Source organism: Eulemur rufifrons, chromosome 20, assembly GCF_041146395.1.
Source record: "Eulemur rufifrons isolate Redbay chromosome 20, OSU_ERuf_1, whole genome shotgun sequence".
In the NCBI taxonomy this organism is placed as follows: domain Eukaryota; kingdom Metazoa; phylum Chordata; class Mammalia; order Primates; family Lemuridae; genus Eulemur; species Eulemur rufifrons.
This window is the reverse complement of record NC_091002.1, coordinates 51,578,248-51,645,141: the sequence shown is the minus strand read 5'-3', so window position 1 is coordinate 51,645,141 and position 66,894 is coordinate 51,578,248. Positions and strand designations below refer to the sequence as shown.

Genomic DNA, 66,894 nt, shown 5'->3' with positions numbered 1-66,894 from the left:
CGCAACCCACCAAAGCGGCCTCCTGACCCTCCGCGGGACGCGCACGGCCTCAGGTGCTGCCCAGCAGGAGACAAAGCCCAAGTGCCTTCCCTGCGGGCATGTGTTTGCACTCCTGGCTGCAGACGGAGCCGCCATCCCGTAATCCTGCTGACATTTGCTGGCATTTGCCTGGCGGGGTGATGCACACAGCGCCCACGAGCCCTGACTGAGCGCGGCTGCACGGCCAGCACCGAGGAGCCCCTGCCGGTCCCGCCAGCCGTGACCCCCGCCCAGAGGGACGCTGACGCCCGTGGTCTGCTCTGCCTGGCCGTGGCCCACGCAGGGTGTGCCCCTGCACCAGCTTCCTTACCCCGCCTGCGTCCCAGCCGCGTCTGTTTGCCGCCACCCGCAGCACGGCTCTGCGGGCTCCGCCGTGTGCACACGCACCTGCCCAGGACTCCCTCCTTGCACGGACCCTCTCCCTGCTCTCCCCTGACCCAGACTCGGCATGGTGCCAGGGAAGGCTCCAGACCCACCCTGCAAGGCAGGGACGATGGCAGCGACACTCAGGGTGCTGAGCCACCGTGCACAGCCAGGCCCTGGGCCCTCCCCCCCCGGCCACCCGGATGAGCCCCAGACAGGACAGTAGCTTCTCCCTCCCTGTCTACACGGAGGACCCTTGCAGACGCCTGCAGGCTGCTCAGTTCCAGGGCGCTCGGCCTGGCTGGGCCGCAGGGAGGGGGGCGCCCCCAGGGCCTGCCCCCCTCCAGAAAGCCTGCCCAGCCCCTGACGCACCTGCCTGTCCACCCGCGGACTCCGTGACCCTTCCTTCCTGGAGCAGGGCCAGGGACAGTGGCCAGGGCCATGCCGCAGGGAGCTCGCGGCCCCCGTCCTGGTCCCCAGGTGTCACTGCGCACGGCCTGCAGTGTCTGGAGCTGGAACCGCAGGGCAGCTGAGCAGGAGCAGCCGGACTTGAGGCCTCGACAGCCAGGCCCAGCCCACCCGGCAGGACGAGGCCCAGGCGCAAAAATACGCCGATGGGGACGGCCTCGTTCCACCCACGGGAAATGTCACTAATCTGTGAAACTCCGTGTCTGAAGCAGGCAAGCGGAGCTGAGGCTGCCCGTGGCTGACACAGAGTGTAGGGGCCACGCCTCGAACCCTGGCGGGACACGGCGGGGCTGAGCCAGAGACAGAGACTCGTCCCTGAGACTCAGGAGGATACGGCGCCGGGAGGGACGGGCGGCGGTCGGGAGTGCGGCGGGAGCCGCGGCGCAGGGTCTGCGGGCCGGGCGGGGGTGGCTTCAGCCCGGGCCTGGCATCCGCCCTCCCGGCGAATCCTGCACGTTGGGGGTGCAGCCTCCCCCAGCCCCAGCTCGGGGATCCCAGAGACGGGCGGGCTGCACCCCTCAGCCCCGCACCACAGGCCCACGGCCCCCAGCACCCCTCTCTGCGCCGCCATTCCCGGCCCTCGCGGCTTGTTTCCACCTCCCAGGAAAACGCTGACGAGTCCCCTTTGCCACACATTGTGGGTCGCCGCCCCACGTCCCACACGCCTGAGGACCCACACTCGCCTGTCCCTGCCCCCGTCAAGCCACAGAGCTGCAGGCGCCAGCTCGGCCCTCAAAGCCCCGCGCGAACCGGCACAAAGTGAAGGGTGAAATCTCATTACACGGGCGCTTATCAGAGCTGCCAGCAGGCCCCGGGGCGCAGGCTCCAGCCCCTTCCAAGGCCTGATTCAAGTCAGCTGCTCTCCGTCCTGCTGTCCCCGCCTGCCCCGTCCCCCTCCTGCCCCCTCCCGTGTCCCCAGCAGACCCCCAGCGGACACAGCCCCGAGGGCTCACTCACTGGGGCCTCAGGTGAGACCCACCCCCACACCCTGGGGCACAGACCCCTTCTTGGCGAGCGTCCACCCTCAGTCCCTCCCTCCGGGGCTCGGCTCTCAGGCCCCACAGAGAGGACCCCAGGCCCAGCACCTTGCACCCGCAAGCCCGGGTCCGCAGGCAGCCTCACACAAGGGCCGGGGGATCCAGGGCCCACAGCCCTGCCTCTGCTCTGCCACGTCCTGGCCGTGACCTTGGACAAGCCTCAGTTTCCCGGACTGAGAAGCAGGACTAACACCGCCCTGCCAACCTCGTGGGGACAATTCTGTGGAGGTGCAAGCCCTGCCCAAACGTCCTTAGTGTCCCCAGGGTGCTGTGGGTGGGGGTGGGGAGCCATCAGGGCAGAGGGCTGGGCAGGCTGCAGAGGGACAGGGTCAGGGACGCTCCTGCCTCACTGGGGCTGCTGCCTGGCCTCCCCTGTGGTCCCCAGACCTCTGGGACACGGAGGGGGATAGGGGTGGTTCTGCCACCTCTGGGACCCCACTGAGAGGTGCCCCTGTGGAATACAGGGCCCAGCAGGCCCAGGGCCAACTCGGGGGCTCCCACTGGGTGCCCGCTCACCCAGACAGAAGTGCCCCCAGATGGCAGGGCCAGGGTGACTTGGGGACGTGCACCGTCCTGGGGACACAGAATCCCCCATGGCCAGGTGCACTGCAGGTGCTCGGAGGCAGGAACCGACACAGTCACGCGAGAAGCCACCCAGGGGAAGGGCACCCAGCCGTGACAGCTGTGAGGACCCCAGACCCGGAGGCTTCAAGCCGAACAAGACCCCACGGCGGGACAGAGGGAAGTGGGGGGTCGGGCTGGAAGGCTGTGAGGGCCTCCCCAGAAAGGGCGATGCATTGAGAGGATTTGTCCTTGGGGAGTAAAAAGCATGTGTCCCTTACGACACCTCAACATGGGTGAATCTCAAAGGCACTATCCTGAGCTGTGACTGCTCACTCCTGTGTGTGACACTGTGCAAAGGTGAAGGGGACAGGGAACGGCTGGGGGCTGCGGGCGGTGGGCGGGGGGCTGACTGGGCAGGTGACGCTGTTCTCCACCCGGATCGTGGCCGTGTCACAGGATCGAATGCCTTTGCTGACACTCACCGCACTACACTAACGAAAGGCGACTGTTTCTCATGTAAATTACACCTCAGTAAAGAGGTACCAGGCGCTGCTAAACCTCCGCCAGCTCGGCTCCAAGTGCTGACACCACGTGTTGGCAAAGACGTTGAGTCAGGGGCCCTCGTACGCTGCTGGTGGGAGTATGGATCGCACGACCTCTCTGGGAAATCGCTGGATATTTTCTACTAATGCGGAGAACGTGCGCTCTGTGACTTGGCGCGTCTCCTGCTGGGTGTACACACGGACACCCGGGGACGTGCGCGGGTGTGAAGGCAGCGTCCGTCACGACAGCCCCACGCGGGAAACAACTCCGGCGCCCACCGACGGCTGGGATCAGCCCAGCGTGGAAGGTCCTTGGCGGAACCCTGCCCGGCGCGGAAGGGACTGCTCTCACGCACGTGGACGGGCCTCACTCACGCTCCCCGAGAGACAGACACCAAGGACGTGCGTGGCGTGAGTCCACACAGGCGCCCTCACCTCTGGGGTGAGAGGTCAGGAAGGTGGCTGTCGCTGGAGGACGGGGCCGGAGGTGCTGTGCCTGCAGGCCCGTCCTGCCCGTTCACACGACGACACGTGACATTTGTGTGCTTTTCTGTGTGGGTTAAACCTCAATTTTCAAAACGTTTTTAAAAGCCAGCGCCACTGTCGTGTCTGGAATGTCCGTGGCTGGGCCTGTGCTGAGGCTGCTCGCGGCTGCATGCTGAAAGCCCACAAGGCCCCGACTCCGCTGGGGAGGGAGCCCCCCTTTTCTCCAGGAAGTAGGCAGCGAGCACCCTCCGCACTGCGGCCCGTGGGGGTGCAGCGGCCCGTGGGGGTGCAGTGGCCCGCGGGGGATGCAGCAGTGGGGACCACTGGAGGCCCTGCTCTCCTGCTGTGGACGTCTCGTTAGCCGGGCGGAGAGGAAAAGGGTGCAGACACGAAGGGGGCCGGAGGTGGGATGCAGGGCTGGTGCAAGGGGAGCGGCCGGCCTAGGCAGGGCCCAGGGGCACCTGCTGACCGTGCTTGGCACCAGTCCCAGCAAAGGGGAGGGAGACGCAGGCCCTCGCCCGCCCTGGGCTTCACCTGCACCAGGCAGCCAAGCCCCTCCCCTCCAACCCTCTCCACTTCCTCTGTAGCCAGTGGCACGGACAGCCTCACGCCGCTCACTGCGGGGACAGACAGGGTGGTCAGGACTGACGCCAGTGACCAGCCGACCTCCTCCTCCACCCCAACTGCTGCAGGGGCCCGAGGCGGACGCGGACCCAGCCCCACTTGGGGGGATCTCGGGAAGATGAGACCCCGCCTGGCGGCTGAGAACCTGGCCTCCCAGGGGTCCACAGCAACAGGACCACCCAGTGGCTTCAGTGAGGAGACCCCTGCCTGGAGGGAGGCACAGGCCAGCCAACAGGAGGGCACAACCACCCACTGGCGACCGGAGGCGCGGAGCCCACACCGCAGCTGCCCACCCGCCCCGGCCTTGGCAGCTGACCTGGATTCCCAGCCCGAGCGCAGGCCCCGGGAGAAGCAGCCGCGCGGCTGCAGACTCCCCCAGCTGCCAAGGGCACTGCTGGGTTGGCACGTCCACACTGGGGAGTTTGCGTGGGGAATTCCAAATGGGAAGTGTGTGCGTGCACACGTGTGCGCAGCCGTGCCTGTGCGTGTGCTGCCTGGGCCCTCGTGCTCGGGCTGACTCCTGTGGTGGGGGATGAAGGGGGCGGGGGGCCCTGAGCCGACCTCGGGGCTCTGGTGAGAGCTGGTGCTCCCAGCAAGCCTCTGGGGCTCTGCGCTGGGGGCGGCTATTTTTGGAAACGGGGGACAGAACTGGGCTTCTTCGGCCCCACTGAGCACCAGGCTGGGTGCGCTGGGCAGACACGACGACCCATTCAGAGCGGGACACAGCCGCGCCAGGTCTCTGGGTCCCCAGATGGGGCCGCATGTGTCTGGTCGAGGTGGAGGCTCCGCAAAGCCAGCTGTGGGTCCGCCCCTCCCGCCCCTCCACGCTGCCTTCCCCAGCCGCCTCCCCTGGTATGGGTTCGGAGCGTCTCTGGGACACAGGGGCCCTCCTGACCCAGGCCCCTGGCACCGTCCACAGGAGCCACTGTCCACCTCCGCAGGCCGAGGGTCACTGATGCCCCCACTTCCCCAGCTTGCTGGCCCGAGAGTATGCCAGGGTCACCCAGTTGTCCACCCCCCCTGAAGGCCTGGCTCAGATGTAGGGGGCAGACTGGGTCCTCAGTCACAGTGACACCCCGCTGGGGGGCTGGGACCACCCCCACCATGTGCTCCACCCCCACTGGCCGCACCTGCCCGGGTCCCCTCCTCCCCTCACATCTGCAGCGCCTGTGTGGGGGGCTGTGGGGTTTGCCAGGCACCCGGTGCTCCTGCCCCTTAACCCTGGCCAGGGCCCCACAGGCACCGTTCTGCGAGGCTGGGCCCTGCGTCCTCAGCTCCACCGGTCCGCACTGCTGGGAGGGTTTGGGCCACCAAATCCCCGAGTGCCACAGTGGCCGGCAGTGCTGGGACCCTCTGCTACAGCAAAGCTCAAAGCACAGCCCCCTACTCACTGCACTTGGCATCCACGGCCTCCCTGGAGCAGGCGGACCCCCCAACAGAACACAGCCCTCGGGGCTGCCCGGAACAGAACACGCCCTGTGCTGACGACGCCAGGGTGCCAGTGGAGAGACGGGGGTCCAAACAGCCCTCACTGGGCCCCTCGAGCAGTTCTATCTCCCAAGCCTGAGCCTGAGAAAGACACAGCCCTGCCCAGCAGAGACCCCTCCTCGGTCCTGCTGGCTGGTCCGCTGTGACACCTCTGTGCTGGCCCTCATCACTCTGAGCCTCTGGACGCTGCCCTCAGACCCAACCGCAGCCGAGGGCACCGGCCCCCCACACGCCAGCCACCGAGGGGAAGCAGTACCAGGACCCCTCGTCTAAGGCCTGTCCCGTTCCGCAGGAGGCTGAATCCCAGAGGACGAGCCCAGGAGCCCAGGCCCCGACCACGCCAGGGCCCCGCAGACGGCGACCGGGCACCGCAGCCCCAAGCGCAGCGCGGCAGGGCGGAGGGAAGGGTGGTCGGACGGCAGTGTCAGCTCTGGTATTGCTTTCGGTATTTCCACCTTTAAAACTTCAGACATTTTCTTCAAAAAGAAAAAAACAACCAGAGCACACCTTTAACGGTAAAAAAAAAAAAAAAAAAAAACATTTCAACGAAAAGGAAGAACTCATCGCTAACAGCATTGCACGTGACGTGGTCCCAGCCCCCGGGGATGCCTCTTGGTGAATCGGCTGCCGGCTGGTCCCGGGGCTCTGCGCCCGCACCCACCGCCTGGCAGCGGACAGCACCCGTCCCGAGACCCCCCCGAGTCCGAGGAGGCGACTCAGAGGGTGCGGGATGGGCAGGCGTCCCCCACACGGGCCTGGAGAGTGAGCCAGCCCCCCTGGCCAGACGGCACCGACCCGAGTCCCCAGCCCCAGGGCCCTGCCTCCTGAGAGCCGTGTGCACGCTGGGTGGCCGTTTCTCGTCCAACGGGAGCGGGGAGGAAGGGCAGAGTGCAAACGCAGGGACGGGGGTGCCAGGGCTGGGGCGTGCAGGGCCCTACCAGTTCTGGTTGTCCCAGCCCTCGTCCGCAGGCGCAGACGGCGGCAGCGCTGCCTTCTTGGCGGCCTTGGCCCTGCCCTCCCCGCCAGCGCCCTCCCAGCTCTCCCAGCCGTCGCTGTTGCTGTTCCTGTGGTTGGACGCCGAGCCCCACACTTCCCAGCTGTCCGAGCTCCTCCTCTCCGTCGAGGTGTCAGCACACGTCCAGCTGTCACTGCTGGGGGACTTGCGGGCCCTGGAGGGCTCCGCGCTTCCGAAGCTCTCCCAGAAGCTCTGGTCTATGGCGCTGCTCTGCGAGTTGTCCCCGCCGCTGCTCTGGTAACCGTGGCCCTCTGGGGGTCTTTTAAAAGTGGGGGGAACTCTGAGCAGCTATTACAAAACCGGAAATCGCCCCGCGGGGCCCTGACAGCCTGGGCTGCTCTCGGCCTGTGGGCTGAGAACAGACTCCAGGGCCGGCAAGCTGAGCCCGGAGCCCAGCCCAGCCCCCCACTCAGAACCCCGGCCCCCGGCAGCTCTGCCGGGGGAGTGACCCCAGGCCGCCCTCGCGATTGGCAGCAGCCACAGCAGGTGGGAGCTGTGTCTCTCGCACTTTGGAGCAGAGGACATCGCCAGGGAGCCAGAGCCCACATCCCACCGATCGCCCCCACTGGAGGAGAATTTGAAAGAAAAACTCCTTTTCTACCAGCTCCCAACTGTGGTGAGACCATCTCCACGGGGCTGGGTGGCCTGGCACTGGGGACAGAGGCCAGGGGACAGGTAGGACCTGCCCTGCCCAGCTGCAACCACACCACTGTCTGCACACCCGAGGAGAGAGGCCTCTGCCATGGCAGGGACCGTGCCCTGACCCGGGTCCGGGCATCAGTGCCCTCCAGTGTCCCCCGACACCCCTGCCCAACACCTCCCCCCCCCAGGGCCCGGGGATGGTGGACTCGCGGAGCAGGGCCCCTCTCTAGGCTCCCGTGACCCAGCCTGGGAGGTGGTGGCTCCCGTGGGACCCACAGAGCAAGCAGATGGGCCTCTCTGCACCCCCAGGGCACCGGGGCCTCTCTGCCTGGTGATCCCGGCGCCACCATCCATCCGCCCCCGCCAGCAGGGATGCCATTCACCTGGAGGCTGTGGGAGGACGGGGCACGGGGCTGGGTGGGGACATGGCTTACCCATCCGAGGAGTCCTCTGCCTTCCCAGAAAAAAAGGTGGTGACGTCCCGCCATCCCTTACTGCCGACTCCCTGGACCTGGAAGGAGACGGGGACAGGGGCTGCTCACAGAGACCCCAACCCAATTGACACCACCCTGCTGAGAAGACCCAGCTTAAGATCTAGAAATAAGAGGAGCCTCACACACACGGCACACGGCACACGGCACACGGCACACAACACACACGCAGAGCTCAGGCAAACGCGGGATGCTGCAGCCAGGACAGCCCGTGTGCAGACGGGCTGTGCCCAAACACGGGGGGAGAAGCAAGGCAGGCCCCCCGCAGACACAGCCCGCTCTTCACACGGTGGACGCGAGGTCCCCTGGGCCTCCTCCCGTCCACACGGCACCTCCTGCTGTCCTGCTGGACACAGCGAAACGCACGCCCCACACAGCCCGCGACGGCGCCGGCACTTACCGCGGGAAAGGCCAGCGGCAGCGAGAGGGGAGGGAGAGACGCGAGTTAGCGGCTGAGCAGCCCCCGCGCAAGCTGCCTCCACATCCCTCAGGCCTCGGGGCAGCCGAGGACTCGCCCTGCTCACGCCGAGGACGTGCCCGGCCCTGGTGCCCCGCGCCGCCGTGGATGTGGAGACTGGCTTGGCCGTGCCCGCACGCCAGCGGGGCCTGCCCTACCTTGGACGCCAACTGAGAGACCCCACTGGACACATCGTCGAAAATCCGCCCCTCCTTCACCTGCGCAGATTAAAACACGACGTTGGCCGTGGGCAAGAGGCCAATTAAAGCCTCAGAAAAGCGCAGGGAACCACCATCACGTGGGTCCCAAAAAGCTCTGCGGTGGCCCCAGAATGATTTTAGCATCATGACACTGTGCCACGGTAAGGTCTGGAAGACGTGGCACCGGCCGACCACTGGGGACAGACGACAACACACATCACGGATGACACCAGCTCATCTGAGCAGCTCCTTGGGGGCCCTGCCACTTCCTGCGGTGCCGAGAGGACGAGCTAGTGGGGCTGATGGCCAGGCTGGCCTGAGCCACATCCCTGCGTCAGCCATACCTCCCGGGGACGGGCTGGCACCACCCCGGTCCCCCTGCGCACGGCAGCCAGGCGGGGCAGAGGAGCGGGCACCGGGCCAGGCTGAGTCTGGAACCCGGGCAACCCCGGGTGCTGGACAGGCGCCACCCCGGGCACCCCGGGCCCACCAAGCGCCCACACAGCCACCTCCCCAGTGAAAGGCGGGACGGCAGCACCCACCCCGGGGCCGCTGCCGGTACCTTCTCCTGCGCAGGCTTGAGGACGCTCTCGCTCAGGCTGTGGCCCAGCTCCGAAGCCTGTGGGGAGGGAGGCTCGTGAGCCCCGCATGGCGGTGGACGCAGCCAGCACGCGCAGCACGGGCCCGCCACGGGCAGCTTGAGCTTTGCCAACAGGGGACAGCAGCGGGACGCAAGCACACAGGAGCAGGGTCACAGGTCACAGGACTCCCCAGTGCACACACAGCCGCCACCGGAGAAGACCGAGAGCACTGCCCGCCCACACTCTCGCAGGAAGGGGCCACGGACACAGGGGGCGGCTGGCGGGGCCCGTGAGCTCTGTGAGGACCAGAGTCGACAGCGACCCCCACCTGCCAGCCGGCCCGAGCTCAGCCCGAGTGCCGACAGGGGCGGTGGTCACTCCTCACCGACGCGGGCGCCTCCCCCGCCCCTCCTGGAGCAGCACTGAGCCCACTGGAGGGAAGGGGGCAGAGAGGCTGGGCCACCAGAAGCAGGTGCTGGGGACGGAGCTCGGCCTCTCGTGACGCTGGTGTCCTGGAAGTGTAAGGGCCTGGGGACGTGGCGTGAGGGGGCCTCCCTTCCCCTCAAGGCCGGGACAAGCACAGATGAAAGATTTAAGGGGAAGAATTTCGCAACACAGGAAGGAGTCTCCTCATCGGGACAGACTCCTTTGGATCCAGTGCAAGGCAATTAAACCATGAAAATGGAAATCTCACCCAGCAGCCCCGGCCCCAGGAACCCCAGGCCCGGCCAGAACCTCCACGGGCAGCGCCCGGGTCCTGGATCTTAAAGGAGCTGCGGCCGTGACGGGCCAGGGAGCAGGGTCTGCGCACACGTGAGCGGAGACGGGCAGCTGAGCGCATGCTAAGCAGGCACCGCGGAGCACGGGCAGACACGGGCTTTACCGGCTCTGGCTGCTGTTTGTAACCCCAGAACTATACCGCGACGGCAGGGAGACAGGAGAGAGAGCAAGGTGGGAGGCAGTGTTAGCGACACCCGGAGGCAGCTCCACGCGCATGGCGGGGGGGGGGGGGGGGGTCACACGGGGGTGGTGTCACACGGGGCGGCTCAGAGCCAGCCACATCCTGCCTGGAGCCCGACTGCGCTTTTGCTCCACACTGACCCATTCCAGAACCGCGTGAGCCAACGCGACTCAGGAGCCTGGGACGAAGCCGGGCAATGTCCCTGGGGCCGCAACTAGCAGCGCACAGGGGGAGGACCTCTTGGGTGATGAGGGCACGTCCTGAAAGGCCACCCACAGCTCCACGCCTGGAAAGCCCACGAGGCCGCTGCCTCCCACAGGCAATTGACCCCGGGCCCTGCAGAGGCCACAGCCCCAACAACCGCGTAGGGACTGGGGCCACCAGCTGAGCCTTGAGGAGGGAGAGAAAGGCCCAGGCCCGAGGCCGCCACCGCCTGCAGCGGGAGGAGGCGCTGACCACAGCGCAGGGCTGGGCGGGGGCCAGTGACGCTCGACTGCTGAGCCGGCGTCCTGCTCCCAAAGGGGGTGGTCACCGCACAGTGGCCTCACACCTGTGCCAGCTGCCAACCGCCAGGGAGACGAGTTGGCCCTGCAGGGCCCGAGCCGCACAGCCCCCTACTCCCCTGCTAAACCTCGTGGGCACACGAGGTGGCCACACCGATGCCAGGAAGGTCCCTCCCTCTAGGCTGGGTGTGTGGGTGTGGCCTGTGGGTGTGGCCTGAGAGGGGGGAACCAGGCAGCGCCCGGACACTCCACGTGGTGTCACAGGCCTGAAAATGCACCGGACTATGAAAGCTGCTGCTGCGTTACCTTTTGACTCGCCTGGGATCCAAATTTTGTGGCCTAAAATGAAAACAAAGACAGAGCCCTTTAATCGAGTGTCTCGCCCTGGCCACGCGGCCTCACTCCTGCGGGACCCGATGCACTCGGTTCCTGCCCCGTCCCCTACCCGGCAGCAGCTCTCGCGAGCCCAAAGCAGCCGCAGGCCATGTCTGGGTTAGCACAAGCGCCAGCCCAGCGTGGACCGGGGCCAGGGCACACCTGTGCCGTGCCAGGGCTGGGGGACAGCAGGGCCAACGCCGTGCTCCAGACTGTGGCAGGACCAGGGCCCCCGGTGCGGTGCAGAGGACAAGGCCTGGGCGGCCCAGGGCCCAGCACCCCAGTCGCCTTCACACTCGAGGGAAGGAGCAGGGGCCTGGCCAGGGACACCCAGCTGGAGGCTCCTGGAGCTCCCTGGCCACAGCCGCCCTCGGACGCAAGGAAGCAGAGGCCCTGGCAGCAGCCAGCACCAGCCCAGTGGCAAAGCCAGGTGCTGTGGGAGCTGGCACCCTGGACGCCCGGCCCACTGCCCTTTGCAGGGCCCCCCCTGCTAATAAGGACTTGGGCCCCTCCCAGGACAGGGCCTGTTAGGCCCGTGGGGAGCACCTGGCCGCTGTTCACTGATTTTCGCTCATGCCAAGAGCACCCGGGAGGCTTCCAGCTCGTTGCTGGGGTAGCTCCAGGCGCCCTGGCTCAGCAGGCCGGGCCCTCGGCCTGGACCCTCAGCCCTGGCTCTGGGCTCTCCCTCCTCTCCCTGACACCTCTTCCCACACCACGGCCCAGCCCAGGCCAGGGCTCCTCACCGGGTCTCAGGCCTGCCCCTCGCTGCCCCTGCTCGCCAAGTCCCTGCCTCAGGCGCTACAGCCGTCCTGGCTGATCCCAAATCCTCCCCTCCTCTCAGGCCCGGGGCAGGCAAGGGCGGTGCACAAATCCCAACCATCAAACCACCACTCCGAAGACCCAGAAGCGGAAACTTAAGGGGCACAAGGTTCCCATGACCTACTTCACCAGGCCAGGGCAGGGCCTGGGGATGAGTCGGGGCCACATCTGCCCCCACTCCCAGCGGGCAAGGCCACCTCTGACACGGAGGGGGACACCAGCCACAGCAAGAACTGCCGTGTGGTCCTGCAGAGCCGTCAAGGCCCGAGGACCAACCTAGCTGGGGGAGTCAGGCCCATGCACGGAGGGCTGGCGCCCAGGGACCCCCATCCACACGCCCCCACGGCTCTCAGAACCTCAGGCCAGCAGCGGCCAGCAGAACACTAGAGACAGTGACTTACGCCCTCCTTCGCGGCCGAGGCGAACCTGCTGGCTCCAGTGGTAAAACTGCTCCAGCCCTGCGGGATGCAAGAGACACAGCCCAGGTCAAGTTCCACACGCAGCTGCGCCCGGCCCCAGCGCACGGCAGGCGAGCACAGCCAAGGCCCAGCCTGACGGGAGACTGCGCAGAAGGCACCTCAGACACCTCTGCTGTTCCTGCTTCTACCACGGAAACGAGGCTCATCCTACGAGCACCTGGGTGGCAAAGCGTCCGCCCTCGGCCCATCTGCAGGCCCAGAGCTGGCGCCTCTCCTGCCCCCAACCGAGGAGCAGATGGATGGCCGTGGGCGGGGCTGCCGGCGGCCACCAGGGCCTGCTATCCATCCCCGGTCAGGGTTGCTTTCTCCTAAGGCTCCAAGGTAAACTGCAGCTACTTAGAAATATAAATGACTCATTTAAATGACCACTAACTCTCTCCCTCGTAACAGAAATGCAGAGGCCCCTACTCTTTTCGAGATAACTAAACTCAGCCGTTTTTGGAGAACAGAGATGCAGGACAAACCCTACAGGCTGTAGCTAAATCGTGCTTTTCTTCCCTAGAGAAGGTCTGGCAAGAACTGTAGGAGAACGTGACCGGCTGCCCTGAGCAACCGGAAGCTACACGCCCCCAAGCTCCCGAGATCCACTGGTGGGGCTCTTGGAGGTGAAGAGATCCATTTTAGACAATTTTGGAATACAAAGGTCATTCATTTTTGGAATACTGAATGTGCACGGTTCAGAAAGATGATGCCGGGCACCTGTGTGGTCAGCCCCGACCACGCCCTCGGCCGTCTGCCCAGTGCCCTTGCGAGCGCAGCAGCACGGAAACAGATTCCTGTGCGGCCCCTTCTCACACGCGGCGCCCACCCTCCTCTGCGCCTGCAGCTGCAGGCCGCCATGTTGCTGCTGAACACCTTCCTCGTCCCTTCACGTGGCAGCATCTGAACAGCCACCCTGGCTCTAACTGGCCTCGCTGGCGAGGCCTGCAGCTTGTTTGCGATCAAGGGTGTTGCAGAGAGCAATGCTGCAATGAGTAAAAATCATTTTTCATTAATAGTAGCACTATCCTTGGAAGGTGAAGTTTGACAAAATTTATTTCCCTGACTGTAAAAGTGGCAGCCAGCCAGGGTCACACCCTGACACCTGCACCAAGCTCCAGGCGCCCTCAGGGTGCAGGGGGCACCCAGGCCGGGCACGGCCAGCCGGGGAGCGCAGCAGCGCCAGTGCGGCTCCCTGTGCCACTTCTGCCACGGAATCCCCGCCGGAGCCGGCCGCCCGCCACGCTCCGCACTCTCCCCGAGAGGAGGGCGACGTGGGCTCCGTAGGAAACTGCTCTTTAGGGAAACAGACGGAGTGAGGTCCTAAGTATACAAACGTGCCTAAAGTTAAGAAAGTGACTAAATACATTCCAGGTATAAGTAATTCAAGCCACACTTCAGAAGAAAACTTCACTGATGGTAAGGGAAGGCCTCACAACACAACTACACTGTGTGTCTGTGACTGCTGGCACAGCCCTCTGTGGGTCCCCCTGTCCGTGGGTCCCCCTGTCCGTGGCTCCGGGCGGCCCCTCGTGCCAGGCCTGCCACGGGAGGCGTGTGCCGCGGGGCCCGAGCATCCTCACCGAGTACAGGGACGACATGGCGTTGTTGAGGAAGTCATCTTCCCTCTTCGGAGGTGGCGGCGTGTTTCCAAACCCCACATAGCGAGTGCTCTGGGCCCTGAACGCAAAGTACCAAAAGCAGCAGCTGGCGTGAGCCCTGCGTCCCCTGGGACCTGGGACAGAGGCACGGCTGGGCCCCGGGGGACCTGCCACCTCCACCATGAACAGGACACACATGTGCACCCGGCGGGGTGTGAGCCTCCGCAGCTCAGCTGCAGCGCACGGAGTCCTGCCCTCTCCGCTCGGTTTAAAAAGACCCCCTGCCGTGTGGCCAGAGGCCCCTCAGCAAGCCCCGAACCCTGGACAGAGAGTTACTGGGAGAAAGAGCGAAACAGTTCACACAGCTTCAGGGATAAAAACTCATCTGCAGGTCAGGTAGATTCCAGGAGAAAAATATATTATTTTTTCCTAAGTATTAGGTTTTTTCTACACTCAAGACCCCCAGCTCCAACCTGGGCTGGCCAAAGTTGGGCCCCGTGCAGTGCGCGCTGCACACAGGAAGGAAGCAGCCCCCCCCTACAGCCCGAGCCGCGGGAGGGCCGCCCTGCCCGAGCCGACCCTGCTCTCGAGGCCTCACCCTTGATAGGAGCCGAGGTCGTCACTCAGCCAGTCTTCGAAAGCCTTGTCAGAGGCGGCAGTCACATTCTGCGTCTGGCCGGGGCCTCTGAAACCAAGAGCCAGAGGTTGGTGACGCCAACGCTGGGTGGAGGGTAAGGCAGGACCTGGCCGGCACCACAGCAGCCCCACTGGCGCCCACTGGGACCATGTGGCCTACCTGGGAGGTGCCTTCGCAGGACCCGAGAGCACCTGAGGCCAGGCCGGCCTCTGGCGCTGTCCAGAAGGCTGGGTGGGGCTCTCCCCTGAGGAGCAGGGAGGTCCTATTTTTTATTTTACACGTGTCTTCATTGGTCGAATCTTTACTAAAAGCTTACAAGCGTTTCAGCAATTTTAAAAAGCCTTTTTCCCACTGTCTTTTGGGAAGGAACAGCTCACAATTGCAGCTGTTACCACGACAGCAGGAAATCGAGGCTTCCATGGGGACCCCGAGCTGTGGCTAAGATCAGGGGCTGGCAGGGAACAGGGCTGGGACCTGACTCGCAGGCAGGGGAGCGGCTACCGGTGGGTGGTGGACGGCAGCATCCTGGGCTGAGGCGGGATCCAGTTCTGGGCAGGTGAGGACTCCACAGACCACTCTCTGCCTTCGGCCAGGGTGGCCACCTGCCCAGGGGACACAGGTAGTTAGCACGGAATGCCTGGTGCCGCCCGTGGACCCATCTCCTCAGGCGCAATGCACCCAGCCACGGCCCACCCGGACCACCACCACACGCAGCCCCCTCCCAGGCCTCGGCGGCCACAGGCTCAGGTCTACACAGCAGGTCCTACTGGCCGTGACGAACGGCAGCGCTGGTGAGCTCTGCAGCTGTGCTGCTCTGACTTCAGACGCATGGAACCCCCCCCACGGCCCCGATTTCCAGCAGTACTGCACCCGGGGTGCACGGGGCACTACGGATCAGGTCCCTCAGCCTGGAGTCGGGGACGGCTTTCATGCCTGTTAACTACGGGTCACTTGTCTCCCCGCTGGGTAGAAGACGCTGTCCTGGAGGAGGCAGGGGCCGGGGGCCCTGTCTGCACCTGAACTGTGCCCCGACGGGCACGTCGGAACAGACGGAGGATTCTAACTCCCCGAACCACTGAATGCCACGGTCCCGCTGCTGCGAGGGGTGGGGCAGGCGGACCCCCGCGAGTCGGGGGCTGCCATCACCTTATCCCTGAACAGCGCCGCGGCTCTGCTGTTGTACTTCTCCTGCAGGGACCAGCGGGGGTCGTAATCCTCCTGAGCCTCCAGGAACTCCCGGAACTTGGCGTTCCCACCTGCCTTCATCTTCTCCAGCTCAATGTCCTTCCACTTGTCCATGGTGACAGAGCGCACAAAGCTGGAAACCAGAGGCCTGACCTAATCACCAAGGACTGGGGACACCCAGGGCCTCCCCGCCAAAACCCGGGCCGTGGATTAGCCTGAGGAGCCACACGGAGCCGAGCACCAGCCGGCTGGAACCCTGTGCCAGGGTGTCACTGGAGCGGGCCAGGTTAGACACGGGGTCTCCGCAGAGCCTGGACGGCAGGACACTGACCTGAGGTGTACCCCAAGCCCGCGGTGTCTCCCCGAGCACTCCAGGCAGATCCAGATGCCGTAGGTCACACTAACCCACTGGGGATTGAATGCGCCACACTCAAAACAAACCTGCAAAGGGCCACAGATCATTTACCAGGTGGCTTGGGGCACGGTCCAGGGACCCCCAAGGACCCAAGAGGTGACCCCCAGAGGGCAGGCAGCAGGAGCCAGCCCTGGACGAGAGCTCTCGCAAACAAGCCAGTGGCCAGGCAGGGGGCTGGGGCGAAGCCTGAAGGGAAAGAGCCTCCCAGGCGGTGAAACGTCTGACGGGAAGACCGAGTGGACGCACCCTGGGGACCATGGCGGGAGCCCCCAGCCCTGGAGAGCACCAGGAACAGGCCCTCTCCGGCAGTCGGCAGCACGCCCCCAACCCGCCCGGCAAAGCCGTGCAGCGCGAGCGCCGCGCCAACCACCAGCTATGCCAAGGAGGGACGCGACAGCCGCGCCACTCCCAGGGGGCCAGCGGCCCTGAGCAAAGCACGGACAGGGGGCAGCGCTCACATTGTTCTCGTCCTGCACCCGGACTTCTTTAAGTACCTTCCTGGTTCTTGGGCTGGCCATGCTGCTGAAAAAGAGAAAAACAAACTTTTTAAACTTACAAACAGATTGCAAGGAATAAAATAAGCTGTCACTTCAAAACCACTACACAACAGGTAAGAAAAATCCCACTAAGCTGCTTAGGAAAAGCTATAGAGTGACACTGCTGCTTGCTGCGGACAACGACAGGGACCCTGCTGCAAGGGCCCGCCCTCCACACGCTATGGGTGCTCCCAGGCCACAGCCACTGTAGTGATTAGGGACACCACGTAATTACTGGGGTCTCCTTTTCTTAAACATCGTGTACCACCAAAACTGCATAATTTGTAAGAAGTCCTGTCTTTCAGAGGTGAAATCCACAGCAAGCGGTAGTCTTTACAGAACACCGACTTCCCACCTAAAAGGAGACACACCCAACTTGGGCTGGTCACTTCTGGGGACCGTGCACCCCAGCCCTCCCCTCCACCTCTCCAACATGGTGCGGGGGCCTCCCGCCTGGGCCAGGGCAGAAGCGCAGCCCCCGACCGCTATGTGTGAAAAGACCAGGCTGCTGGAGCATCCTCGGGTGGCTCCTCCATGGGGCCACCCTGGGCATGGAGGCACCAGATGGTGTGGCCACAGCAGGACAAGGACTGTGGCCTATGGGCCACCAGACCCGCCACGACAGCTCACAGGGACCCTGGCGGGGACAGCGGTGATGAGGCTCAGGCTGAAGAGAAAACCTACTTCCTCAGGGATCTACCGGCTCCAGCAGGGCTCAGCTTCAGCTGACGGCCCCCTTAGCCCACGACCAGGAAAGTCAGTACAATGAGACTCAAAGCCGGAGAAAGGGAGTGACGCCAACCCGGCGTCGGCTGTCAGTGAACACACATGGCGGTGTGTGTTGCCACGTGAGTCAGGGGAACAGCTCACAGGTCCAGCACACACCACCGAGCAGACGTGGGACGGAGTGTCCAGCCTGGAGGCAGCGGAACTGGGCCTCAGGCCGCCTGTACCCCTGCCAGCCCACAACTGCACGGTGGCTCTCCGACGCTCGCCTGCCTCTCGTGACCAGCGGAGCTGTGCGCTGTTCCCCAGCTCACGGCAACACGCCGCTGCGTGAGGAACACAGTGCCCCGAGTGACGGGGACTCACACGGCAACACGCCGCTGCGTGAGGAACACAGTGCCCCGAGTGATGGGAGCTCACACGGCAACACGCCGCTGCGTGAGGAACACCGCGCCCCGAGTGACGGGGACTCACACGGCAACACGCCGCTGCGTGAGGAACACCGCGCCCCGAGTGACGGGAGCTCACACGGCAACACGCCGCTGCGTGAGGAACACAGCGCCCCAAGTGACGGGGACTCACACGGCAACACGCCGCTGCGTGAGGAACACAGCGCCCCGAGTGACGGGGACTCACACGGCAACACGCCGCTGCGTGAGGAACACAGCGCCCCGAGTGACGGGGACTCACACGGCAACACGCCGCTGCGTGAGGAACACCGCGCCCCGAGTGACGGGGACTCACACGGCAACACGCCGCTGCGTGAGGAACACCGCGCCCCGAGTGACGGGAGCTCACACGGCAACACGCCGCTGCGTGAGGAACACAGCGCCCCGAGTGACGGGGACTCACACGGCAACACGCCGCTGCGTGAGGAACACCGCGCCCCGAGTGACGGGGACTCACACGGCAACACGCCGCTGCGTGAGGAACACAGCGCCCCGAGTGACGGGGACTCACACGGCAACACGCCGCTGCGTGAGGAACACCGCGCCCCGAGTGACGGGGACTCACACGGCAACACGCCGCTGCGTGAGGAACACAGCGCCCCGAGTGACGGGGACTCACACGGCAACACGCCGCTGCGTGAGGAACACAGCGCCCCGAGTGACGGGGACTCACACGGCAACACGCCGCTGCGTGAGGAACACAGCGCCCCGAGTGACGGGGACTCACACGGCAACACGCCGCTGCGTGAGGAACACCGCGCCCCGAGTGATGGGAAGCTACACACACGCACACTGCTGTCCTTTCCAGCGTCACCCCTTTCCTCCTCGCTGCTTTGTTTAAGGCGACGGTTTACATTGACCAGCTTTTCTACTAGTGGCATAGGGGGAGCTTCACTTAAAAAAAAAAAAAAATCAGAAAAACCTCTGTCCCACACTTGGCTTTAGTCTTAAGTGCGCAGAGATGAGGCGTCCCCGAGGGGGCCCCGGCTCTCCCGGCAGCCAGACCCTCTGAGTCTAGCAGCCCGTGACTTCACACTCCCTAGTGCCCACCTTTGAGCTACTCGAGGTTGGGAAACAAACACCGGCTCTCTGTGCCACACGTGCCCGTGTCCTAAAACCGCAGGCCGTGCCCACAGGACTCGGCCCTGCACGACCCATTCAGGAGAATTACTGCCACCCACAGCACTAAAGCCAGGAAAGGGCAGAGAGCACTGTGGGTCCGAGCTCTCACCGCAGCCACACGAGGGCCCTGTGCGGAGCTGGCATATGGGACAGGCACACGCACGGCTGTGAACCCAGCAGGGCCTGTGCGGGGCAGGTGGTCACCCGGGGTCACAGCTGCCACGCCGCAGGAGACCAGTCCAGGTGTCCACTCTCAGTCCTGTTTCCACACACTACGCCTGCCCTCAGGGGCTCACGAGTGGTCGACAGACACTGACAAGCGGAAGTCAGAACCATAGCGAGACAGCTCTGAATCCGAGTAAAACAAGCAGAAGGATATTCACACAACTACTGCCGGGAGAAAACCTGCGGAAGTGAAGGACGTGGCTTGGATTTTAAAGGAACTTTCCCACGTGACCAATTCTGGATGTTTCAGAGCCCGAGTTCTCCAAAATGCTAAGTCTAACAACACGAAAACAAATACCTCCTAACTTTCAAAAGCATAAATACGACTTATCTTGAAAAATAATCCAAGAACTCGCAACCCTTGAAACCAAGATGATAAAAATGCATCTCTTTCTGCAAAAGGACATAACGTTAAATGTTGGACCAAGTGAGGGCAGTTTTTCTTGGTTAAACCACCTGGAACACTCTCAACATGCCAGATCAAAAGAGATAATTAAAGACACCACTTAGTCCCCAGAGCTGTAACACAGGTGACAGGTAGAAAATACTAATTGTCTTTCTCAGAAACTGTCCGAAGCACCCATGTCTGAGAACAGCAGCCCTTTCTCCTTCTAGAGCACAGGCTATTTCTGAGCTTGGCAGGGACATGGTCCCAGAAAGGGACGCCAAGACGAACCCAGGAGCTATGACAGCCCCTGACCACCATGACAGTCCCGTTTTGCTGCTCTCACCAACAGCGTGGCGGGAATAGTAGGCCCGCGGTAAACGAGCACAATTATTGCTCGGAGTGGGTGGTTTGCGACTGTTTTTACCAGGGCAGGCAGGACGCACAGTCCCCCCGAACGCACGTAAACTGAAAAAAGCTTCAGAAGCCCCTCCTGGTTTTTCTCCCTTCCCCGAGACCACCATCCACGTCCGGGGAAGGCAGGAACAGAGCAGGCGGCGGCCGCGTCTCCGACGGGGCTGGGGCTCCCTGACGCCTGCAGGACACCCTCACTCCCCGGCTGCGGGTGCTGAGGGGACCAGGCCGGGCCCGGCTCGCCCCAGGGCTGTGGGTCGGGGAGGCCCCCGGCCCGGGCTGGGGCAGCGCAGGCCAAGGGCGGCGGGAGCCCCGACCAGGCTCAAGCCCAGCGCCCAGGGGCGCGGGGCGAGAGAGGCGGACTCGGCCGGACCGGGCGGAGCGGCCACGGTGCGGCGGGTCCCGGGCGGGGGCGGTGGCGAGGACCCTGCGGGACCGGGGGCGACGCCGCGTCCGCGCCGGCGAGCCGCGGGCTTACCTGGCAGGTGGGGCTGCGGGCTGGGTCGGGGTCTGGGTCGGGGTCTGGCCGGGCCGGGGTCGCGCCGTCCAGCTGCACAGAGGTTGCTCGCTGGTCGCCCACCGGCCGCCACCAGCTTCCGACTACGTTGCGCTTTGCAAGGCCTCACGGGAGCCGGCAGGGGCGGGACTTCCGCCTCGGGTTCGAGCCCGGAAGCGCGCGCCCTCGCGGTCGCCATGGAGACGCGCCAGGTCAGGGCCCACGACGCGCGGAGCGCGGAGGCTGCCGCCGTGGACCTGCGGGGCAGGCGCAGAGGGCGTCCGGCGGGGTCGCCTCCGGGAGGCCACGGCAGGGACTTCGGTTTTGTTTTAACTCTTTGCTTTTCTGCCTACCCCACATGTTCTGCATTGATCTATGTGACGTGAGAAATAATACAGAACAAGCATTTTTACCAAGGTGCCACTTTCTTACAGTAAAATGTACAGTTCGGTGAGTTTTGACAAATACATCCGCCCATGTAACCCTGGCCACAGTCAATTATAGAACATTTCCATCAGCGGCAGCCACTCTTTTCTTCCCATCTCCATGTTCTAGTTTCATCTGTTCTAGAATTCCGCATAAATAGAATCATGCAAAATGTACTCTTTCATGATGCCTTCTTTCACCTAACATGTGTTTGAGATTCATCCACGTTATTCTGTGTATCAATAACTGGTTCCTTTTCATTGCTAAGTGGTAGTCCATTGAATGAATATGCCTCATTTGTTCATTCACATGTTGGACACTGAAGTTGTCTCTTAAGTTTTGGCTACTGTGAACAAAGCTGCCTTGAAATTCAAGTACAAGTCTTTTGTGGGCATTTTTAAAAAATTATTTCTCTGGGGTAATTACCTAGAAGTGAAATTTCTGGGTGATGGGGTAGGGGCATATTGAACTTTATAAGACAGTGCTAAACAGCTTTCCAAAGTGGTTGTACCATTTTATGCTTCCACCAGCAATATGGGAGTTCCAGTTGCTCCATATCTTTGTTGACACTTGACATTGTCAGTCTTTTTATTGCAGCCAGTCTAGTGGATACAAAGTGGTGTCTCATTGCAGTTTATTTGCATTTCTCTCCATGATTGTTTGAAAGCTCCCCTGGGCACTCTGGACTTCCCTACACTTCCAGCCTGCCCAGATGAGCACCCCCTGCAGCCAGAGGAAGCCCTTGGGAGGGAGTCACCAGTTCTTGTGTAAACACAGAAGCAGCCCAATCTTTGTGTAATAAAAATAAATCTTTCTGTGTGTGAATTATTTTTCAGTTGCCATGAACCCCAAGGTTGCAGGTCACATAAGCCGAGCACCCGCAGATGATCCTGATTTGTGACCCTGAAGCCAGAGGGAACTAAAAGATCAACCACAAGAGGAACCAAAGTGCTCAGAGCAAGGAACAGGGACTGAATTAAGTAGTGAACCTCAGCATCACTTCGTGGCATGCTCCAATCAGATCACTTGTCATTACCCTCATTACCCTCCGTCTATGAAACCTGCCCCAGCCTCCAGGTCTGGGGGCGGAGGGCAGATCCGAGCATTGCCTCCTGTGTCCTCACCAGTTCACTCCCAATAAATCTTTTCTTTTCTCAAAACCTGGTGCTGTGGCATTGGCTTCTGTGTGCATTGAGCAGCAAGCCAATACGAACAGCGTAGATTTCAGGACAAGATCCTGTGGTCAGGACTGCATGGGCTGCATGAGTTGAGAAGTGGGAGCCGTGTGCTGTATTAGTCACAGTGGGCTTCCTGGTAGAGGCAGACTACTAAGGAAAAGAAGTTGAAAAGGAGAGAGAGGGGGGGAAGGCATTCCTGGAAAGGGCACCGCTGGAGCCAACATCTGGCATCAGGTAACTGAACAACCAGCAGAGGCTGAACTTCCACTTTTCTGATTAAAGTCATAGTGCTGCCTCATCAGCCAGTCCCAGCCCGGGAAGGCCTGGGGCTGCTTCCTCCCCCAGAGCAAGGCTCACCTCTCCAGAGCTAAAGAGAGGTGCGGCCCTTCCCAAGACAGGGCGAGCCTGCTGCCTCTGCAGTCTCGAGGCTCATCCAGTGACCACGTAACGGAAGGGAGAAGACACTGGTAATGGTGGCGGAGTCCCAGCAACAAAGCGGTGAATGGTGCAGAATATGAAGCCGCAAACGGAAAACTTTGTATTACTGCATCTAAAGTATTTAGATAATTTGTTTTTCTTTTATTTATTTTTGAGACAGAGTCTCACTCTGTTGCCCAGGGTACAGTGCCGTGGCATCAGCCTAGCTCACAGCAACCTCAAACTCCTGGGCTCAAGCAATTCTTCTGCCTCAGCCTGCCAAGTAGCTGGGACTACAGGCATGCACCACCACGCCTGGCTAATTTTTTCTATATATATTTTTAGTTGTCTAGTTAATTTATTTCTATATTTTTTTAGTAGAGATGGGGTCTCGCTCTTGCTTAGGCTGGTCTTGAACTCCTGAGCTCAAATGATCCTCCCACCTTGGCCTCCCAGAGTGCTAGGATTACAGGCGTGAGCCACCGCGCCTTTCTTTTAGAACCACCGCAGTCTGTTAGTTTTCACTCACAGTAATGTGATCATCTCTGTGGTTCCAGCCTGAAGCTCTGCAAGTTCTCAGTAAGAGTCGAACGGAGCAGATGAACACAAAGGTGAAATGAGAACCTCGGAGCAAACGGCTCCACAGAGCAGGGCTCCCGGCGCCCACCTGGGCACGTGCAGGTGAGCAGGAATGACACTTCTGCAATCCAGGCAGCGGCCTAGGCATCACCGTGGACAGAAAGCAAGCCATTGCCTCTCCCGGGACTCAATTTTCCCATCTGCAAAATGAGGTCTCTCTAATGTCCCTTTTGACCCCCAGGCCAGAACTGAGGTCTCATCTCAGCTCCCGGAACAGAGAGAAAATAGCCAAATACCCAACAGGCCAGTTTAGCCACATGACAAGGAAGAAACGTAACTCTGAAATGACCAACCTGCTTTTTGTTTTCCGTTTCTGCTGTTTCCACCCTTTTTTGTCTATAAGACCAACCTCCTCTGCTCACCTCCTGGGAACACTTGTTCTATTCTATGGGATGAGGTGTTGCCTGGCTCTAGAATCCCAAATAAAAGCCAATTAAGATCTTTAAACTAAATTTGTTGTAATTTTGTCTTCTGACACTCCTTTTTGGGGAGAGGCATTGACTAGGGGCCATGGAGGGAGTTTTAGGGGGGCAGAATGTCGTGTGTGGGGATCAGGCCAGGTGACACGGGTGTGCACAGGCATGACCACTGTGGTCCTGGGCACTGCTCGCCGCGTGGACACAGGCATCGTGTGCTGATAGCCCAGGAAAGTGCGCAGGGCCCCAGCCTCTGCGTCTGTGATTCCAATAGCCCCCAGGGCTGCCGCCTGGAAAGGAAGGTGGGATGGCGGTGGGTGGCCAGGGTCAGGGGAGAGGGTGCATGTCAGGTGCCAGCTGTGGGGGCTCCCTGGGAGGTGGGGGCCACAGGGCAGATGCAGACAGGGATGCGGGGGCTGTGAGTTCAGACCTGGACACATCTCGATGGAGGCTCCAGGGATGCCCACAAGGATGTCAACTCTGCTGCCACTGGGGCTGGTGCACAGAGGAGGGACAGGGCAGCAGAGCAATCTGTGGGGGCAGAAGTGCCGCAGGGTGAGGCTCAGAAGGGACCTCAGGAACTGCCACCCACAGGGAGGCAGAGAAGGAATGACCAGAGGGGTCAGAACAAAGCCAGGACCGTTGCTGATGGACTTGCACGGACCCCAAGGGCTGATAGGACCTTGGGGGGAAATTGGGCCTTAAGAGGCCCACAAAATGCAGCCCCAACACAGCACCCCACCACGCCACCTCAACATGCCACCCCATCATGCCACCCCTGGTCGCGGGAAGGCCTAAGCCCCTGGGCCAGGAGGGCACGCTGGGTCTCTTGCTGCCACTGCCGTGTGCCGTGCTCCTCCCTGCTGGCTGGTGCCAGGGCGGCCAGGGCTCACACAGCCACTGGGAGCCTGGACCCTCCCTTGGGCCCTTTCTGCACCTGCAATCCAGGTGTCCCCGTCCCCTGGGGGCCTGGAGGCTACAGGGACCTGGAGTCAAATCCTGCCTTTTCTGTTCAGGAGCTGTGGAGAAGCCACATAACATGTCCAGGCCTCGGTTTTCTCATCTATAAAATGGGAAATGGACAGTCCCTCCCTCCAAGGGTGCTTGTAGAATTAAATGAGCTGGTGGAAGGATGGTGGAGGCAGAAGGGAGGCGGCCCCACCACAGCTCCTTCTGGGGGCTTCTCGGGCAGGCCGGGCGGCCTGGCTCCCTGTCAGCTGCCGCCCCCAGCAGGGAGACGCGTTGGCTCGGACTGGGGAGGGGGCACGGTGCCGCCTCCTCTGGCAAAGGGGAACCAACGGAGGCAGGAGAACCACCACTGCCAGACATTTCCTGCACTCCCAAAGCCGGCGCTGGTGGAAGGGATCACGCCGAGTCCCTCCAGGTACTCCCGCGGTGGCCTGAATGATGGGCCCTCCCAAATTCCTGTGAAGCAGAGTCCGCTGCAACAGTATCAGGAGGTGCAGCCCCTGGGCGGTGATCAGCTCCTGAAGGCAGAGCCTGCTCCTGGACCTTCTGTCTTCAGAACCATAGAAATAAATTTCTGCTCTTCATAAATCACCCACCCAGTCTGCGGTATTTCGTTATAGCAGCACGCTCCCCAAACACTGGCTTCATCGCCCCTTTAAGAAGGGTCTCCCTGGCGCAAAGCCGCTGGGGGCCGCAGGGCTGGGGCCGGAGGGGAGACCCGGCGCAGCTGCTCTCCGGACTGGGTGGGGCAGAGCCAGGACTGGCGGCTGCAGGGCGCGGGCGGGGGCAGGCCGGGGAGGGGCGCGGAAAGGGGCTGCGGGAGCGGGTGGGGCGGGGTCGAGGCTGCCCGGCAGGGGCCGCGGGGCGCCTGGGGTTGGCGGCCCGGGGTTGGCTGGCTGGGGTAGGGGGCAGGCGCTCTCCCCCCGGCGGGCTCCGGGCCAAGGCGGGCACTATTGGCGCCCCTAGCCGCGCCGGCACCATGGGCTCCTGGTCCGGCCACTGAGCGCTCATCGTCCTCTGCACTTTTCAGCCGGTGACTAGCGACCCCTCTGCGGGCCTTCTGGAGCACCAGTGCTCCGCGGCTTGCGGGGTCCGGACGCCGTGCCTCCACCCCCAGCCCTGCGCGCTAGGTCCCGCGCCACCGTGGGGAGGACCGGGGAGGGGGGGATGGCTCGCACCCTGGGCTGCTGTGGCCGAAGTTCGTCGCTGCTGGAGGGGCGTGGGGAGCCAGCACTCTGTGCCGGACCGAGACCGTCCCTCGGCCCGCGCGCCTGATTGTGTGTACGTGCGCGGGGTCGCCCGCCGGGTCCTAAGCAGCCGGGACAGGTGCTGGGGACGGCTAGAAGGGGCCAGCGAGGAACAGAAGCCTGCGGGCAGGGACGCCTGGACCCTGCCCGAGCCGCGCTCGGATTGGGGGCATCCCTCGGCGCCGCGGGAGCCCGGCCCGCTCTCAAGTCCGTGGGCGCCGCGCCGTGCGGAAGGGGCGCTGCTGCGCACGGTGTCCACGCGGGTCCGAAGGCGCGTGTGGCGCGGGGTGTGCGCGGAAGGAGCGTGTGTGTTCACTGAAGGCAGCGCCAGGCGCCCGGTGAGCGGCGAAGTTCTGGGTTCTGAGAAGGGGGGTACGGGGGAGACTGGGAGGTGGGCGCTTGTGCGTTTGCGAGAGTGGGGTGAGAGCGTCTTGCCCACCGCGTGCGTGCCGCCTGCGGGCCCCCGGGTGCCCCAGTGTGGCCATGCCTGCCCCCGCCTCGTCCACCCTGGCTTGGAGAGATGGGGCGGGAGCCCGGCCTGCCGAGTCTTTTGTGTCCGGGATTAGCCGGCCGAGGCAGAGCTTTGTCAGGGAACTCGCGTCCCTCAGCTAAGTTTCCATCCTGTCCAGAGTCCGGAGCTCGGTGCTCTTGGAGAAGGGGGCTGAACTAAGGTTTTGGGCCTGTTCTGGCCGGGGAGGCTCCTGGGCGTCCCGCTGATGGGCCCCTGGCTCTCTGGCCTTAAGGAGGAAACGCTGCTTTGTCGCCTCCGTTAGGGGGGCAGGGGCCGCAGAGTTCAGCTGGACGAGAGAGTCCTGCTGGGCCCAGGGAGGGAGAAGGGGCTGTTCCAGCGTTCTAAGTAGCAGGACCCTGCGCCAGCCAGGTGGTGCGGGTTTGCTGTCCTGGGCCTCTGTGTAGGGCCCTGCTGGCTGGCTGAGCCGGGGAGGGCCAAGGGAGGTGCCATATCCTACCTGGAGGAAGAAAGGGGCTGCCCGAGCTTTCCTGGGAGGCTCACTCAGTGCTGTGGCAGTGTGGAGGGGCAGTGGGTGGTCCTCAGGGTTAGGGTGTCCCCGCAGCTGTTCCCTGGGCTGGTCAGGAGTCCTGCGTGGTCACAGACACAGGCTGGAGCAGGTGGGCTGGCTGGGGTACCTGTGGCCTCGGGGCAAACCCACAAAAGCCCACCTGCCCTTTCAGTCCTCAGTCAAGGGGCAGGGGGGCCCCCCCGAACCTGAACCCGAACCCCATCTGCCCTCCCAGCTCGGCCCTGCTCTTGGTTTCAGCCCATCTGGTCTTGGGGAGGGGCAAGTGGTGGCCCCGCCACGGAGAGGATACTAGCACCTTCCAGAGCCCTCCTGGGCCCAGGGCTCAGTGGGGCCTCTCCAGGCACCCCCAGCCCCAGCCCACACTCCGGTGTTGCCCTGAGCCCGGGACTGTCAGCTGAGTGCTGTGATCCGGGAACCGGGGTCCCTTTGCCACTGCTGCCCTTCCCCCAAGGGCCTCCTGGCCTGGAGTGCAGGGAGGGGCGGGGTCCCCGATCTTCTCTTGTTGGTCCACACGGGGTGGAGCCCAGTGATGACCCAGTGAATGAGTGAATGTTTGCTGTTGGAGTCTTGGCTGTGCTCGGAGTCTGTTGGTTTCCTCTAAATACAAAGTGCTGACTCTAAATTCCTTGGATGTCCTTCCTCCCCTCTGTGCACCCCGCATGGAGGGCCTGTGTCCACACAGCTGGGGGGCACGACTGGCTCCCCCACCTACCTGGGGACCTCAGCGTTTAGCACCCTGGGGCCTTGCGTCCTTCTGTCCCTCCTCGGCTGCCTGTGCGTCGGAGCGGCTTTCTCTGGGCGGATGCTCTGCCGTCTGGCCCTGCAGCCCTGAGTTGAAACAGCCGCTTGTCTGTTGTCCCCTTCTCCAGACGAGGAAGCTGAGGACAGAGGCTGAGGACAGAGGCGGGGGGCTTGCTCTCCAAGGCCTGTCTGGTGCTTGCTGGGGAGCCCAGCACCTGGCCATGCGGAGCTGCTCGGTGGTCACGGCGCTTGTCAGGCAGGAGTGTGGCCCACCAGCCTCCACCCCCAGCAGACGCACAGGGGCAGGTGGAGTAGCCAGTCCCGCTGGGTCTCTGGGACCTCAGACTGGCCTGTTGGGGGACTGGGGCCTCACCGAGGGCCGCTGCTCACGGGGGGGCCCCCTGCTCCTAGGCCAGCGCCCTGGAGAGGCAGGTGTTCGACTTCCTGGGCCACCAGTGGGCGCCCGTCCTGGCCAACTCCGTGCATGTCAAGGCCGTCGTCCTGGGGCTCTGCGGCACCATCCAGTACCGGCCGCGCTGCGTCCTGGCGGTGAGTCCACTGTGGCGGGAGAGATGGCCAGGGTGGGGCTCCAGTGGCACTTCCTGCCCTGTTTTCCCAGAAGCCACCAGACACCTGAGGAATGCCGGCCCCATCCCCAAGCCTGGATGTCTGGAATTCCGACCTAGACAGTGTGGCTCTTCCCGGGGCTGCGCGTGGGGCAGCTGCGTGTCCCGGGGAGCACGGGGCACTTAACATAGTCACCGTCATCTCCTTGGTAGCCGGGTGTGTGTGTCCTATGAGCTGGGGAGGGGGCAGCTCACACAGGCCCCCCCAGGGGCCCAGGCATGTGTCTGGGCTCAGCAGCACCCCCAGCTGGGGACCTGGACAGCTCCGCAGCTACTCCCAGCCCCCCTCACCCCCCCACCCCCGTTCCAGGGGCAAGACCTGCCCTGCTGGGGCAGGAAGGAGGCCTGGCTGGAGCTTTCCAGAGCCTGGCCCGCCCCTCCCCTTCTTGGATTGGTTGGACGCAGCCCTCACTGGCCACCCAAGCCCCCGTCCCCAGCCCAGCTGCCATTCCCAGCGCTCTCTGACCCCTGCCTTGCCCCACAGGCCAGCGTGAGTGAGGAAGCCGCTGGACCCACGCCTGCAACCTCCAGCCCAAGCGCCCATCAGACCACCGTGGCCTGGGACACGGCCCTCAGCTCTGGAGCCCCCAGACCCCACAGCACCCGCCCGGGGTTCAAGGCCTTGGACACCAGCAGGGCAGAGGGCAGGGGCTGGCTGGCTGAGACTTTGAGTTTGTCATTTCCTTTTTCCGAAAAAAAAAAAAAGACTCAGAAACCACACGTCCATCGCCCCAGCAGCCAGGCTGGGCTGGTCCAGGAGCCCCTCCCTCCAGCACCCTGCCCTGGGCCGGCTGTACACGCTGCTACTGGGGAGTGGGAAAGGTGTGCCCCCAGGAACTCGATGTGGGCGCCGAGACCCCGCAGGAGTCCCACCCAGGCAAAGCCCCCACGCTGCCCTGGGAGCCCCGGCTGATGGAGCCCCGGGGTCCTCCGGCCCCTTCCATGCTCTGGGCCTGGAAATAAGCGCAGGTGGGCGCTGCAGTCCCCACCCACCACGAAGGGCAGGTGCTTCCGTGACGGTGGAAGGGGGACCTTGGGCCAACGCTCTGAGAGGAGCCCCAGGGACAGTGGAGCAGATCCATGAAGGGACAGGCCAGAGCTTCAGGGGGGGTAGGGCTAGTCCATCCCCAAAGTCCTTAAGACACAGAGAAGATAAGAACGGGAAGGGAGCTGGAAAGGGGGTGTCCTCAGCAGTGGGCTGGGGAGGAGGGGCTGTGACCTGCAACCTGTGACCTGTTGGGGTCCAGGGAGGCGGCCGCGCTGTGGGACAGGCCACTGAGAACCATCCAGGGGAGCCCCCACTTTATTTATATTCAGAAGCATCCAACTAGGTGCAGTGAGACCATCCCCTTCGCCAAGCAGGGGCTTCCTTCTCCGCCCTGGGCTGCAGTCTGGGAATCGGGCGGGTCAGGGCTAGACGCCAGCTCCTCTGTCCTCAGCAGAGTCTCGTGGTCTGCACGGGCTGAGAGAGGAACGGGGGCCCCCAGCGGCCCATCTGGGTCTGGCGGCAGCACCTGGAGGGACAGGAGGAGGGAGGGTGAGCACCACTCCCCGGGGGTTTGTCCACTGCCCTGACTTTGTCCCCCTGGGGCCAGTCACAGTCCTTTGAGAGGCCACGGGGAGTGCAGGGGCGTCCCACCCACGTTGCCGACAGTTGAGGTTCCCCATCCATGCGTTTCCCAGGCCTGGGCTCCCGGGTGAGATCCAGGCCCAGGGTCTCCTGCCTGTGCCCCTCCTGTGTTTCCCCACACGTGTCCAAGGCCATCTCCCCTCACCCTGGCCCGGCTGCCACCCTGGCACCTGGCCAGACAGGGCCGTTATCCCCACTGGACCACCGAGGGCAATCGAGGCAGAGGAGTGGCAAGTGTCACTCGATGTGCACGGCTGAGGGGTGTGGGGCACTCACCTGTCCTAGGACAGGAAGGTGCGCACGCGGCTGTGGACGGGGGCCCGGCAGATGGGACACAGCTGCAGGCTGGGGGCACACTCCGCACAGGCCAGGTGGCCACACGGCACGAAGACCACAGACACGGCCCGGTCCAGACACACCTTGCAGGTCCTCTCCTGCTGCAGCTGCCGCAGCTGCTCCTCCACGGCCCCGGCTCCTCGCGGCTCGGGAGCCCAGCGCACCCCTGGCCTGGGCTCCGCTGGTTCCTCTGAGATGGACAGACCCATGAAGCGTCCCCAGGCCTGGCCCCCCCAATATGGGCCGGTGGGGAGAGGTGGGCTGTGGCATTGCCCAGCCCCCACAGGTGCCAGCTGCCCCCCCTACCCAGGCCCTGCCCCCGGAGGATCTCAGGCCTGCACCTGGCTCCCGGGCACCTTCAGTCTGGGCCTCTCTTCTGGGCGTGAGCTGCTCAGGCTGCCCGTGGACAGGAGCTGTGGGCAGTTAGGAATAGACCTGAGGCCCAGCCCAGAGACAGGACCAGGGCTGGTGAGGGCCAGTTCCGACCAAGGGAGGTGCAGGGTGACTCAGGGGTGCCCTTGCTGCCGGACACCTTCCTTCCCACACCTCCCACAGCACACAGGCCAGAGGCTTCCTGGAGGGGCCACTAAGGAGCTGCCCCTTGGCCAGGGCACTCTGCCTGTCCAGCTGCTTGGGCAGTGGCCACGGACGCTGTGTGCCGGGCACTGCTGGGGGCAGCGAGGTGAGGAGAGATGTGCCCAGAGGGGGGGCCAGGAGAGGGGCAGGATGGGAGGTGGGCAGCGTTGGGGTGGGAGCCCCTCTGGCCCCTGCTGGTGTGTGGCGCAGCCCCCGTGAGGCAAACCCAGACAGCAGCCTCACGCCCACCCGGTGTCGGCCTCAGCTACCCACGGCACAGGCTGCAGGTGCCGGGAAACAGCGAGGCTTCCATCGTGGCTCTCACCTGGGGGGATGGTGAGGGCGGGGTCTTCCGGTTCTTCCCAGGAGTCCTGGAAGGAGGCTCGAGTGAGCGGAGGCCCTCCCCAGCCCCCGGAGCCCTCAGGAGAGGAGAGACTCACCCAGGAGCCCCGTAGCCGGGGACGAGCCTCCCGGGCGCTGTGCACAAAGTCTCTTCCCTTTGACTGGAGCAGGAATGGACACCTGAGGACAGTGGGTTCAGAGCCCCACAGAGAGCGGGTTGGGGCTGTCGGAGCCCCCAAGTCAGCTCCAGGCCCGTAGGGGGTCCTGCCCCCTCCCCCCCACCAACTTTGCAGACAGCCCTGCGGAGCATCGGGAAGCAGCCCAGGAGCACCATCCAGAAGGGGTCTCCCCCGGTGCCCCGGGACCACGGGGACAAGGAGGCCCCGGGGTGCAGACCTGGGGGCCCCCCGTGGCTGTTACCTGGGGAACCACTTGGCGTGCTCGGTCCAGGGGTCGTCCCCTTGCTTCCAGCTCTGCAGACCTCCGTAGCAGAAGAAGCACCTCACCTTGTCCTGCTGGCCTGCGGTGCAGCAGAGATGCTGGCTCCGGCCAGCCCCACGGCCCCCCAGCCCCTAGTGTGGCCCCTGCAAGGCTGTGAGAGCTGGGGGGTTCCCTGGGGGGTCTTGCTGAGTGGCTGGGCGAGTGGTTTCATGCCTACCACTGGTGTCAAAGGTGGAATGAGGACAATGTCGGGGCACTTGCCAGGACGTACCCAGAATGTTCCAGAAAGGATTGAGCTGGCATTCCCATTGTCCACAAAGCCACTGGGTGGGGGCAGGCCCCTAGGGCCTGGAACGCCTGTGGCCCCGGAGCTTCAGGGGACCGAAGGGCCCCTCCCCAGGTCATGCCTCCCCAGGACTCGTGGGAGGGGGCTGTCCTCACATGCCAGTCCAGTGTGGGGCCTGGCTTCAGGGGCTCACGCCTCTGACCCCTCTCCTGGCGGCCCCACCCCCTCACACGCTGAGTTGTTGGGTGCAGAGATCCCGGCTGGGGCGGCTGCCAGCAAAGCCGACACCTTCCTCGGAGCCCTCCCTGGGGGAGCGGGGAGCTGGGGCTGCCCCTCCACGAGGTGGCTCCCGCCCGTGCAGCCACAGGTCCCCGGCTGCCGGTGTGGGTCTGGTCTCTTTCCCGGACAGTGTCTGGAAGGTGAGCACTGCCCCCCGAGCCCATTGGTGACGATGACTGCCACTGTGCCAGCACCTACAAAGCCCCCAGGGGGCCCCGCCTGTCCCTCAGGCCTGACCGCACGGGCCCCCCAGCTGTGAGGCGAGGGGCAGGCCCAAGCCACGGCTAGAACAGGCGCTGGAGGACTGTGTCCAGGCCAGATGCTGCCGCCGGCAGAGCCTAGAGAAACTGCCCACGGGCTGCATGGTCAGGACTTTTGGGTCACCTGTCGCTGTCCCCTAACTTCTGTCAGCCCTGTGGACACAGGTATAGGTGAAGGGGAGAGCCCCGGGCAGTGTTGGCCCCGTGTGCTCCATCACGGAGGGCTCGGGGGACCCCTGGCCAACTGGGGCACCGTCAGGGCCACTGAGGCAGGCCTCGCAGCTGACACCCCCGGGACGTGGCCAGTGCAAGCCCCTCCCCCGTGTGCCATGGTTCCGTCCCAGTGTGGGCAGCAGAGACTCCAGGAGGGGCAGGCCCCAGGACGGGGCCCACACAGGGCTGCAGGACCTCCCATCCCTCCTCGGCCAGACTCTCCCTGCTGGGGGGATGGGCTCTACGGAGAAGGCCCCAGAACAGTGCCCAGGACTCACCCGTGTAGAAGAAGCCAGCAGCGGCCAGTGTCTCGGGCCATACGCCAGTGGTCGGTGGCCAGTCGTAGAAGGAGGCCAGCCGCACCTCCTCAGAGCCCATGCCCGGGAAGGCAGGCCCCTCCGGCAAGGGGGCCCTGGCCCCCTCCGCCTCTTCCTCCTCGGCCAGGGGGTGCAGCTGGCCCAGGATCTGCCCGTCCACATGGTCCCGGGCTCTCCAGGGGCCGCGGCCCGGGTCATGGCCACACAGACAGTGGGGTCTACAGTTTTCCTGCGTGGGGCTGTCACCGGCTGCCCAGCGGCTCGGCTCTGGGCCGCAGCACAAGCCCTTGGCCCTGTCTTCAGGCCCCATGGAGGCAACACCAGCTCTGACTAGGTCTGAGGCAGAGATCGGCCCTGGATGGCCAGTCCTGGAACACGTCCAGCCGGCCCGGCTCTGGCTCCTGAACCCTGGGCCCTCCCGAGTACAGTGAGGACAGGCACAATCTGCCACCAGATGCCCCGGGTGGGGGAGTGTCCAGCGGCCGCTGCTTTCTGGAAGGGGCCGAGCCGGGTCACATGTGCTCTGCAGCCAGAGCAGGTCACGGGGCCCGGCGGGGGCCGCAGCAAGGGCAGTGGTGGGGGCCGCAGGTCCTGCTCCCCCACGGGGTGGGCAGTGTCTCAGAACAAGGGGGATGGAGCTGGCACGAAGCCCTCCCCAGGCGTCCTCCCCGGGATCTGGGGGTGGGGGCAAGGGTGGTGTCTGATGGCAGATCATTGCTGCCCAAGTCAGGATGGACAAGCACAGTTGTGGGGGGGAAGCACCCCCTTGCAGGGCCCTTTTGGGGACCAAGGTGGTGGCCAGCCCAAGCTGACAAAGCCTGTAGCCTCCAGCACGAGGGGCAGGAGGCGTGTCTGTGTGGTCAGCGCGTGGTCTGGGAGGAGGCCGAGGGTGTGCCTGGAAGGGGAGAGGAGGGAGGGCAGCTGGTGATGACGTTCCTCTGTCCCCTCCCCACTGTCTGCTCTCCAGAGCAGACCCTAGAACTGAGGGGTGTAAGTGCTTGTTGGGGGTCACCCCCGTAAGCACCAGGAGGGACTGGGCATGTTCCTGTGGGTCACTGCCCTGGACACCCCTGCTGGGGCCTCTCAGAGCCCAGGGACTCCCAGATGTCCCGCCACAGGGCAAACACCTGGGCATGTATCATTGCTCCAGGCTGAGCCCATGGGGGTGTTGGCTCCTGGCTGGACCTGAGCAGGGAGAGCCACCGGCAGAGTCGTAAGAGGCCAGCAGGGGCGTGTGGGATGGGGAGTCCTCATCTGCTGGGTTGCGCTGGTCTGGACACTCACCTGGCCGTGGGACTCAGTCAGGACGGTCACTGTTCCTGAGTGCAGCTGTCTGGGCCGCACCTTTGGTGGGGTCTGTTAGTCCGACTGACTTTCTGGACGTGCCTGGCCCGGGCCTGGGTGGGGAGACTGACTTCTCCCTGAAGCCTGTTCAGTGCGACTGAGCCTGGCTCCTGCCTGCCCCCTCCCCTGCCCCTGAGCCCTGTGCAGCCAGGCTGAGAGGCTGCCTGGGGCCAGGTGCAACCGAAGGCACCTCCGGATGGGCAGGGTGGGCGGCACGGCCCTGTTCCCACAGTCCTGCAGAGCCCAGAGCCACTGCCAGCTCTGCTACCTGGAAAAAGGAGAGGTCCCGTCTCTGCCCCAGAGTCCAGCCGGGGGAATCCAGGAGATTGCTGGGTCTGGCTTCAGGAAGGGCTGGATCAGGGTGCTCTCGGCCACAGGGAGGACTCTGGAGAGGGAAGCAGAAGCAGGCTTCGGGGCAGATCTGACTCCGCACACCCCAGCGCCACAGGGTGGAGTTGGAGGGGCGCAAACCTCACTGAGTGTCAGGCACACAGGGAGGTGCTGGCCCCACCCGAGAAGAAAGGCCCCCCCTGGAGGCCTGTTGAACAAGCAGGTCACCAACCTGCCCCAGGGGACTCGGGGTCCTCTGGTCTGTGGGGCTGGACACGTGTGTTGGTTGGAGCCCGCGGGATACGGAGGACCAGGCTTCAGCGTCCCTGCCTGGGGTCTGAGCTTGGATGTCCAGCACGTTAGCCACCGGCCACGTGTGTCTGTTGAATTTAATTAAAATTAAACAAAATTGAAAATGCAGTTCCTCAATTTCACGTGCTCAATAGCTACATGTGGCTGGTGCCCCCCGTGCTGGACGGCGCTGCCCAGGCGTTATAGAGGGCCCGGCAGGTGACGGCCCACCACACCCGTGGGGTGAGCGCCTGGCACTCCCTTCCCAGCTGCCCCTCAGCTGGGGAAATCCAGGCCAGCGGTGGGGCTGGGGACAGCAAGGCCCTCGTCTCCTAACTCCTGGCTCAGAGCTCCCTCTGCTGGACTGAAGGAGACAGCGCAGGCGTGAACACAGCAGCTTTGGAGCCGCGCGGTGGGCACAGGAGCCGTGACCTGGTGTCCCAAGCGTGCCCGTGGTGAGCACGAGATTGCACGGAGCCATGGGAGGCTGCAGAGAGGAGGAGGAGGAGCTGAGCGTGTCCAGCCGAGGGAACGGCAGGTGCAGGGGGTGTCAGGTGTCTGTGAGGGTCTGCCTTCCCGCCGCCCGGGGAGCGTGACCTCAAACAGCAAATAAAAACACGGGAGGGAGGTGCAGCGGACAGGTGCAGAGAGAGGCGGTGGCGGGAAGGAAGGGCGCAGAGCTGTGCTCCTGCCACTTGAACAAGGACTCTGAGTGTTCACCTTGCCCTGCCGGGACCGCCTGGCTGAGAGTGGCCCTGCGGTTGCCAGTGAGGCCTCCCCCCGCCCCCCCAGCAGAACTGCAGGTGCCTCTGGCAGCAGCCTGCATCGCTGGGTCGCTGGGGGTCGAGCCACCTGGTGGGGGGCAGTGCTTCAAGAGCCATGTGGTCCCCACAATCCCTGGGGCTGCGTCAGTGGGCGAGGCCGCAGCTTTGGAGCAGACCCCCGGGAGACGCTGGCCCCATGCCTGTCCTTACTCACCGTGGTGGCAGATGTCCCTGGAGTTGAGACAGCCCCACTTGGCTGCCTGCAGGGAGCTGAGGGCTGTAGACCGGCAGCCCTGGGCCGGCGGGTGGGTGTACCGTCCACACTGGGCTGCTGGTCCCTCTCAGAAGTTGTGCAAGGGGCAAAGCTTCAGCGGGGCAGGTGCCAGGGGTCAGGAGTAGGTTAAAGGTCAGGGAGCAGCTCCAGTTAGCTACATGGCATGGGCACTTTCTTTAGCTCCTTGGAAGCTCAGCTGCTCCAGCCCTCCAGAGCCACTTCCAAACCCCTCATTGGCCCTCCAGACACAACACAGATAGTGCACCTTCCACATACCAAGCTGTCTGCCCAGCACCCGCACCCAGCAGTGGACACAGGGGTGGCCCCTGCTGCAGGGAGCTGACCTTCTAGTGGGTGGGCCGGTGCCACTGTGCCCACCTCCCAGGGTGCTCCTGGAGTACCCTGCCCGTGTCCTCAGCGGGCGAGTGCCTGCTCCCTCTGAGTTTCGGCTCAGGGACAGCCTCCTCCCCATCCTGGCAGGGGCGCTGAGCCATGGTGCCATTTCCCCTCCATCCTCCTCCCACCTGGGATGCAGGGGCAGCAGCTGGCTTCTGTCCCTATGGCTGCCTGGTTCTTGGCGAACAGTACTCACCAGGCCGAGCCGAGTCACAGCCCCTGCAGGGCTGAGTGTCCCTCCCTGGGAGCCCTGCAGAGCAGGACCACCTCGGACCCCAGCGCCTGCTCACACATAGTAGGTGCTCACTGCACCCTTGTGGACGGGGTCTTTGTTGCCGGGCCCCGAGGCCAGCTGCTGGGCAGGCTGTGTCCAGCACTCAGGAGGGTTTGCTTCAGCCATGGCCCACGGCCTTTGGACCCCGCACTCCACCTTAGATAAAGGTCTCCTGGCTGGAGATTGTGGTACAGCCCCCTTGGGGATGATCCGGCAACATCTACAAAATGACCAGAGTACCCTTTGACCTGATGCTTCTGCCTGTAGGAGCCTCCCTCCAGGTGCCCTCGAACAGGTGTGCGTGGGTGTCAGGGCCAGGATGCTCAGTGCGGTGAGGCCGAACTCACAGTCCCTGGAGAGGGCTGGGGGGGAGGACGGTGGGCACTGACTGTCCACACTGCTGTGGACCCCCAAGGGCCAGCTTCCCCATGGTGAGATACAAGGGCAGCGTGTGAGTGGCCAGAGTGCAGGACAGACGGACCCCTGCTTTCAGGGGCAGTCGGGTGTCCGGAATCCCTGCGGGAGGGGGACTGGTGATGATTTCTGCTTCCCAACTTGTACCCTGAGTACGAACAGCTTTTTCATCGTAGGCCTGCATAACTTTGAAATAAATTTAAAAATCAAACCTTTTTAACGCTGGTAACATTTAGAAAATCCCATACCACCTGGGGGTGCAGCAGGGAGGGGGTGCACTAGGGGCAGAGGGGAGGGGGCACAGCGAGCAGGGGTGCAGTGGGGAGGGGGCTCAGTGGGGAAGGGGTACAGTGGGGGGCTCAGCTGGGAGAGGTGCCATGAGAAGGGGTGCAGTGGGCAGGCGGTGTAATAAGCAGGGGTGCAGCAGGGAGGGGCACAGTGAGGAGGGGGTGCAGCGGGCAGGGGGCGCTTGGGCATATAACGGGTTCCCTGAGCAACTCGCCTGTCTGAAGGCAGACGGCCCAGATCCGGGGAGCTCTTGTCTATTGTTAGGGCACAGCTTGGAAATGGCCGACAGCCGTGGTCTCAAGACCCCTGGGCCACCTGGAGAAGTTGCCACAAGGCCTCTGACACATTTCTGCCCACGACATGAGTTGCTGCCTGTTCCTTGTGAGGGAGAAACAGCTGGCCCCGACACCTGGGTGCCGGGTGACCTCCCTTTCCCGGGTCAGGAGCTCCAGCCCAGGCTGGGGCATGGACGTGGGGCTAGGACTTTGGGTGCAGAGTCCCTCACGAACGTCCAGAGTCCAGGCGAACAAAGGTCCCCACACGCACATCTGGCGTTGAGGTGGCAATGCACCCCACCTGCCATGAATACGCTTCAATTACAGAAAGGCTCTGAAGTGCGGGACCCGTGGCCCACTCCCATGCCGGCTGCTCCCGCGGGCTGCAGCAGTGCAGGGGCCAGGCAGGCAGGGCAGCAGCAGGGCCTGTTGGTCCCAGCACAGACCCCAGGGCCGGTTCCAGCACTGTCCAGAAGCACTGAGCTAGGTGGTCAGTGTCGCTGTGCTGCAGCAGCTGGGCAGAGGGTGCAGATGTGGCTCCTGTGGTTGCAGGCAGCTGGGCCCTGGTCTCCTGGGACCCCTTCCTGGGTCTTCAGGCCTGGCCAAGGTAAAGGCTTCCCCTGGGGCTCTCAGCCTCTCCTATGAGTGCCATAGCTGGGGTCCTCCTGTCCCCTGCCCACCTGGACCTCACTGCCCCTGCCCTGGGCAGCTCTCACTCTCCCTGCCTGTCAGGATGAGCACGGAGCCCCCCAGATTTTAGGGCTGGCAGGGTGGCAGCCTGGGGTAGGCCTGGGTGGTGGCTACTGGATCCCACCAGGCTGGTGTGACGGCACCTCCTCAGGGCTCATACTGTTCACTTTTGTGAGTAGGACCCACTCCACCCAGGACTCTTCCCCTCAAAAATCTTATTGGCATTACTGTAGAGACCCCACCAGTGAGCCCAGTAGTGGGCTGGAAAGTGGCCCCCCAAATTCACATCCACCCAGTACCTGAGAATGTGACCTTATTCGGAAATAGGGTCTTTGCAAGCATCATTACATCAAGATGAGGTTATCCTTGCCTGGGCGAGCCCTAAGTCCAGTGTTGGGTGTCCTCATCAGAAGAGACACAGAGGCAAAGAGGAAAAGGCGTGAGCAGAGGAAGGCGGGGATGGGAGGCCAAGAAAGGCCGGCCACCACCTCACGCTGGAGGAGGCAGGAAGGGTCCTCCCCGAGGGGCCCTGGGAGGAGCCCACGCCTGGATTCCAGCCCAGTGACGCTGATCTCAGAACCGGGAGAGAACAAATTTCCATCGTTTTAGGCCACACTCAGGGCTCTGTCCCAGAAGTCACCTAAGCTTTGAGGGGCCACTTCCCGCAGGACCAACGTGGCCTCTGTGACTGCTTGGGCGTTTGTGGGTGGAGCGTTTGTGGGACGGGCCTGGTGTGCAGTGCTGCACGCACACTGTCGTCCCCACACCCGTCCTTCCAGAGGGGGAGGCGTTACCTCACACAACAGAGGAGGGAAGGAGGCTGGGGGTGGAGGTCAAAGGACCCGTAACTGGCTCTGCAGCTCCAAACTCCAGTGGGCACCATCCTGCCGGAGAGGAGTGAGCTGGGGGGAGAAGGGGCAGGGGCTGAGAGGGCCGAGTGTCCCCTCTGACCTCCCAGACACCCCCTTGCCCGCAGGCACAGCTGCTCAGCCGTTCTCCACCCTTGGGGGCAGGTACACCGCCCCTGCCAGAGTGTCCCAGCCTCATCTCAGAGGCAGTGGTAGGACTCTCAGCCCGGCAGGGGGACTTCTGGCCTTTGTTCAGGGACACACAGCCCCTTCCTGGCTGCAACCTTGTGCAGAGAGCCCCGTCTCATTCTGTGCTGAGCCCTGTTCCTCAGGAACTCCGCAGTCACTACGATCCCACGTGTCTGCTACCCTGCTGGACACACACCGTTTGTTTTTGGACCTACCCCAAATGCACAGACTTCTTGGCATACGCTGCCCACGTCCCAAGCATATCAAAGTCCCAGTGCGCCTGGATTTGTTGTAGGGGCGTCAGAAGTCTCTCCTGGCTCTAGGCCAAAGGAAACGCCAAACCTGCTTTCCCCACTTTAGGCAGGTAGGGCCCTGGGAGCCCGTCATGAGCGACCTGGAGCAGGTCCACCCCGCGGCTAAGCGGCTGCCCCTGCACCTTCCCTTCACCTGCAGTGGTGCCCGCCCACCTGATGCCCAGGCTTGGCGTGTGTCCTGCGCCCACTGCGGTCCCTGCTGCCGCCGTCGTCCTGCTCAGTGCCTCCGCCCCGGCCCGCGGTGGGGAAAACTGCCCGACGTCCACCCTGAGCCGCAGTGCGGGGGGGCTCGGTGGGGCGGGCCCAGGCGGGGACCCTGCGTCTGGGCTGCGGGCATGAGCCGGCTCTCTTAGGGCGGCGGGGCCGGGAGGGCCGCCGTCCCTCGCTGAGGCCGACGGGGTCCCCTGGCCCGGCGCGCGGGGACGCGGAGCAGGACGAGATAGGGCACGACCCGGCGGGCCAGCGCGCCGTCCCCGAGCAGCCGTTCCAGGGCGCAGGGGCACCTGCCGGGCTCGGGCTCTGGGGCCGGCGCGCCAGGGCTGCGGCGTCTTCTCCGAGGACCAGGGGAATCACGGGGACCGCGAGCGCCCGCTAGGCGTCCGGGGCTGAGGCGCGGGGGGGAACCGCCGCACACCTGGCCGCGCACCTAGCCGCTTCGCGCCCGCACCCGCTGCGCCGCCGGACACGCCCCACGTGACTTCCCAGGCTCGCCCCGCCCCCGGCTGCGGCCCAGGCCCGGCCGCGCGAGACTGGGACCCGGGCGCGAAATCCGTCCCGCAGAGGGCAGCGCGCAGGCGCGGCGCGTGGCGACCCGGCGGCGTTCCCGGCCTGCCCTGCGCGCGCTGACGTCGCGCAGCCTGTTCCCCTCCGCTGCCGCCGCCGCTGCCGCCGCCGCTGCCGCCATTGGAGTCGGTGCCTCCTCTGCGCGTCCGCGTCTCGGTTCGCCGCTGCTACCCGCCTGCGGCCCGCGCGCTCTGCAGCCGCCGCCTGGCCAGCGCCCCGGGACTTGGCGGCGGGGCCCGGGGCCGCGCGAGCGGGGGTGACAGGCCCGGCCTCGCGGGGAGGCCCGAGCCGGCGGGCGCCCCGGCCCCGCGCCGCGCCGCGCCGTTCATGAAGCATGTCGGCCACCAGCGTGGACCCCCAGGTAGCGGGGCCGGGCGCGGGCCGGGCGGGGTCTCGGGGCCGGGAGCCGGGCCGGGGGCGCGTGTGAGCGCGCCGCCCGCCGCGGGTGCTCTGGTCGGTAACTTTGTGTTTCCTCCCCCGGTGCGTGCGGCTCCCGCGTCTCGGCCCGCGGCGGTGCAGCGAACAAAAGGACAGGATAACAAAGGTGAGCGCGGCCCGCACGCCGGGCGGGCTGGCGGGAGGGCGCGGGGAAGGCCGCGTGCGGCCGCGTCTGGAGCGGAACCTCGCTCGCTCCGCCGGCTGCGGGCCGTGAGAGGGAGGTGTGACGTTTCCGGGAGGTTTGACAGGTCGCAAGCGGGGCCCTCAAGGAGAAGGAACTAAACGGGAGCTCGGGGTGGTGCCAGCCTTTCTCCGCAGCCAAGAGCGTGGACTCGATGGGGCGGGAGCGGGGAGGCAGGGACGGGCCGGTGGACGCGGGTGGACGGGGCCGCAAGGCTGCCGACCTGGCTCCTGCCGCCGCGTAGGGCTGCTCGCGGGAGACGCCGGTGGCCCCGCAGCCCAGCGGGACCGGGTAGTTAACAGCCCTGTTTTCTGAGTCTGTCATTTCTTGTGGTATTTTGGCCTGGGGTAAACCCCCAAAGCTCACTCCCGGGAGAACCTGTAAGTGACACTAAACGTTTATTTGGAAGACTGTTATCTCGGGTGTAACTAAGCACGGTGCCTCACGTTTTAAGATTGGAGGAGGCCCGGTGCTTTATTTACCGTTGTTTTTGTAGCTGCTGTAACGGTGCAAGGGATGAGCCTCAGAAGGTCGCTCCTCAGCCCTTCCCAGCCGTCCCTGGCCTCGGTTGTCCACGGGTGTTTGGGCTTTCGGAGGCTCCACCCTCCATCTGCAGCAAGTAGATCTTAGACCATGTTGATTTCACCACAGTTACGATTTCCTTGCATTGTATTGTTTGGGCTTATGCTTTGTCAATATCTCACCAAATTGTGATTACTTCTCTATTAAAAATGTAGCCTGGTTTATTGAGAATTTTGCATCAGCATTCTAATTAGTGTGTAAACATCAGTTATATACTGATTGTGCCCATTTTAAAATAAAAGCATAATTGTTTACTAGAAATGAATGGAAGTAGACTTTACTTTGATTTCCATGCTTAAAAGTAATGTTCAGATTTGAAGGTAATATTTTGCAACTTCTTGTTCTAGTACAAAATGGTTCTTTGCATCAGAAGGATACAGTCCATGACAATGACTTTGAGCCCTACCTTCCCGGACAGTCAAACCAGGTGAGTTTATTTTGTTAGCATGTTTTATTCTTAAATTAGTTTTATTTGTTTTGTAACACACCTTTACTGTCACGTTCTGATTTTTTTTTTTTTTTTTTTTTTGAGACAGAGTCTCACTCTGTTGCCCGGGCTAGAGTGAGTGCCGTGGCGTCAGCCTAGCTCACAGCAACCTCAAACTCCTGGGCTCAAGCGATCCTCCTGTCTCAGCCTCCCGAGTAGCTGGGACTACAGGCATGCACCACCATGCCCGGCTAATTTTTTCTATATATATTTTTAGCTGTCCATATAATTCTTTCTATTTTTAGTAGAGATGGGGTCTCGCTCTTGCTCAGGCTGGTCTCGAACTCCTGAGCTCCAACGATCCGCCCACCTCGGCCTCCCAGAGTGCTAGGATTACAGGCGTGAGCCACCGCGCCCGGCCGACGTTCTGATTTTTAAGTCATCCTGAACAACAAAGAAGCAGACCGTAAAGTGTTAGAAGTGATAGAGCTAATGAACTAGCTTTGAAAACTTGCCTCTCGTTAAACTCGGGCATGAGTGTGATGAAGACGGCTTTCTCTCGGGAGGAAGTAATATCCCGCAGGCTGGGATGCAGACACTTCTGTTTGGCTCCAGGCTTTGTGGGTCAGTGATGTGGTACCTTTGACAGAGTGGAGGTATGCATGCTTTTCTGAGTCTTTATGGTGTGTTATTTTTAGCTCTGCTTGATTGAAATTCTGGTCTGGGAGAGCAGCTAAGAGCTGGACTGTGGAGCCAGATGCCCTGGGTTTGAGTCTTCACCACTCACTCCCTGACTGTGTGACCTGTGTTGGGCGGCTTGCCTGCTCTTGCCTCAGTCTCCTTTTCTGTGAAACACAGGTAGTAGTAATTTTCTAGAATGGTTGGGAGGATGACCTCAGACGGTACACACAAGGTGCTGGCCCACAAAGTACCAGTACAGGGTCCAGTAAGTTGACAGCCCTGTTTTCTTAGGCAGTTCAGGGTTTCTCTGACTTGGCACCAGGCACATTTTGGACCACAACATTCTTTGTTTGGGGGCTGTCCTGTGCATTGTAGGGTGTTTGGCAGCCTCCTCCACCTCCACCCACTAGATGTCATTAACAGCTCACCCTCCGCACCCCCATGCCCAGTTGTGGCTACCAAAGATGTCTTCCTAGATGTTTCCTGGGGGACAAAATTGCTCTGATTGAAAACCACTGGGCTGCTTGGACTTGAGGTTTAACTGTAGTATCTGCCACTTTAGAAGTGTGTCAGGTATACTCACCTGCTCTCTGTGCTGGAATGAAACTGGTCTGCTGTTTCCTTGCTTGTCTGCTCAATTTTCTACACATCTTAGAACTTCTTGGAACTTCTCTCCATCCTTCCTTCTACTGCACTTGGTAGGTCAGCAGCTTAGAGCCCAGGAACCCCTGTGCACACGGAGCCCCCCCGGCCCCCCAGGCTCTTGGTCACCCTCCGAAAATCAACCCCTCCTCTGGGCAGGACAAGGCCTTGCTGAACAGACTTGGTAATGGCAGGAAATTAAATGGACCTATGTTTTTTAAGATCTTATGTTCTACTTTTTTATATGGTTTTAATGCTACAGCAGTATTCATTTTAACCAAGAAAGGGGGAGGGCAGTGGCTTCAGTACACTCAAAATGTATCTTTTTTTTTTTTTTTTTTTTTTTTGTCAGTCTCGCTGTTTTGCCCTGGCTAGCGTGCTGTGGCGTCAGCCTAGCTCACAGCAACCTCAAACTCCTGGGCTTAAACGATCCTCCTGCCTCAGCCTCCTGAGTAACTGGGACTACAGGCATGTGCCACCATGCTCGGCTGATTTTTTACTATATATATTTTTAGCTGTCCACATCATTTCTTTCTATTTTTAGTAGAGACGGGGTCTCGCTCTTGCTCAGGCAGGTCTCGAACTCCTGACCTCAAGCAATCCTCTCGCCTCAGCCTCCCAGAGTGCTAGGATTACAGGCGTGAGCCACTGTGCCTGGCCCCCAAGATGTATTTTTATAATGTAGGAGCTTTTGTGTTATTTGGGAGGATTTCTTTTAAAGTGGAATATATTAATTTTTGATGTCAGTGGGTAGTCTTATAATTCTGTTTCACCCTTGGGGAAACCATGGGGCAAGACCATTGATTGAACAGCTTTAAAATGGCCTTTAGTTTGTAAAGATGTGCGTTTTTCAGCAAGATGATTAATTGGCACATTACGTAGGTTAATCTATGCTCTTGATTGATTGATTGATTGATGGCAGGTTTCCCAGAAATACCAGCTGAAGCGGGTGGCAGGAGGCACGCAGCGTGGGAGAGCTCTCCAGTCCTCATTCCCCTGGTCCTTTTACTTATAGGTGAGGGACCTGAGGCCCAGAGAGGCCACTGTTGGCCCAGGTCACGGAGCCCGTGTGTGGCGCAGGGCTCGCTGAGTGAGGGGAGTGTCTCTTCCCCTGCCCGCCCCCAGCATTCAGCCCCCCAGCACCTTTTTGTCTCTGTGTTACTCATTCCTTCATGTAGGGCCATGATGTCGTTTTGCCTCTTTGCTTTGAATTCTCCTTGTTCTACTGTTTCAGCCATGAGTCATTTGGGAGTTGTTATTACTGTGTTTTTCTATGTTTAGATATGTTTTGATACGTAAATACTTACTATTGTGTTTCTGTTGCCTACGGTATTCAGTAGTCACATGCTGTTCAGATTTGTAGCCCAGGAGCAATAGGCTGTACCACACAGCCTAGGCGTGCAGTAGGCTCTGCCATCCAGGTCTGTGTAAGTGCACGCCAGTGTTCTCACAGCGACACCTTTCTCAGAAGGTGTCCCCGTGCTTAAGCAGCGCATGACTGCTTGATTGTCAACACACTCATGTGCCCAATTATATCTGATAGAAACAGAAAGTAGTGAAACTAAACTTTTTTTGTTTTTCTTCTTTAATAATTGACTTGTGTTCTAAGTGCAATATGAAACATTCACTTTATAAGACAGTTTCATGAGTTTTCCTGTTTGTGGTTCCCATGCTGATCATTTGTGATCAGTCAAAGTCTCTTCCGAGTTCAGGGTGCCCTAGAGTTTCAGCGTGGCACGTCCTCACTCAAGTGTTTCTTGTGTGGTTTAGTTGACATTTGTACCTCTCTGCTTTCTCCGCGAGAAGCTGCTGGCCTTGAGGGTTACGGCTTCACTGTGTTTTACTGTTGAGGTTTTCAAATGACCTAGGGATAATAATCACTGATTATTTAAGTTTTCTGTTGGCTCATTTGTTGATTGATTGATTGGCAGGATCTTGTTTGGTTGCCCAGGCGAGGGTGCAGTGACCTGATCACAGCTCACTGTAGCCTTGAACTCCTGGGCTCGAGCGATCTTCCTGTCTCAGCCCCCTGGCTAGCTGGGATTACAGGAGTGCACCACCACACCTGGCTAATTTTTTTGTTTTTTGTAGATAGGATTTTGCTATGTTGACTGGGCTGGTCTTGGACTCCTAGCCTCAAGTGATCCTCCTGCCTTGGCTTCCCAAAGTGCTGGGATTACAGGTGTGAGCCACCGTGCCCAGCCTAAAATTTCTTTAATTTTTTGTTTGGAATGTCTGTTTGTCAGTTTTGAGTTCACAAGGAAAAAGAGCCTTAAGAATCCAAAGTTGTGTTTGGTTTGTCGGCGGGCTCTCATTTTGCCTTAGTTTTGTGAGTCCCAAGTTGCCAGAGGGGCTGACTGAGAAGTCGGGCTGTGGAGCGTTCGGCAGTCCTCTGAGGAGGCCGTTGCGTAGTAGCAGGGGAACAGTTCTACCTGCGTTGTCCTTAAGAGGGTTTGTTCCGTGCCGCTCCTTTTTCCAGGAGCAAAATACACTTGCTCAGAAGTATTAACGTATTAGAAACAAGCTTTGGATTTGTTTTCATGACTTTAGCCTGTGCAGCTACATCCCTGATAAATGAACTGTCACATTCGTAACTTTGCCTGTGGAACTCGGGTGCTGAGGAGCGTTTAGGTTGCAGCACATCTCGGCTGTGGGCGCCACGCTGGTGCCTGGCTGTGCCCAAGGCAGCGGGAGGCTGCAGGCTCTGAAGGAGGCTCACTGTGTCCACTGTGTGTGCCCAGCACACGTCTGGAGTGAGTCGCCGTAAGATTAGACCAAACCGTCATCCCCCACGTGCTGCAGAGTGTGACGAGGGAGGCACGGAGGGCAGCCTGCGGCCTGAGGCTTGCTTAGCTTGTACAAAAGGAATCTCGGCTTCTTGTGTACAGAATGACTTATTTCAAATAGCTTTACAGATTAACTGGCTTTATGCTTAGAGTTTTAAAGGAGATGTGGCAGATGTAGTAGAGAGTGAGCTGTCCGATGGAAGTAAAAATTGAAATTGGGCCTGTAGCGCCTCGGGGCTGTGCCACCCAGCGAGTGTGGGGCCCCCGGCAGAGCCGACCTAGAGTGGGGTTCTCCTTCCGTGGCTCGGGGCTCCGTGAGTGGCCGTGCCCTGAGGACAGCGGCCCTGTGGCCTGGGTGTGGGGGATGAGTTTCAGGGGGGTGCCCAGGCCCAAGGCTGGGCACGTCGTGCAATGAGGGAGTTGACATCAGTTTGCCGGGGCAGCCTCACGGCCCTGGACACCCTGGCTTGCTGTTGGGAACATCTCGCTGCCTTTCAGAGCTGTTCCGTGCCCTGCTGTGCTGTCAGTATCTGCCCCAAGCCTTGTTGCCGGCAGGAAGAACAGGGCTTCCTTCCTGACTCCGGCTCCCTTAAGTGCATCACCTCTTGAAGGTAGAGCAGAGGGAGGGTTGTGGCTTGACTCAGTCTGTCACCGGAGCTCAGATCCTTCACACGATGCTCTGTTTTGAGAGTAAGGCCTGGATTGTGTCCATGGATTTCTCTCGGTCTTGACTCTGTCCTCGTGTTGGTGACCTTAGCTTTCCTTCTGGAAGGAATAGTCCAGTGCTGTGTAAGTCTTGTTTGTGCTCAGCCTGTGCCAGGTGAGCGGTGGTTGGCATTTCGGTGTCTCTGTGTGCCGTGAACGCGGTCTGACCTGTGGCCTGTTTGTCTCTGCAGAGCAACAGCTACCCGTCGATGAGTGACCCCTACCTGTCCAGCTACTACCCACCGTCCATCGGATTTCCCTACTCCCTCAACGAGGCCCCGTGGTCCACGGCAGGGGACCCTCCGATTCCATACCTCACCACCTACGGACAGCTCAGTAATGGAGACCATCATTTTATGCACGATGCTGTTTTTGGGCAGCCCGGGGGTCTGGGGAACAACATCTATCAGCACAGGTTTAATTTTTTCCCTGAAAACCCTGCATTCTCAGCGTGGGGCACAAGTGGGTCTCAAGGGCAGCAGACGCAGAGCTCCGCGTACGGCAGCAGCTACACCTACCCCCCGAGCTCCCTGGGTGGCACAGTGGTCGACGGGCAGACAGGCTTTCACAGCGACACCCTCAGCAAGGCCCCCGGGATGAACAGCCTGGAGCAGGGCATGGTCGGCCTGAAGATCGGGGAGGTCAGCACCTCTGCAGTGAAGACCGTGGGCTCTGTCGTCAGCAGCGTGGCACTGACTGGCGTTCTTTCCGGCAGTGGTGGGACAAATGTAAGCATGCCAGTTTCCAAGCCGACCTCATGGGCTGCCATCGCCAGCAAGCCTGCGAAACCACAGCCCAAAATGAAAGCCAAGAGCGGGCCTGTGATGGGGAGTGCGCTGCCCCCTCCACCCATAAAGCATAACATGGACATTGGCACCTGGGATAACAAGGGGCCCGTGCCCAAGGCCCCGGCGCCCCCGCAGGCACCGTCCCCACAGTCTGCCCCACAGCCCCAGCCGGTGGCTCCGCCGCTCCCAGCTCAGCCTCCCCCTCTGGCCCCACCACAGTATCAGAGCCCCCAGCAGCCCCCACAGACCCGCTGGGTCGCCCCTCGCAACAGAAACGCGGCATTTGGGCAGAGTGCGGGGGCTGGCAGTGATAGTAACTCTCCCGGAAATGCCCAGCCTAACTCGGCCCCCAGTGTAGACTCCCACCCCGTCCTTGAAAAACTGAAGGCTGCCCACAGCTACAATCCTAAAGAGTTTGATTGGAATCTGAAAAGCGGGCGTGTGTTCATCATAAAGAGCTACTCGGAGGACGACATCCACCGCTCCATCAAGTACTCCATCTGGTGTAGCACGGAACACGGCAACAAGCGCCTGGACAGCGCCTTCCGCTCCGTGAGCAGCAAGGGGCCCGTCTACCTGCTCTTCAGCGTCAACGGGAGTGGGCATTTCTGTGGGGTGGCCGAGATGAAGTCCCCCGTGGACTACGGCACCAGTGCTGGGGTCTGGTCTCAGGACAAGTGGAAGGGGAAGTTCGACGTGAAGTGGATTTTTGTCAAGGACGTGCCCAACAGCCAGCTCCGGCACATCCGGCTGGAGAACAACGACAACAAACCGGTCACAAACTCCCGAGACACGCAGGAGGTGCCCTTGGACAAAGCCAAACAAGTGCTGAAGATCATCGCTTCCTACAAGCACACAACCTCCATCTTCGACGACTTTTCTCACTACGAGAAGCGCCAGGAGGAGGAGGAGGTGGTGCGCAAGGTGAGTCTGGGTGCCCAGGTCCTGCCACACAGGTGGCCCAAGGGATTCGGGCGGGGCGGGCAGCCATATCGCTTGGGCTTTCCCCGTTGAGGCCACTGGGAGTGACTTGTGACATTCGGATGAAAGTCACCAGATAACTTTGACCACATCCCAGTTTCTAAGAAACGTGATAATTGGCACCACAGGGATCCGTGGGGTGCAGGACGTGAGGCCCACCCCGCTCCGAGGCTGGTGCTTCGCAGGGCGTTGCCGCTCCTGGTCGGGAGGCTCTGGTCTCTGGTCTAGAGATCGTTTATTTTTCTTTTGAAAACCTAACATCCTGTGGTTTTTGGAGATGTAAATGTAGTCCGACTGGGTAGTAAAGAAAATGGAGCGGATGGGTAGTTTGGATTCCAGACATTTTATGATAAATGAACATGCATATTTAGATCCAGTAGCAGCAAACCTTTGGTTTGGTCTCGTGGCGATGGTCTGATTTCCTGCTATACTTGAGCAGGGCTGGAGTCGGAGCTGTCCCTACGCACGGGAGTGAGTGTCTCCTCCTCGGAGGAGCTGGGCTCAGGTGGCCATAAACTGGCACCAGAAATGGGAGAACAAGGACACTAACGTATGTCATCAAGCTCCCTTTGAGAGGGTCTTCTGAGAATCTCTCCTTTTTTGGTGTTCAGTTGTCCTTTCTTTCATAAAATGTCAGTTGGTAACAGGTGGGTTTTCAATCGTTTTTCAGTCCTCTGTGTTACAGGAGTTGGTCATCTGTGACATCACATGTCCTGAAGTGTTGTGAGCAGAAGGGCCTGTATGTTGGGTGTACGGTAGTGCTACCGGCAATCTTAACTTACGCGTGTCCTAAACAACTCAGGATTTGGAAAAACGTTGAGAAAGTATTGGTCCCTCTTTCACTCTTGTGAAGAAAAGAGGATGTCATTTATTTCCAATTACTGAAATTCTGTATTTTAGATCTTAAAATAAAATACTGAATTGCTGCATTTGCAGGGATAGAGTAGAGATAATTGCTAATGGAACTTTGTTTCTTGGCTGGCTTTAAGCTGGCAGCAGGCTGGGCTGTGTGTGCGCCCGCGCAAATGGCAGGTTTTCTTCGTGAGCGCTGTAACACTTGGGTTTTCCTGAGTGCACTGGGTCCTGAAGGTTTGCCGTGAGCTTAGGGAGAAAGTCCTAGTTGACCTGATGGGTGTGTTTAAAATTCTAGTGTCCTGAAACTTGCATTGTAGCACCTCAACCTAGGACACCTGTATCTTTGTGTCAGGTCTTGGGATAAGGTTCCTGGCAAGTGGCCTGCCTCTGGGGCCCGGGGTGTTCCTTGTACCCCTGGGAATGCTCCCAGGGAAGCCGATGGGGCTGCAGGGTGAAGCATCCTAGGAAGGAGCCCCAAAAGCTCTTGGCCCACGTGCGTCAGTGTTGTGTTATTAATTCGTGTTATTGAGAGTGACAAAGGACTACCCTGACTTGTTCGCTGGGCAGTGTAGAGGCGGAACTGGGTCCGGGCGGTTCCCAGCTGGATGGCCTGGCCGGCCGTGCCGGGACTGCCCAGGGCGCTCTGGTCTCCGCTCCGTGCTAGCGGGGTGGGCAGTGCGTTCCCCAGTGGGTCTGAGGAGTTGTGGAGCTGGCACTCCGCGTCTCCAGTGAGGAGTTTGGGGTGGTTGTAAGAGTGAGGATGCTGAGCAGAGAGCGGCGTGGTCGACCTGAAGCCGCGCTTGCTGGGGAGGCCCTGTGGGTTCCTGGAGGTTCTCAGGATCTCTGCGGCAGACCCACCTTGGGTTTATCATGTGCCGTGAGACCCCGTTGCTTTCAAATGCTCATAATTTAAAAAAATCTAGTGTTTAAAAGTAAAATATGGTTAACATTTTGCAGGATTGTCATCCAGCTATAAATTTGGAAACACCGATTTTTTAGGAGAGCAATAGCTTTTATGGCAGCCGTGTCAGACCAAGTCCCAGATTGATACGTTTTTGATTTTTTAAAAATCTTCAACAGTCACTGCGTAGGGTGCTTAGCGGGAGCTGTGAGTGCTCCACGCAGCGTGCATCTCTGCTCGGCCCTGGCCGTAGGTGCCCCCGACCCCTGGGTCGTCCCTGCGTGAACACGGCCCAACCCAGCAGAATGACTGTTTGACTTTGGAAACTGGGTGAAGGGCAGAGAATTCCAAGAAGCTGGGTCTTTGTTGGTGAGATTCCCTAGCCTTTTGGCACCGGGGACCAGTTTCATGGAAGATAATTTTTCCACGCATGGCGGGTGGGGAGGTGGGTGGGGCTCAGGCAGTGACACTCAGCCCGTTGCCTGACAGGCCACGGACTGGTACTGGGCTGAGGCCAGGGGTTGGGGACCGCAGCTCTAAAGTATGAGCTGTACTTGTCAGCTGGTTTTTTTTTTTTGAGAAATTTATGAGTAATAGTATTTATTTATTTATTTTTTAAGAGCACATGGTGAACTTTGTAGCTTATGAGGGTTGGAGGGAGACAGGACACTGGGAAGTTTCCCTCGTGAGTGGCTTTAGCAGCAGCTGTTTGGCTCAGAGATTGGCATCTTTTTGGGAACAGCAATACCTCTTTTTTAATGAGATTTTTTAAAAGAGAATTTTTAAGGGAATGCAAAATATCGAGTTCTTAATTTTTCCAGTTTTACATTTCAGGGGAGGGAGGAAATGTCGATTTTTAGAGCCGTGGTTGTCTGCCCAGCGCTTTAATCCAAATACCCCGGAGCCTTCTCGGGACGGGGGGCAGCCTGTCTGCCCAACCCGAAGGCACTCGTCCGTTTTAGCAAAGAGGAGGGTCCGTTCGGATGCTGGGTGTCCGCCCCGCAGTTTGCTCACTGACCTGAGTCTCCAGAAGAAGGGCCGGATGAGGATGGGCGCGCCCAGGACGCGTCTACCTGGGGGGCAGCGTGTGCTCTGTGACGGACGTTTCCGCGTTCGGCTGCCGCGCTGTGAGCACAGACTGCAGTGGCCTCTAGGCCCTGCTGGTTAGCCGCCAGGCAGGCAAACGTGGGACAGGCTACAGCTGTAAGTCCCAAACCTGTGTGTCACGCGTGCTCTGGAAAAGGTTATTGTCTCTATGGAAGTGGAAGATAAACGTGGCCAGGCGGGCCGTGGTTTCTGTTTGGTGTCAGAGCAGACGAGGGTGGTGGGAGGGCTGGGCTGGTCTCGGTGACACAGAGCTGGCTCTCTGGCCTGCAGGGAGGACTTCATGTCCTCTGGGCCACTGAGGTTTAAGTGAGAGAAAGTACAGCAGGGCGGCTCCTGCGTACCCAGCACGCTCGAGTGCCCAGTGAGCGCACCCAGACAGTTTCACGTCTGGTGTTTCCCAAGCAGAGTGACGGTGGCACGGGAGGGCAAGCCAGGGACGGCGAGCAGGGTCTGCAGCACACGGGTGACCCACGTGACTGCAGCCAGCGATGCTTTCCTGCTTGTTGTGCGGGCTGTGGGGCGGGGTGGGGCCGAGTGCCAGGCCTGGCGTGTGACGGTCCGCTCGGCCCGGCCGTGCGCGGGTGTGGCCTGGGTGGCCCAGCAGGGGGCGCTGCGGCTGCAGGCACCCTGACGCGCTCCTGGGAGGGGTTCTCTGGTTCCCGTGTGTTCAACTTTCCCTCTCTCTTACAGGAACGGCAGAATCGAAACAAACAATAAGGACAAGCCGGTTTCTTACATGTTCTAACGTTGGACTTTGAAAAACGGTTTTAAAAACGTGTGCTTGGTCAGCTCCAGCGTGTTGTCCTGTGAGGGGTTGAGTGTTGCATCTTACCTTCTTCGTAGTTTATTTTTGCCCAGATGGATCTGCGTTCATTTGTATTTTTTCTATGTGTTATGGTATTGTAGAACTCGCTAATAAAGGAGTATTTTTTTGTCAGCTTATCAATCAGACTGACCTAATGGGAAATATAAATATCCTTAAAAACAAAGCAAAACAAAAACCTAATATATCCCAAAGATTTTTTTTTTATTTTGGCAGAAATTATGTTCTTATGTTCACATTTAGTCTCTCTCGATGAGCCCCGTACTTCTCACAAACACAAGAAACCGTGAGTTGTTTTGTCACTTAGAGCGTCTGTTAAAATCTCTCAAAGTGCTGAAATCAGAAGGTTAGTGATCACCTCGTCCAGTTGGTTTGCCATTTTTATTATCTGTTGTGTCTGAAATGCTAACCTGCCCGTTTGATTTTTCTACTAGACAGAAAGGTAAATTTCAGTTGTTTGAGTCTGGTGGGCGCGTTTTATTTCCGTGCAGAACCTGTGGCCCACACCCTGCTGCCGTGTCCCGCGCTGCCCTGTGCCCGAACCCGCCTGGTGGCGGTGGGGTCCGCCGTGCGGGGTCCCAAGGAGTGTGAGGTCTGGTTCAGTGTTCTGGGTTCCTCCCTCCTTTGCAGGTCGTTTTAATTTCCCGTCCTTCACCTGAGAATCCTAGTGCCGTTTCCACACCAGGAGTGCTGCGCTTGACACGTAGGGTCTCGTGGGACAGAGTGACAGATGATGCCACCGATTGTAAATGTCACCATGAGTGTCTAATTTCTTTTCCTGTTGAATGGGTAAAAACAAACAAACCTTTTAGAAATGAATTTGCTGTCAGTGTTTTGTGGAATGAGGGACCATTGGAGAAACCACCACCTGGAGCTTGAGTTGAAGCATGAAAATGGTGCTCACGCCCGACCCGCAGCGCCCCTGCACGCGCCCGTCTAGAGCAGCTTTGCCGTCCCGGGGAGCAGACGCCTTCTGAGCTGTGTACTCCAAAAGACCCTCCGAGTTAAAGTTTAAGCTGTATCATTTAGACTTGTATTTAGAGCGTATCACTTCCTCTGAACTGTCACTGCCTGTATGGAGTCGTGGATGACATCGGGTGACTTTCCTCTAGGAGAATACGAGCCTTAATAAACACCTATTTAGCAAATCTGGTGTCATTTCCTTCTTCAGCCCTGCCTGATGGGTGAATGTTTTTTGAGCTTTTTAAACTGCAAAGCCATTAAAGGAGTCACTGTCAAAAAACGCGTGTTTCTCCAGGCCTGGGGTCTCCATTCTCTTGTTGCTGGTGGAGTGAGTTAACAAAGACTAAACCGCATGCAACTGCACTCACGGCTCATCACAAATGTGCAGCCGTGCAGTGAGTGGAGACCTGTGACACCCGTGCACCCCCTCCTTCCTGTACCAGCTTCTCCCGTCCCTTCCGTTCCCCATCCCCCCGCTCCCCATCCCCCGTCAGTGCCTCTCAGTCCGTACCTGTTTCAAATTGCCAGCACCAGTGCGCTCCCTTTAAGTGTTCATGCGCCTCAGGGAGTTTGATATTTGTTCAGTTTGTTTTCCTTTTGAGGTAAGATTTGCAGACAGTGAAATGCACAAACCTTGGGTGCACAGCTGCAGAGTTCTGACAAGCGTGGGATGCAGGTGGAAGGTACTGGCGTCGCGTCATCCCAGATGATTCTCTTACGCCCTGTCCCAGGCGGTCCCCGCCTCTGCCAGAAGCTAGCAGCTGGTGCAAGGAAAGGACGAGGACAGGACGTGAGCCTGTGCTCTGCAGGCCGGTCGGGTGGGACGTTCTCACCACCCGCATCTCCAGGTTGCTTCTGTAATTTTATTTCAGAAAGTGTGTCTCAAACCTTGAGTGGCTAATTCCTTCATATCTGGGCCCGTTTCGTACATGTGTCCCATCACTGGGCTCCTTTAAAGTTTAATTCCTGGCCTTTAGGGTGGCCGGCCAAGAGGCGGGCTGGGAGGTAGCGTGTGTCAACAGGGCGCTTTGCCTTTTGTTGGTGTCAGCGCCAGGGAGGCGCGTGGAAGGGGTGGGTCGTGTCGGCTGGTCACCGCAGTGCAGGGCCTGTCCGTGAGGACTCAGGCTAACGGTCACTGGCCTGTGTGTCGAGAATGAACAGTGCCGTCTGAGTGTCACCGGCCCTGACGGGGTCTTACAAATGCAGGAGGAGTTGGTGGCTGCCCCTCTGCCGACACGAGAAACCCTGGGGAGCAGACATCAGGTCTGGGTCGGTTTGGGGCCCCTCACACTTGTTCCTGGCACTCAGTGACGCCTGCTCTCAGCTTGCGCACACGAGAGGAAGTGGGCCCTGGGCGCCACCCTGGATGTTCCTGTAGGAGACACGCACAAGAGGCCGCGTGACAACAGATAGGAGTGAGGCCGCCACGAGCCAAGGGGCACCTGGAGCCACAGAAGCTGGACGAGGCAGGAAGGACCTCCCCTGGGGTCGCAGGAGTGTGGGGTGACAATTGGAGGGCGCCATGTTTGCTTCATGAAGGGCTGTGAGTTCTGTTTCCCACCTTTGCCTCCCAAAGGCCAACCAAATAAGCTTTCCCTCTGCCCCTCTCCCAAGCACACCATGTTAGGATTGCTACATTTCATGATGAATTCTAACTGGAAGAGCCTTTAGCTGGATGTGCTGTGTGAGGTACCTCTGATTCTAGAAGTTTCCTTGGAGGGCCTGGTAGCTGAGGTGCAAGTGGAGCACCCTCGTGGCTGTGCGGTGGTGGCCGGCTGGCTCTGTGGGTTGCTTCTGGGCTGGGTGCCGAACGGTCCGACGGGGGTGGCCTGGAGGAATCGTGAGGCCTGTGGTGCTGCTCGGTGGCCCCGAGCCGTCCAGGGTTGGCTGACTGTCCGTGCCCTGAGAGGACAGAAATGACTCTGGCCAGAGGCCACCGTGCGCCACGGCCCTGAGAGAGGAGTCGGGCCCTGCCGCGCCCAGGCCGGAGCTTCCGTGCTGCTGGGACTTCGGGTCACCAGACCTGGTCCCATAACCCTCAGTGAGCCATGGGGGTGACGTGGGCACGGCGGAGACCCTCCCCCTCACGGCAGTGCGAGGCAGACAGCGGCCACCCGCCTGCTGCTCCCAGTCCACTCACGACCGAGTTGCTCCTGAGGTTGGTGTGACCCGCTGGTTACTGCAACCAACGTGTGAGAAAAGCCATTGGAGCAGCGACTGGACACACCGCCTTCAGCGTGGCTTTCGTCTGCGGAGCACACGCGGTGCACACGTTACTGAACTAACAACGCCGGGAAGGGTCTCCCACAACTCATCCTTCTTCCTACAAACCGCGCCAGAGAGAAGACTCGCTAGTGAGCAGTTGTGTGATCTCACGGTGTGCAGGTCTCTGTGCCGTCCCCTGGTGTGTAGTTATGTGTTCCTGTGGTGTGTAGTTGCATGTTCCCAAGGTGTGGGGGTCTCTGTGCCGTCCCCTGGTGTGTAGGTGTGTGTTTCCATGGTGTGGGGGTCTCTGTGCCGACCCTGGTGTGTAGGTGTGTGTTTCCATGGTGTGGGGGTCTCTGTGTCGTCCCCTGGTGTGTAGTTGTGTGTTTCCATGGTGTGGGGGTCTCTGTGCCGTCCCCTGGTGTGTAGCTGTGTGTTTCCATGGTGTGGGGGTCTCTGTGCCGTCCCCTGGTGTGTAGGTGTGTGTTTCCATGGTGTGGGGGTCTCTGTGTCGTCCCCTGGTGTGTAGTTGTGTGTTTCCATGGTGTGGGGGTCTCTGTGCCGTCCCCTGGTGTGTAGCTGTGTGTTTCCATGGTGTGGGGGTCTCTGTGCCGTCCCCTGGTGTGTAGGTGTGTGTTTCCATGGTGTGGGGGTCTCTGTGTCGTCCCCTGGTGTGTAGTTGTGTGTTTCCATGGTGTGGGGGTCTCTGTGCCGTCCCCTGGTGTGTAGCGGTGTGTTTCCATGGTGTGGGGGTCTCTGTGCCGTCCCCTGGTGTGTAGCTGTGTGTTTCCATGGTGTGGGGGTCTCTGTGCCGTCCCCTGGTGTGTAGTTGTGTGTTTCCATGGTGTGGGGGTCTCTGTGCCGTCCCCTGGTGTGTAGCTGTGTGTTTCCATGGTGTGGGGGTCTCTGTGCCGTCCCCTGGTGTGTAGGTGTATGTTTGCACGGTATGGAGTTGTGTGTTCCCGTGGTGTGGAGGTCTCTGTCCCTCCCCTGGGGGTCATGTGCGGGCAGGTTGCGTGTGTGATTTCCCACTCAGTGTGGGTGTCGGCCTGGGCGTCGTCAGGGTGGTTTCTGCCTGCGTCACTCACAGGTCGTGCTGAGGCGCAGCCAGACTGTTGGAGTCACAGGTTGAGTGGACCTGGGCCGTGGCTTCTGGTCTGTGGCCAGTGGACAGGGGTCCCCCGAGCCACTGGCCTCCCCATGGTGTCAGGTGTCAGGGTCATCCCAGAGGACGTCTGCAGCAAGGCCCCTTCCCCTCGGGTTGGGGGGAAGGCGGGCTGGGTCTCTGTGGTCAGGCGACACCCTTCCAAGTGTCCAGGGCATCTAATCACAGAGTGACCAGCTGTTGCCAAGATGTGGATGGGGCCCAGGCACCTCGGTGTCTCGGTCAGTCCCTGTCCCCTCCAGCCCAGGCCTTGGGGAGGGCCGGCATTACAAGATCAGGGCTTTGCCTGTTCGAAGCCACATCCCTTCACGTGGACGCCACGTCTCTGAAGATGACAGGGCGGCTGATGCTCCGTGACTTCCTGGGAGGAGGCGAGGCCTGGTGATTACTGATGCAGAACCAAGTGCTGCTTCCCGGGGTGCTGGTGGGCTCTGGCACTGCTGGCCGTGGCAGCGTGGCTGTGGCACTGCTGGCCATGGCAGCGTGGCCGTGGCAGTGTGGCCGTGGCAGCGTGGCTGGCGGGTTGCTGTGAAGGATCTCCTCTGGGCCGGGGCTGCCGTGGCCCAGGGCACCATTTCTGACCAGACCATGGGGCCCGGGGCACAGAGGCGATGAAGCCTCTTGGGAGGCTTTGGGCTTTGGCCACCTCTCATGAAGCCGGGAGGGTGTCTGTCCCCCTGGCCCTGCTGCCAGGTCGGAGAGTGGGGACTTTCTGTGGGGGCAGCTGCCTCTCCAGGGCAGGGTCCTGCGGGCCCAGGCCTTGCGTTTGGATTTGCGGGGTCCCAGCGTGGCCCTGCCCCTGTGGAAGGCGTGAGGCTGGGGGGCAGGTCCTGAGCCCAGCCCTGCAGATCTGCTCCTGCAAACTCCTCCGCCCCCTGCCGCTGCTGCGACTCCCTCCTCGGCCTGCTGGGGGGTCCCCTGGGGGCTGGTCCCTGGCCCGGCCATGCTCTTATCACCCCCACCTCAAGTTGTCCTAATTTGACCACTAAGGAGCCTCAATGTGCAAGTTGCAGGATAAAGAGGGGACACTGAGGGTCACTGGGGGCGTGGCAGGGTCTGAGGAGGGGCCACACCTGCGGGGGGCCCTTGTCATCGCTGTGGGGAGCAGTCCCGACATGGGGGTGTCCACAGAGAAGACAGGCTGGCCGAGGGCACGGCGGGTCCAGCATGGTTTAGTCCACAGGCCGTGGTGCACTTGGGTGCACTGCTGGGCGAGGGGCGGGCGGTGGAGGGGAGGCCGTCTGTCCACCTGCTGGGCTCCACTGCTGGGAAGTGGGGTGCTGCCGGGTGGTGGGGCGGGGCCAGTGCCGAGGGGTGTGGGGGCCAGGCAGCTGCTGTGGGTGCAGGGCCGTGGGTGTGGCCGGGTGGCCTTGGGTTTTGTGCCCTGGAGACCAGCCTTGCGGGGGCTGTCGGGCCGGCTGGTGGTTGCTGTCTCAGGCGGAGGCCCCCCCCCCTGGCTGGGGGAGCTCCGTCCAGTAGAGTCGCTGGGCGTGGAAGTGGCTTTAGTCCTTGGAGGTGCAAAGAGGACGGGCGCCTGCAGGTCGGGGTCGGGGTCCCAGGACGCACGAGGCCCTGGGTGCTGTCTTCAAGAGCCGGGCCCTTCTGCCTTCCTGGGCGGCCACCCAGAGGTCCTTCCCACTGGAGAGCGAACCCAGGGTGGTCTCCCTACTCGGAGACCGACCTGCTGGGCGAGAGGCCCCGCGGCTGAGTGACAGTGTTGTCTGCGTCCTCACCCCAGTGTGTGTGGCAGCTTCTCCACACCTGCCACCTGCCACCTGCCACCTGCCGCAGATGCAGGTTCCCCCGGGCCCTGGGAGGACGGTCCCCGTGCTCCGTGCCTGCACTGCGCAGTCCCGCAGTGGCTGGTGCCCTGCCTATCCTCAGGGCTGGTGTCTGGGTTTCTTTTCAGCCCCAGGAAAGGCCCAGAGTGCGGGACCCCCGCTGCTCCGGGGCAGGCACCACCATACCCAGCTGTCACCACGAGTGTCCCCTTCAGGTCCTGCAGGGCTTCTCACTGTCCCCCAGCCAGACTTACATGGAACCTGGAGCTCAGTTAACCCTCTGGGGCTCTGGTCACCACATGGCTGCCTTCAAGGGAGACAGGGCTGGGTGGCCGTCCCTGCCGTGAAGGGCCGTGGGCCATCTGGGGGAACAAGTCCCCGAGAACGACAGAACAGGGTCTGAGGCCGAGCAGGGCCCGCTGCAGGACTCAGGGAGGAAGGAAGAGGCTGGTGTGGACGGGCACATGTCCAGGAGGCCTTCCCTGCGGAGGTGAGGGTGCAGGAGGGGCCAGGCCGGGGGGGCTGCTAGGGCCTGGGGCGGGGCCAGAGTCTGGTCTCCCCAGCAAGCAGGCGCTGGGTGCCCGACAGGTGGGGGGGGGTTACTGGGTGACCTCAGGCCCAGCTTGTCGGGCAGGTGCAGCCCCAGAGGGGGCAAAGCACCTCCCCTGGCAGGGCAGGAGGTGAAGGGGCTTTGGGGTGTAGGAGGCAGGTGGGGGAGGGGAAGCTGGGCATCTGTGTGGATAGGTCAGGAGCAGCCCGGGGCTCGGGGTGGTGGTCTGAGTGGGACTCGGACAGCCCAGCGTGTGCGGAGGCCGGGGGGTGGGAAGGTCTGCCGGTTGGCCCCAGAGAGAGCTGGGGTGGGGCCCATCTCTGTCTAGTGCCCGAGCTGCCCCAGGGCTGGTCCTTCCCCATGCCACAGCCCTGCCCCAAGCAGACCCCCGTCTGTCCCCCACCTTCCGGGGGACTTCCTGACACTCGGGTTGGCCATGAGGTTCTGACACAGGCTGGAGCTGCACAGTGGGTGGGGGCCCCGGGGCAGGCACACTGGGGCGGGAGTAAATGTGAGTATTGCCCAGAAGACAAAATGGGCCGGGCGCGGTGGCTCACGCCTGTAATCCTAGCACTCTGGGAGGCCGAGGTGGGCGGATCGTTTGAGCTCAGGAGTTCGAGACCAGCCTGAGCAAGAGCGAGACCCCACCTCTACTAAAAATAGAAAGAAATTATATGGACAGCTAAAAATATATATAGAAAAAAAAATTAGCCGGGCATGGTGGCGCATGCCTGTAGTCCCAGCTACTCGGGAGGCTGAGACAGGAGGATCGCTTGAGCTCAGGAGTTTGAGGTTGCTGTGAGCTAGGCTGACGCCACGGCACTCACTCTAGCCTGGGCAACAGAGTGAGACTCTGTCTCAAAAAAAAAAAAAAAAAAGAAGACAAAATGTACCATGTGGCCTTCCTGGGATGGTCCCCCAAGGGTGCCTTGGCCCCAGGGCAGTGTGGGGAGTGGCTGAAGTCTGGGTGGCCACGCTGAGCCGCACCAGCCTCTGCAGCAGGCAGGCTGGGCAGTGTCCTCCCCCTCCCCCCGCAGCCTGGGGTCCCTGGGAGGGGCAGAGGAGAGCCAGCTCTGCTCTCACCTCACTCCTTGGTTTCTCTGCCCACTAGCCAGGGACGGATGCCGCCATGTGGATGTCAGACTGGGGTGGGGGGCGGGGGGCGGGGGGGGGGCGGTCTGCCTGGCCTGCAGGGGGGAGTCAGTTTGGAGAGGGACGTGGACCACCAGCAGCACTGGACAACGAGACCAGTCCTGGTCCAGCCTCCCCTGGCCAGTCTCCATCCCTGGTGGCTGCTGAGGGACCTCAGGGTGGGACAGCTTCAGGGAGAGGAGGGTAAGGAGAGCCCAGGCCCCAGGAACACCAAAGCTTTGGTGCCTGTGGCGGTGTGGTCGGGGAAGCCGCCTGGAGGCAGACAGCAGGCCGAAAGCGCAGGGCGAGCTGGGAAGGGGCAGTGGGGGTGTGAGAAGAGCTTCTAGACAGAACATGGAACCAGCGCAGGTGCAGGCTGCTGGGCGGGAGGGGTGGTGAGTGTCCTGGGGTGGGTGGTCCTTCCCTACCCTGGAGCTGCTCTCTGCACACAGACATGCACGCACACACAACATGCACGACACACAGAGATGCACATAAACACATATGTACATGTGCATGTACAGACAAGCACGATCATATGCACACAGTGCATACCACGCATGCACACATACGGGCACAAGTGCACACACACAGGGCATACGCTGGGGCTCGGTGAACTGTCAGTTGTAAGGATGGTAACGGTCCCCGACGGACGGCAGCCTCTAGGGTAGGATCTGCCTCCCCTCTCCAGGTGCAAGGCACAGGCCTCCTCGTGTCTGTAGTTCTTGGGGGCCGCACATGAAAGGTGGGATTCATCTGGAAATGGGCCTTTCTATGGGCTCTTGGGACAGTGTCTCCATCCTTTGGGCCGCTGGGCAGTAAGAGGCCACCCCACTAAGTGATGGCCACCGTGCCTTCTGAAGCCCGGCACAGATGGTTGTGTGCTGCCTGGCTGTACTTGGAGACTTTACTTGAACTTGGTCTGTGTGCTTTGTGGACATCCGCATCCTGTCCCTGCAGAGATGTGCCCGCCGTGGAGTGCTGACCCTGTGTGCAGTGTGGGCCGGGAGCCCTCCGGAACCCGGCCTTGGTCATTCGTTCACCCGGGGCTCAGACTCTGCTCACAAGACTGCACTTCCCTGGGGTCAGGCAAGGGTCGTCCTGGCTGGGGCTCTCAGGAGGGTCCAGAGTGGACACACCCCAGAATAGTCCCACTGCCCTCCCGAGCATCCAGAGCTTGTGGCCTGAGTGTGTGCGGCAGAGCACCCCCAGGACCAGGCTGGAATGCCGAGTGCCTCCTGCCCTGGGGGAGCACTGGCTGCCTCACCCCATCAGAGTGTCTGCAGGTGGCTTGTGTGGGGTTCCTTCCAAGCCATTTCTGGCTCCATGTTCGCCAGCGCCGGGGACTGTTCCCACCCGTCTTCCTGCTGCAGTTTCTGGGTGGTGAGGGCGCCTTCTGGGGCGGCTCAGCCTGCTGCGGGGGAGGGTGCGGAGCTGCCAAGGGCAGGAGTGTGGCCATCTCTGTGGCTGTCAACATCCGGGCCGAGGCTGAGTCTGTGCAGGGACAGGACAGCTGTGGGAGTGCAGGTGGAGGGGAGGCACCTGGCTGTGCAGATGGGTCCTCTCCCTGCTCCCCTGAAACATGGCCTCAGCCTTTCCAGGTGTCCTCTCCCTGCCTCCCCCCTCTGGCCCGGTCCCTGGCCCACCAGTTGCCCAGGCAGCCCCGGGAGATGTGTGGTTTCATTCTCCCCGTTGACCGGAGGAGGAAACGCATCCAGAGAGAACCGGTGCTGAGCAGGGTGGTGGTGGCTGGACAGAGGGGAGCCTGGGCCTCTGTCCGATGGTCAGTGTCCCGTGCCCTGTCGGGCCAGGCCGGAGTCTGGCTGGAGGTTGGGGCTGAGCAGCACTGGGAGGTTCCTGCCTCTGGGTCCCGTGGCCCCTTTCTTTGTGGCAGCCCTGGGGACCACAGTGACTGAGGCTGCAGGTGTGTGTGTGTGCGAGCAGGGGGTGCACCACTCCTCGCTCCCCCCTTGGGGGGAGGGCCCGTCCCCATTTCTCTCATCCCTTAGCACGTTGGAGGGAGTGCACTTCATCACTTTTTTTTTTTTTTTGAGACAGTCTTGCTCTGTCACCCAGGCTAGAGTGCAGTGGTGTCATCATAGCTCACAGCAGCCTCCAACTCCAGGGCTCAAGCGATCCTCCCACCTCAGCCTCCCAAAGTGCTAGGATTATAGGCTTGAGCCACTGTGCTGGGCCCATATTCATTTTTTTATTTTTAATTCCTTCCCAAACATTATCCCCTGTACCCCACCTAGCTTGCAGGTAGCTTCTGACACCCCCAGCCCAGGGGTGAAGGCTGATACGAGGGGCCAAGCTCTCTGGGGTCACCCACTGCCAATGCCCAGGCTTAGGGGCACAGCCAGGGGCGGAGAGGCCAGAGAGCCCAGCTCCTAACCTCTGTACAGGCCACCACGGGTCTGTGCTTGGGGGTAGAGGTCAGGGCCTCCTGGATATGGCCATGCAGGGAAGCCCTGCCTGGAGGTGAGGTCAGGGCAGAGCCAGGGGCTGACACAGGGTCTTGGTCCCTCCTCTGCTGGCCATGTCGGGCTGGGAATCTGTGGGAATCTGGGGGGCTGCGGGCCCAGTGGCAGCAGCCTTGCAGCTTTGTTGGGTTTTATTGGGAGCAAGAATGTCCTCACTACAGGGCTGGACCCTCGGGCCAGGCAGGGTCCCCTCTGCCTCCCTCACCGGGGAGCCCCAGGCCGGCCCGACTTGCTGTCCACATCCACCAGCATGGAAGTGCGGCCCAGCTCTGCCTGACGGAGTCAGGTCTCCATGTGTGGGATGTGACCGTGTGGGCGTGCATACGTGCGTACGTCTGTGACCATGCGTTGGAAGGGTGTCTGAGCTTGGACACGCAGGGGCGCCCACGTTGGGTGCAGAGTGCGGTGGTGGCGGCTCCTGGCCCAGGGCCTCTCAGCAAGGCGGGCGGCTCAGCCCACAGGCCGTGCTGGGCCCTGTGCACCTGGGGCCTCCCTGCACTGCGGCAGCCAGCGCAGCAGCCCAGCCACCGCGTGGCCTGCTCTGTGGACGCAGTCCCCTCAGGCTCTGCAGCCCACGAGCGCCCCCACACTTGCTGGGCAGCTCCAGCACCCAGCCTGGGGCCTTGACATCGCCCTGCGCCCCCCTGAGCTGGAGCCCCAGGAGCTACAGGCCTCCATGGGGGGAGGGCACCGGGTGGAGCTCCTGACCGTGGTAGAGTACAGGAAGCTCTTCCCAGGAGACCGGCCAGAGCCTGGCCAGCCTAGGGACAGTGCCAAGGGCAGTTTGCCTGTGCCCCCCCCAGCTCTCGAGTGTTCCCCCAGACTAACAGCACAGAAGGTCCCTTCTGGTCAGGAGCCAAGTCTCCAGGAGGGCGCGTGAGGCATGAACATCCTAGGCCGCAGGGGAGGGGGAGCAGGGACTGAAGGTCCAGGCTGCAAGGTCAAGACGGCTCTGAGTAGCCCTAAGACAAAGTTCAGGCTGGGCTTGGGCCACACCCCAGACCCTCCAGTGCTGTCCTGGAATAACCCCAGGGCCCCTCTTTGTCCCTAGCACTAGAGGTGCTGTAGGGGTTGCAGTCCCTGCCCCCTTGCAGGAGGAAAGAAGAAGGGGGATGCTAAGCCCAAGGTCAGTGCTGTGGTCAGGCCAGGGCTTGCTGAAGCCACCTGGCCACCTCCCCCTCCTCCAGGGGCAGGAGGTTGGCAGACTCTGCCCTGGGCTTTGCAGGGCTCTGCTGGGGGTGGGGGTGGGGGTGGGAAGATGGAGGAGCCACTGGCTTCTGCGTGTGCCCGCAGCCTGTCCCAGGGTGCGAGGCCTGGAGGGCTGAGCTGAGAGAAGCAGGCAGACCCAGGGTTCTGCCGCATCACTTGCTGGCCGCAGCTGTGCTGGGGGAGGTGGAGGTGGGGGTGGGGGTGGAGATGCCACTGCCTGAAACCCAAATGGTCCCTTTTGTCCTAGTTTTCTGCTCTGGACTAGGGTCTGGGGCGGGGAGAACTTGGGAGTGACCAAGGTCCCTTCACAGGCTTGGAGCCTGGCCAGGGGCTCGTCCTCGCCGGGTAAAGCTGCAAAGCCGGTCAGGGACTTGCCCGAGGGGAAAGGTGGGGGTCCTCTTCCGCAGACCCTCACCCCGGGCAGGCGGCAGCGGCAGGGCGGCAGTGAGGGGCGTAGAGGCGGGTGCCCGGCGGGTGGCGCTGGCTCCGAGCGCCGAAACAAATCCCTGCCGCAAACCTGAGTGGGTGTCAGCGCGGCTGCAGATGGCGGGGGGAGGGGCTTGTCATTCTCCCCCGGCTGCGGGGCTCACGTGCCTCGCGTCCCGCATAGCCCAGAACGAGGTCTGGGGGCGGGATGCGGTCCGGCGCACCCACCCCCTCCCGGGACCCGGACGCTGACGGACCCTTCCCCGCATTCGGCGCTGCCCTCGAGGTGCGGGGGCTGCTCGGGAGCTCAGCGGCTGAGCGGCCTGAGGATGAACAGACTTTGCAGTGACCTCGGGTCCTGCCCCACCCCCTTCCTCGTTGCCGTGACAACTGTCCAGGGCGCCCACGGTGGGGGCTAGTGGCACTCGGGACACGGTCTGTCCCGCGCGCCGCTGCACTGCCGTCCCGCGGGGCCGCCCCGCCACCAGCACCGCGGACAGCGCCCAGGCCCGCCCGCGGGTGGCCGCACCACCCCGACCCCGGCCCGCGCGCCGCCGCCCGGGGCGCACACCGCCCGCCGCCCCCGCGGGCCCGCCCTTTGTCTCCCGGCCCCCGCCGCCTCTGCGGGCTCCTCGGTGCTCCGCGCTGCGGACACACGTGGCCGGGGCCGGTGGCCGCAACCCGCGGGCCGCAGGCTTCCCCTCGGTCTCCCCACCCGCCCCGCGACGCCGAGGCGTGCGGGCCCCTTTGTGTCCCGCGGCCAGATCCCGGCCAGGCAGCTGGGCCGCCCTCTGGGCGGGCGCATTGTTCGCCGGATTTGTCCGCGGCGCGAATGGCCGCCGGGGGCCGGGCTCGCCTTCCTCCCGCGGGAGGGGCGCCGCGCCGGCCGGGCTCGCGGGCCATTTCCATGAGAAAGGAGCGGCGGAGGCGCCTCTCTTGGCATTCACCGCGTGCCTTAATTGTATAGACATTAAATCAAGGTCCGCTGTGAACACGCAGAGGGGCCCTCAGGGCTGCGGCGGGCGGCAAGAGGCCAGGCCAGGTCCGAGCCGCCGCTCGGGCTCTCCTGGGGTCCTTGCTGGAGGGGCGCGAACGTTCCGGCTCTTCGCCGCGGGCGGGCAGGGATGGGGCCCTGCGCTAAGCCGACTGTGCGGGCCTAGTCCGCCCCCGACTCCAAGGAGCCCGCACTTCTCCCCTTTCCGCAGCAGAGAGGGGGCCGCCAAGTAAGTCCCTCGGGGCGTGCCTGGAGCTGGAGCCCCGCGAAATCGCGGCCAGGGAGGCGCGGGAGCCAGGGTGGGGGTGAGCGAGCGCGTGCGCGCCCAGCGGCCTCCCGCGGTGCTCCGAGGGGTGCAGAGCCCGCTCCGACTGGGCAGCACGGGCTTCTTCGCAGCTGCCCTTCCCCCGCCATCCCTCCTCCCCGTTCCGACCCTGGAGCGCGCACTGATTGCAGTTAAAAAAGAATCTCGATGCTCAGAGATGAAAACTAGTCTTTTTTTTTACAACCCAGCGAGCTCGCCCTCCCCGCAAGCCGCGGGCTAGCTAGAAGGCGCTCGAGCTGTTCGTGGAAAGGCGGGGGACCCAGACAGGCCGCTTGCCGGGCTCGCCCCGGCCGGCCCCTAGCCGCAGTTACCCGTCCGAGCGGGAGCCGCCGCCGCCGCCGCCTGCTCCTCCGCCGCCGCCGCCTCCGCTCCCAGCGCCGCCCGTTCCCGCCGGCTCTTCGGCCCCCGCGGGCTCCGCACGCCGCTGCCCCGGGTGGAGGGCGCAGGAACCCCGCGAAAGGAGCCTGGCAAGTCCCGGAGCACCGCGGGCTGGCCGGGACCCGAGAGTCCGCAGGGTCCGCGCTGCGGGAGCCCAGCTTCTGTTCACCGGGACTGGCCCCGAAGCCACCGTCCTGGCGCTCGCCGCCGCCGCCGCCGCCGCCGCCGCCGCTGCCTCCGCGCGTATCCGCGCTCCGCTCCGGCACCGGGCGATTATCACTGGGGCGCGCGGTGACGTCACCCGGACACCGGCTCGGCCGCCGCCTCCCCGAGGTGTCCTTGAGAACTGCGGGGCACGCGCGCCGCGCACACGCACTGCGCGCCCGGTGCCTCCCGCGCCCTCGCGCCGCGTCCCGCCCCGCGCGCTCCTCTGCGCACACGGACGCGGCCCTCAAGCGCCCTCGACCGTGCTCGGCGCACGCGGCCACACGTATGCCCACGGACACGCCTCTCTCTCACACTCGAACCCCTCGCACGGCACTCCCGCACCCACGTGTGCAGCCCACCGGCCGCAGCCCTCTGGCTGCGCGTTGACACCCAGCAACCACACCCCGCCATGCGCGGGCCTCACCACGCGAGCCTCGCCTGCACGCAGCCCAAGGCACCCCGGCCCTGGCCGCCGGTTCGTGTCTCCTGTACCCCCGCCCCCATGCTCAGCTCACGCACAGGTTGGGCGCCTAGCGGCCCCTTCAGCCCTCACTCCTCACTCAAGGACCGGAAGGGTCCGCCCGCTTCCCGCTGGGGGTCCTGCTGGGCTCTGATGTGGAGGAGGGCGTCAGAGGTCGTTTCTCCGCTCCCCCCAAATCAAAGGCTGGTTCACTTTCTCGCTGTTTTCTGACTGGGGTGGGCAGCTCTTTCCCGTAGCCACCACGGAAGCACAGGCCACACTGCTCCTGGCACCGCAGTCAGTGCCCACTCCCTGGGGTCCTTCAGGGCCAGGGATCAGCTGCTCCCCCCAGCCAGACCACCCCGACCTCCCCGTAGGCCTTTGTTCCCAGCGCAGACTGCAAAGGGGCCGCGGGCTTAGGGCGGCCAGCAGGCCTTGGTCCCCTCCTTCCTCCTGAAGCCAACCCGGCCCCTGCGCCATCTGCCCCCGGAGCGGAGCCTGGCTGACCCGCCCCGGGCACAGGTCCGGCTTCCTCCTTTTCGACCCGCTCCAGCCGTGCCCGA

General features: G+C 62.0%; 3 protein-coding genes across 5 annotated transcripts; 1 reads left to right on the top strand and 2 right to left on the bottom strand.

Moving 5' to 3' along the window:
• Positions 1 to 6,090: 6,090 nt before the first annotated feature.
• ARFGAP1 (ARF GTPase activating protein 1) lies at positions 6,091 to 20,410 on the bottom strand. Its single transcript, XM_069496614.1, has 13 exons — positions 20,287 to 20,410; positions 16,410 to 16,473; positions 15,868 to 15,977; positions 15,498 to 15,669; positions 14,853 to 14,953; positions 14,313 to 14,399; positions 13,697 to 13,793; positions 12,057 to 12,113; positions 10,768 to 10,800; positions 8,979 to 9,035; positions 8,375 to 8,434; positions 7,703 to 7,779; positions 6,091 to 6,885 (listed from the first exon to the last, which is right to left on the bottom strand). Exons 2-13 carry the CDS (start codon positions 16,467 to 16,469, stop codon positions 6,546 to 6,548), a joined length of 1,251 nt encoding a protein of 416 aa, XP_069352715.1. The 5' UTR covers positions 16,470 to 16,473; positions 20,287 to 20,410; the 3' UTR covers positions 6,091 to 6,545.
• Positions 20,411 to 29,305: 8,895 nt separating this feature from the next.
• BIRC7 (baculoviral IAP repeat containing 7) lies at positions 29,306 to 34,520 on the bottom strand. Of its 2 annotated transcripts, none has more exons than XM_069495815.1 (8): positions 33,968 to 34,520; positions 32,645 to 33,578; positions 31,308 to 31,407; positions 30,986 to 31,067; positions 30,871 to 30,916; positions 30,311 to 30,382; positions 29,910 to 30,159; positions 29,306 to 29,517 (listed from the first exon to the last, which is right to left on the bottom strand). In XM_069495815.1, the coding sequence occupies exons 2-7, from the start codon at positions 33,396 to 33,398 to the stop codon at positions 29,915 to 29,917; spliced, it is 1,299 nt and encodes a 432-aa protein (XP_069351916.1). In that variant the 5' UTR covers positions 33,399 to 33,578; positions 33,968 to 34,520; the 3' UTR covers positions 29,306 to 29,517; positions 29,910 to 29,914. The 2 variants fall into 2 exon arrangements, with proteins under 2 accessions (XP_069351916.1, XP_069351917.1); XM_069495816.1 differs by having other exon boundaries at positions 29,910 to 30,108.
• A 5,740-nt stretch (positions 34,521 to 40,260) lies between these two features.
• On the top strand, positions 40,261 to 53,195 carry YTHDF1 (YTH N6-methyladenosine RNA binding protein F1). 2 transcript variants are annotated; one of them, XM_069496575.1, is made up of 5 exons: positions 40,261 to 40,518; positions 40,677 to 40,701; positions 41,706 to 41,785; positions 46,791 to 48,311; positions 51,922 to 53,195. In XM_069496575.1, the coding sequence occupies exons 1-5, from the start codon at positions 40,492 to 40,494 to the stop codon at positions 51,946 to 51,948; spliced, it is 1,680 nt and encodes a 559-aa protein (XP_069352676.1). In that variant the 5' UTR covers positions 40,261 to 40,491; the 3' UTR covers positions 51,949 to 53,195. The 2 variants fall into 2 exon arrangements, with proteins under 2 accessions (XP_069352676.1, XP_069352677.1); XM_069496576.1 differs by having other exon boundaries at positions 40,401 to 40,518; positions 40,677 to 40,707.
• Positions 53,196 to 66,894: the final 13,699 nt, after the last annotated feature.

Excerpts from the sequence above, each read along its gene's own strand:
- BIRC7 (XM_069495815.1), bottom strand. The coding sequence starts at position 33,398 with ATGATCTGCCATCAGACACCACCCTTGCCCCCACCCCCAGATCCCGGG. Across the intron at positions 31,408-32,644 it reads TGCTGGCTTCTTCTACACGG|GCCAGCAGGACAAGGTGAGG; the intron begins GTGAGTCCTGGG and ends GCTGCACCGCAG. Across the intron at positions 30,917-30,985 it reads CCCGGCTACGGGGCTCCTGG|GACTCCTGGGAAGAACCGGA; the intron begins GTGAGTCTCTCC and ends GCCTCCTTCCAG.
- ARFGAP1 (XM_069496614.1), bottom strand. The coding sequence starts at position 16,469 with ATGGCCAGCCCAAGAACCAGGAAGGTACTTAAAGAAGTCCGGGTGCAG. Across the intron at positions 12,114-13,696 it reads CCATGTCGTCCCTGTACTCG|GGCTGGAGCAGTTTTACCAC; the intron begins GTGAGGATGCTC and ends TGCATCCCGCAG. Across the intron at positions 9,036-10,767 it reads GATCCCAGGCGAGTCAAAAG|GCTTCGGAGCTGGGCCACAG; the intron begins GTAACGCAGCAG and ends CCCTCCCCACAG.
- YTHDF1 (XM_069496576.1), top strand. The coding sequence starts at position 40,492 with ATGTCGGCCACCAGCGTGGACCCCCAG. Across the intron at positions 41,786-46,790 it reads TTCCCGGACAGTCAAACCAG|AGCAACAGCTACCCGTCGAT; the intron begins GTGAGTTTATTT and ends TTGTCTCTGCAG. Across the intron at positions 48,312-51,921 it reads AGGAGGAGGTGGTGCGCAAG|GAACGGCAGAATCGAAACAA; the intron begins GTGAGTCTGGGT and ends TCTCTCTTACAG.